The sequence below is a fragment of the Pipistrellus hanaki genome (assembly GCF_964339955.1).
Source record: "Pipistrellus hanaki genome assembly, chromosome: 10".
NCBI classification, from domain to species: Eukaryota; Metazoa; Chordata; class Mammalia; order Chiroptera; family Vespertilionidae; genus Pipistrellus; species Pipistrellus hanaki.
In genome coordinates this window covers 45,751,224-45,823,312 of record NC_140512.1, presented here as the reverse complement: position 1 = coordinate 45,823,312, position 72,089 = coordinate 45,751,224, and the positions used below count along the sequence as shown (strand labels likewise).

General features: G+C 43.9%; 2 protein-coding genes and 1 gene segment (V, D, J or C); all 3 read left to right on the top strand.

The window, feature by feature from the left end:
* Window positions 1-33,979: 33,979 nt before the first annotated feature.
* LOC311629492 (T cell receptor beta constant 1-like) lies at window positions 33,980-70,636 on the top strand. The segment is given in 7 exons: window positions 33,980-34,062; window positions 34,174-34,461; window positions 65,444-65,500; window positions 69,031-69,411; window positions 69,840-69,857; window positions 70,006-70,112; window positions 70,399-70,636.
* Window positions 46,568-50,363, top strand: LOC311629267 (anionic trypsin). Its single transcript, XM_084897255.1, has 5 exons — window positions 46,568-46,723; window positions 47,779-47,938; window positions 49,262-49,515; window positions 49,879-50,015; window positions 50,156-50,363. The coding sequence occupies exons 1-5, from the start codon at window positions 46,684-46,686 to the stop codon at window positions 50,306-50,308; spliced, it is 744 nt and encodes a 247-aa protein (XP_084753381.1). The 5' UTR covers window positions 46,568-46,683; the 3' UTR covers window positions 50,309-50,363.
* LOC311629295 (uncharacterized protein) lies at window positions 55,090-61,938 on the top strand (the record flags this gene model as incomplete). Its single annotated transcript, XM_084897279.1, has 6 exons — window positions 55,090-55,507; window positions 57,556-57,780; window positions 60,094-60,474; window positions 61,122-61,139; window positions 61,274-61,380; window positions 61,674-61,938. 6 exons carry the CDS (start codon window positions 55,090-55,092, stop codon window positions 61,692-61,694), a joined length of 1,170 nt encoding a protein of 389 aa, XP_084753405.1. The 3' UTR covers window positions 61,695-61,938.
* Window positions 70,637-72,089: the final 1,453 nt, after the last annotated feature.

Sequence of the window (72,089 nt, the reverse complement as noted above, 5' to 3'; positions counted from 1 at the left end):
ATCTTTTGGTTCACAGAATGATCCTCAACCAACTTGAGCCAAGCAAGACTTTGTCTTCAACTTCCCAACACACTCACACATGCATACGCACAGGAACAACAAACACACACACACACACACACACACACACACACACACACACTCATTTAACAGAGGCACATCCTTAAAAAGAGCTGGAATTAATTAAATTGAATGGGGGATAGCTCATGGTTGGGAGATCCAGTGCAAATGATTCAGGCAGGAAAGAAATATGTGTGCTAAATGAATGGAATAATGTAGTCATGTGGCAGGAGCAAAGAGTGAGGAAGGGGGCGAGTACAGTGAAATGGGATACAAGTAGGCAGACATTACACATCAGACCACTCATGACCTTATCAAAGTACATAATGTGGAATTAAACATAAAATTTAATACCGTGTTTCCCCGAAAATAAGACATCCTCTGAAAATAAGACCTAGCACATGGAAAGATAAGACATCCCCTGAAAATAAGACCTAACACAACTTTGGGAGAAAAAATTAATATAAGACACTGTCTTATTTTCGAGGAAACTGGGTAGGAGTCATTGAGGGTTTTTTTTTTTTTCACAGACTTTCAAAGAGAAGTTTTAGGTTCACAGCAAAATTGAGCAGAAGATACAGAGAATTCTCATATACCCTTTGACCTGCCACTGAGCGTTTAAGCATTTGACTTCTGTAGTAATCAGATTAGTATCTGTTGTTATTTTGTGTGTGTGCATGCACATGCATGTTTTCAATTGTCCTATAGTGTGGCTAGGACAATGGTGGCTAGAAAAGGTTGAAAAGGCACATTATACTGATCAGCCATCAATCAATACTACATGGATAACTAAGTAATTGAGTGACTAATTACTAGTAACAATTCTATGCACTACGCACAGGTTAATACACCAAGGACTGCTTGTTCCCTAATTCTGCTCTGGTACCCAAGGCACCTGACTGCTGCTTCACTCAGCAATTCAGGGAAGGTGAAGGCAGTTAAGAGATCAGAGGATATCGGATGAATTTACTCCTTTGACCACTAGGGGGTGATGTGGACATTTCTGTGAAATACCTTACCTAAGAGCAGGCACAGATCTTCCTTCCCTCATGGTAAGGCATTGTTAGAAATTTCAGGTACCTTAGGTGAGAAAGTGTGTACACCAATGCAATAGTGGATGATAATGGAATGCTACATATTACTAAAAATTAATTATCTAAAATTATATGTATCATTTTAATTTCAGAGCATTGAATGAAAAATGAACATGTCACCGAAAAAAAAAAAAGTGAACAGAAGGATCCCTCTTAGAGAAATTTCAAAGATACACAGCATTAAATAATATATAATTTATAGACTTTCACACAAGTCCTAAAACCTGTAATGAAAAAAAAGTGAATGATAATACAAACTTCAGGGTTATGGATACCTGGGAATGGTGAAGAAAGAACAATGATATCTGAAAGAATAAAACAGGCTTAAAAATGGTTAGCAGGAATCTATTTCCTAAGCTGGTTGGTTCAGGGAAGCATGCTCATTTTATTGTTTCCCTAGACGCATTGCATATTTGCCATACACATATATTTTTGTCTATTCAACATTTAAAGTTTTCATGTAAGAAGCTGCTACATGGTTTCATAGTACAGTAAAAGCTATGGTTTATATACACCAAGCTGTATAACTTATACTCTGAAGTGGAAGGGAAGAGGGGGAGGCAAATTGACAGGTTAAACAGGCAAATAAATAAATGATGAGTAAGCGATTTTGTAACAAAAGTAGAGAAAGAGCAGGGGGTGGGGGGTGTGAAGAAGATAACAGCAGCTTGGAATTCACACTGGTTGTTTTCAGCAGCTCTCTCGCTGCCTCCACTTCCTCTGAAAGGTTTTGGTTTCATGCCCTTGGGGACTCTGACACGTATGGGAAGCAAGCATGTCACAAGGAGGCTGCCGAGGAGGGAAGGCCACCTGCCCCTGCTCTTTTCCTGCAACAGCCATGTGCCTAACACTTCTCTGCTGCGTGGCCCTCTGTGTCTGGGGAGCGGGTAGGTTCCTGCTGTGAACTTGTCAGATCCCAGGGCCAGGCCTTTCTCCTGGTGCCCGCCATGTCAGGCTGCCTCAGGGACTACTCCACCCTCTGTCTCTTCCCCCACAGGCTCCGTGGACACTGAGGTCACCCAGGATCCTGGACATCTGGTCAAAGGAAAAGGACAGAAAGCGAAGATGACTTGTGTCCCCATAAAAGGACATAGTTTTGTTTATTGGTATCGTCGGAGGCTGGGAGAAGAGCTCAAGTTTATGGTTTATCTACAGAATGAAAAAATTATTGAGAAAACGGACATGATCAATGAGCGGTGTTCAGCTCAATGCCCCACAAACTCCCCGTGCAGCCTGGAAATGCAGTCCACGGAGCCAGGGGACTCAGCTTTGTACTTCTGTGCCAGCAGCCAATCCACAGTGCTGAATGTCAGCTTTTCTTAGAACACAAACTCATCATGGACTCAGCTCAGGAAATGAGGTGTATAGGTGGGTAGGGGTGAACAGAAACCCAACTTGAAAGAGCATACACTAGAAGGAAAAAATTGTAAATGGCAATTTTAAATGAGCAGCAAAGGATGTTGAATGAAGCTGATGGGGACTGAAATCCAAGGACTTTGGAAAGGGGGCTCAGGTTAAGGGAAGACCCAAGATACCTTCTATACCCATGAAATGGATGGGTTTCTAACAGTCTTTATAAAAACATGTATTTCTGTGGTTTTCACTTGGCAAAACTGTACCTTCAGAAATAAGGATTGGACAGGTCAACTGTCTCTCATTTGAGCCTGGTCACCTGGCCCAGCACACTCCATGGACCCAGAGCCACTTTAAGGGTTTCATGATGTTCTCACAACCATCTCTGCCATAGAAAATTAGTGGAAACTCAGAAATTCTGTTCTTGGAATGCTCAATCATGCAGCTTTTCCTATTTTATCTTTTCATGCAACTTTTAAAAGCAACATACCATACACACAACATACCACTTTATGTACCTATATATTTCAATACATTTTGACAAATTTTTACAGCCATGTAACCAGCATGACAGTCAAAATAAAGAATATTTTCCTCTCCTAGTATTGAGTCAGAGATCTTTGCATACATTACAGGTGGTAAGAAAGTTGCAGGCAGTTTCTTATCACAGCACATAGACTAAATATCATTTATTTGAAGTCATGGCAATTTTTAGACTCACCAGGATATATTTTATTGAATAAATTTTAAAGATGAACACATATTCATATACTATACATTTCTTTTAAAATATTTTCATAACTGCATTTCACAACAATTGGTTTCCTTTGTACTATGTGTTCCATTTTATGAGTTTAAAATATTATTCTGAGAAGGAGTTTTTGGGATTTGCCAGACTGCCAGAGGGGGTCCATGGTACCAACAAAGTTAAGATCCCCTGGATGAGGAATGAGATCCTCAACTTTGCAGCTGTGACCGAAAACCTGAAGCCTTGCCCCAATCACGTTGGGAGCATTCTTTCCCAGAGTTCTACCCACACTGCTAATAATTCTCATTCTAAATCATTACATAATTCTCTTCCTCCCCTTAGTCTCTCTCTCTCTCTCTCTCTCTCTCTCTCTCTCTCTCTCTCTCTCTCTCTCCTCCCCCCTCCCTCCTCCCTTTCTGCCAGGAGGGGGCAGCAACAGTTCACCAGTTTCTAAGCAAACAGATTCCAACCACAAATCACAAATTTCATCATGACAGTGTCTTTTATCTCAGATGATCTCAGACCTAAAAACAAAACAAATACTTATCTGTCCAAATAACAACATCCATTAATAAAGTCACACTCATTGTATGCATTTCAATTCAATGCTGGGAAATGATGTTTTACTTAGCTGGTGCAATCCTATGTCAGTAAATGTCTGGTTTTCCTTGACGTGGGGTTAACTTCTTAAGTCCTGTGCATTAGAATGCTAGGTCCAGAAATAATGATCACAAACATGGTGTTTATTCTGCCTTACGAAATGTTCTAAATTTTTTATTTGTATGATGTTCACAACGTTAGTATATCTTTTGAAGCAAATACTCATTATCTTCACTTCACAGATGAGAAAATAAAGTCAAATGGAGATTAGGAGACCTGCCCAAGGTGACATAGTTGCTAATGGCAGCTTCGGGACTCAAACCCAGGTGGTTTCCCAAACCCCTGCTCTAATCCATCGCCCCCACGGTAGGGTGTGTTTAGAGTCCTTCTCCATTGCTGAAATTACTGGAGCAACCTTCACCCCATCTCTACGGTGTCAATTATAATAAACACAGAGAGTGAAAAGAATTGGCTTATTTTACAGCAACAGAACATCTGACCCTCTTCTTGTGATTGGAGCTCCCCACCTACCAATGTTGGAGGGCTATAGCAGTGGATGGAAGGGTAATTGACTCTAACTGTGTAGTATTTCTCTTCTTAGTTCTCAAAACAGTGCGCATTCTGAGTGTGATTCTGACCAGGAAATGGGAATCCCGTTTTCTGACCACATGGGCACTTGTCCATTTAGGATGGATTTGGAGAACTCTAGACAGAAGAGAACTGGCTTGATCTCTCTGAGCTTTACTCATCCCACCTGCAGAACCAGCTGTGACCATCCTTTCCCAGCAAGGACACATTTTGTGTGTTGAACCAGGGGGAGCCCTAGATCCCAGCCTCTTCCCTAAGCCTCTCTGAGTCTCCGTCTGGAGCTTCACAAACATCCTGTCCTTGCCATGGGCAGCAGGGCCCTCTGCTACGTGGCCCTTTGTCTCCTGGGAGCAGGTGAGTGCAACACCAGCCCAGTCCCTAGATTCCTGTCCAGGGTGTGCACACCGCCCTCCAGCACCTTCTTCTCACAGCATCATCGGGCTCCCTTCTGGGCCTTGTCCACAGCCTTTGTATCCTCACTCCACAGGACCCCTGCATGCTGAAATCTACCAGGTGCCTGCATTCCGCCTCGCTGGGGCTGGACGGGATGTGACCCTGGAGTGTGAACAGAATTTGAGGTACAATGCCATGTACTGGTACCGGCAGGACCCAGGAGAAGGTCTGAGGCTGATTTATTACTCAACGGTTGAAAAGGATGTTCAGAGAGGAGACATAGCTGAAGGTTACAGTGTCTCCCGAGAGCAGAAGGGGCTGTTTCCTCTCACTGTGAGGTTGGCCCACACCAACCAATCGGCCTTGTACTTGTGCTCTGGTAGCGCACCACAGTGGGGCACAGCCACTGCCCGCCTGTGCACAAATCTGCTGCAGCCTGCAGCCCCCACTACAGCCTCTGTTTTGATTTTTTAAATAAGTCCCTCTGCTAAGTATCTTTCCCTAAACGCTCAGAATTCTTAGCCAAGCAATCAGGAGAACACACCCAGAGGGCACAGTTTAGTCTTTGTGCTTCCAGTCCTTTAATAACCCCTTTTACACCTATCTATACCTTTTCTTGAGATTTTACTATGTCCTACCACATTTTCAAATATGAAGGATACAAAATGAAATAGAAAACAGATCTTTTCTCCAAGGAGCTAGCAGTCTAGGAAGATAGTAATTATAATGGAATAAACTATAATATAATTCACTATACTATCATGTCATATCATATTATAACAACATAATGTAATATAATACTATTGTCGATTCTTTCAGCACTCCGGGAAAGACATGCCGAGTCTGTCTGGTTGGATTAGAGAAAGCTAAGAGAGGGTTACATCTGAGCTCCACCAGATAGACCTGATTGTGGGTAGGGCATTCTGGACAAAGAACAACTTCTGCAAAGGCGTATTAAAGAGAGTGACACTTTAGAAAACAAAAGAGGGAGCTGAGAGAGAGAATTTTGGCTGGTCTAATGTTGGTGTTTCTAAGAAAATGAGAGGGGAAAAAGGTAACCCTAACAGAAAAAACCACAAACACTTCTTGGGTAAGAGGGAGAAGTAGAGGAAAGGTTAGATGTTACTTGAGTCTGGAGAATAAGACCTTTGGCATTGCAATAAACACATAGATATATAAGGCCTTATTGATAGTCATAAGGAAGGCTTTGATAAGTGAAAGAAGATTCTATCTTTACAAATTGGACAGACTTGATGTTTCTAAAATGTCCCCTTTTCCAAATTGATTTATACATCTATATAATAAAAGCCTTACTGACCATTATGGCAGAAAGACCAGAATGACTAGTCGCTATGATGTGCACTGACCACCAGAGGCAGATGCTTAACACAGGAGCTGCCCCCTAGTGGTCAGTACACTCCCACAGGGGGAGCAGCCGCTTAGCCAGAAGCCAGGCTCACTACTGGTGAGCACAGTGGCAGTGGCGGGAGCCTCACCCACCTCCGCTTCAGCACTGAGGAGCAGCGAGGTGAGCAATAAGGAGTGAGGGATCCCAGATTGCAAGAGGAATGCCCGACTGCCAGCTTAGCACCTAAGCCAGCAGTCAGACATTCCCTGAGAGGTCCCAGACTGAGAGAGTGCAGGCCAGGCTGAGGGGACACCCCCCAGTTCATGAATTTCATGCACCAGGCCTCTAGTTCAATATAATTCAATCAAAATTCCAATAGGTTTTTGATAGAACTTGATAAGTTAAATCTAAAATTTATTTTATGCTGCAAAAAGCCAAGAACCAAATGGGAAGATTTAAGAAATGTCACGAATTACTACAAAACCACAATAATAAAGATAGTATAGCATAGGGACAGTGATATATAAATTGATTCATTGGGGGGGAAAACATGTATGTATACATACAGAGAGAGGTGGTACTACAGAAGTCAAAGAAAAACTTTCAACAAGTATTGATGGGAAAATTAGGTATCTATATAGAGAAAAATAAAATTAAACACATCTCACAACATATTCAAAATTAGTTCCAGCTATATTAGAAACATAACTGTAAGAAGCAACAAAGTCTTAAGAATATTCTTTAGGAGTATATAAAATGCCAAATAAGAGAAGGATTTCTTAATATTCTCAATCAGTAAAAACTGATTAATAAAAATTATTACATCAAAATCTAGTTATGTATTTCATTCATCAGTGTTAACCATGTAAGAATAGAAAGATTAGCTGTGTAGTAAGATGTGATTATATATGCATATTTATATCCATATCTATATTTATATATCAAATATTACACTAATAAAGTGACAAGCAAACATACACTTAAAAGTATCAAGGAGGTAAAATATTTTGTAAAGCACCAACTAATCTCAGAATCATAAAAACAACAATAACATTAAGGATCTATATTATATTAAAAGATAATCCTAAATAATAAAAACCTAATATGCAAATTGTCCCCTAGACCAGGAGTTTGACCTGGAGTTCCACAGGGAGTTTGACCAGGGGGTGGGGCTGGCTGGCCAACCACCCATGGCCCCTCTCCCAGGCCAACCCCACGTCATCTGGCAGTGGTGGCAGGCAGCCAAGGGAAGGGAGGGACCCTACCCATGCACGAATTTCATGAACTGAGTCTCTAGTTAGGTATATAATTGTCAAAAACAATGCTCAGTTCTGAGTTAGCTGCTGATGTTCAAATCAGTAATAAAAGACATTTCAGACAACTGCTAAAGATATAGTTCTATCTATCTATCTATCTATCTATCTATCTATCTATCTTTCTATCATCTACTAGTATCTAGAGATTGAGAGAAAGAAGGAAAGAGAGAAGGAGAGATCTGGAAAGAAGGTCTTGGGGTGCTAACAGTAATCATCTTTGCCAGTGATATATGGCGTTTTATTTTATCTTTATTTTCTAAGTTTCTGAGATATAAATCGATTGTTTGTTGGTAAAATATATGTAATTTAAAATATTTTTAAATTAATATTTTTAAATGAATAAAATATAAACTGGTTATATTTACCGAGCTAGGATAAAAGCTTTCCTTCTAATACTAAGAGGTGGTTTCACCCAATAACATGAAGCAGTAACATGACAGTTAGGAGTCCACAAAGTGATCACGTCACAAGAAGGCTGCTGATAGGACATACAAAGGCCTCATTCTTTTGCTACTTCAATGCCACCATGGGTGCAAGGCTCATCTGCTGGGTAGTGCTATGTCTCCTGAGAACAGGTGAGTCCTAAGCACAAAAGAAAAAATCCTATAGTGGTTGGCCAACCACCTTGTCAGGGTCCCTCCTGGGCTTTGTCTACTGTTTCTATTTCTCTCTCTTACAGGCTCTAGTGATGTCCAAGTCACTCAGACCCCAGGACATCTGGTCAAAGGCAAAGGACAGAGCGCAAAGATGGATTGCACCCCCCCAAAAGAACACCCTGTTGTTTACTGGTATAAACAGACCCAGAACAAAGAGTTTATGTTTTTGATATACTTCCAGAACGAAGACGTTCTCGATCAAATTGAGTTGGTCAAGAAGCGATTCTCAGCTCAATGCCCAAAAAACAAAAGGTGCAACCTGGAGATCAAGGCCTCTGAGCCAGGAGACTCAGCAGTGTATTTCTGTGCCAGCAGTCTATCCACAGCACTGAAATGTCAGCTCCTCTTAGTGCACAAACTCATCGTGGGCCCAGCTCAGGAAGCAGGTGAGGTGTTAGGCTGTAGCAGAAGTTAACTGGAGTTAGCATAAGCCACAGTGGGATTTGACAGCTGGTTGCTGAGCAGCAGTCAAGGAGTGATGAGCAGATGATTCTGCAAAAAAACACCAGCTGGGCCAGGGTCTGAGATGGCTGCCCACCAGCACTCATTTTTCTTTCTCTTATTTTGTCTGCTTTATGTCTTCTTTCCCTGTAATCTGTCTTTCTCTTTTCCTCCTGTCCTCATGATGAGGATAAGATGTCTTTGAAGGTCCCAGATTCAGTTGTTATCACCTCACCACACTGATAAAGACCAGCCCAGTTCTTTCTAAATATGAGTTAAAATCCCAAGAAAAAGAGCAAAATGGTCTCCTGGAGTATGTGTCTCTTGCGATGCCTGTGTGCAAAGTTATGTAAATCTTACTTTACTCTGCATGCAACTATCTCTTAGCTTTTCCACTCAAAGTGAGTGAAACACTTCATTTTTTTTTCTGTAGGAACATCTAGTCTATTGCTTCTAAATGATGCATGTATCAATATTCACCCTCCAGAAACAGATACCTATTTTCTGGTCAGCATTGAAAAAATGTACAGGTAGCTTTGAGTATCCACGATTATAGAATACATACCCAGAATCATACTTGCTGAGACATGGAATGTTATATGTATATGTTACTGATGTATGGAGATCTTTCTGTTCAGTCATTTGGTCATCCCTCACTAACCCCGTTGCTGGCCTGGTCGCCCCACACAGCCTCTTTGGTCGTCCATCCAGTTGTTTCAGTCATGTTGGTCACTTAGGCATATATATATATATATATATATATATATATATATATATATATATATATATATATATACTACATCATAACCAGTAGGTTTATTGCAGGACAAACCATAGGTCAGCATTCAAAAATCAGTGTATTTAATCATATTAGCAGAATAATGAAGAATAATTATCCAACATCCTCAATAGATGCTGAGAAAACTTTTGACAAAATCAAGTATACATTTAAACAACCTCAGCAAACTGCTAATAAAAAAGCATTTTTCTCAATCCAATGGAGAGCAGCAATGAAAATTGTGCAACCAATACCCTATTTAATGGTGAATATTGAACACTTTTCTTCTCTAATTGGGAATAAAGCTTGACTTTTTTTTCACACATTACATTATTTTCTTCAACATTATATTGGAGGTCTTAACCAATGTGATAACCACCCCCCCAAAAAAATGAAATAAAAGTCCCAAATATTGTAAATGAGGAAGTAAAAGTATCACTATTTTTAAATTACATAATTGCTTATATAGAAACAGAAACCCATAAGGAATCAATGGACCACAATTAGAAATAATTAATGAATTTAGCAAGATCCAAGGAAACAAGGCTAATAGAAAAAAATCAAGGTGTTTTTATACTAGTTGCGAACAAATCAATCATTAACTTTCAGGAAATATATACCAATAGCAATAATATCAATGAGAGGAATAAATTTAGCAAAAGATGTTCAATGAAAAACTACAAACCAGGGCAAAGGGAAATTAAAGAAAACATTAAAATGGAAAGATATATAATGTTTATGGATTGCAAATTGCACTAAGATAGAAATTTTCTCAACAAATAATGGTGGAACAACTGGCTAAGCACATGGAAAGAAATAAACTTACCGAAACCAGTTTGGCTTAGTGGATAGAGCATCAGCTTGCTGACTGAAAGGTCCTGGGTTTGATTCTGGTCAAGAGTATGTGCCTTGGTTGCGGACACATCCCCAGTAGGGGGTGTGCAAGAGGCAGCTGATCAGTGATTCTCTCTCAAGTTTATATATATAAAGTTTATATATGCAAACTTTACTGGTATCGCATACCATAAATAAAAATCAATCAATATGATATGAACCTTAGAGGTAAGCGTATAAGTGAAAACTACAAATCCCATAGGAGATAATACAGGAAAATTTTTTTCTTATAACACAGAAATACTAACCAAAAGTAAAAAGTCATTTCTTCCCTGGCATGCTTTTTGTCAGAGTGCATTTTTTAAACAGATCAATAATTCACAAATGAGAAGAGGCAATGTGGCGCATAAGCCAGATTTGAGAGCCATATTTGTACAATTATCCCACAGTAGGGAGACTATTGATGCATGCACCAAGGATCCTCTCAGTTATCCATAAATTAGTGTCTTTTTCTTCAATTCTATTACCATCCAATTACCTGTGTCCTCCATTCCTCTAATAATAGTCTCTCTTTCTCCTGCTCTTGCCTAGATTCTGCTCCCAGGGTGATTTCTGCTTCTTCTGTCCTTGCCCTGCACCTATAAACTTCTGCAGGACTTCACTGGACCCGCATCTATTCTCTCTACCTATGCCACCCCAAAATAATAGTTTACTGGTATATTCATTCAGCTATCAAACCTGGATTCCACTCAAATAATTGTCTCCAGCAGGGGTCAGCAAAACAGCATGTTGGCTTTAAGAACTGCACATTAGGGCAATGATATTTTTCCAGTTAAGGACAAACCCAAAATTATCATCTTCATTATAATTACCTTGTTTGTATTAATTGAGACCCTGGATAATCAATTTACTGAAATAAGTCTACATTTATATAGGTATTATTAATGGAGAACTCTACCCAAAAGGAGAGATTAAAAGAGAGAGGCACTGGTATATGTCATATACTATGTATATAGTGGGTATAAAAAATTACTTGGGTTCTCCTAAGTAAATAATGACTATCCTATATAATAAAAGCCTAATATGCAAATCAACTGAACAGTGGAACAACCAGTTGCCATGGGGTGGGGCCGGCCAGCGGGCAGCACCAGGCCAGCCAAGGCGGGTGCCAGTGGGTAGAGGGAGGGGATGGTAATTGGAGGGCAGCTGCGGTGGTCAGGCAATGGGAGACGGGCAGGAGCTGCCTCCTGGTAGTCAGTGCTCTCCCACATGGAGAGCGTTGCTCAGCCACAAGCCAGGCTGAAGGCTGGTGAGTGTAGCGCTAAGGATGTCTGACTTCAGCTTAGGTGGGCCTAAGTCACAGTTAGACATCTCCCAAAGGCTCTCAGACTGCAAGAGGGTGCAGGCCAGGCTGAGGGAAATCCCCCCACCCCAACCCGCTGAGTGCACAAATTTTCATGCACTGGCCTCTAGTCTATATATAAAAGCCTAAGCAACCATTATGATTGAATGAGTGGAATGACCAGAATGACCAGAACAACCAGTCGATGTTCGCTTTGATTTGCACTGACCACCAGGGGGCCAATGCTCAACGCGGGAGCAAATCCCTGGTAGTCAGTGTGCTCCCACAGCAGGAGTGCTGCTCAGCTGACCCACCCACCCTGGTGGCCCACCAACCCGGTGGCAGCTACTCCCTCCCTCCCCTCAGTAATCCTGCAGGTACAATCTCCAGAGTATAGGCCAGGTACCAGCATGAACCTGACAGTGCCACCAGCCTCCTGGAAGTCGGCCTCGGCCACCGTGGCTGTTTCCCCTCCCTAGACATTCCACAAGGAAGAATCAATATAAAAGTGGCTGCCAGGTGGCTCCCAACAACCAATGCAAATGTCAGCGGGATGGATCTGGATCCTGGGCCAGCAAGGGTGTTCCATTGCCTGCCCGGAGGGCAGATCATGTCTTGGCCCCCCAACCCCCATCCCTCTTGGGACTCCACTTGTGCATGAATTTGGGATCCCACCCCTCTTGGGACCAGAGTTGGTAATTATCAAAACTGAGACAGAAAGGCTCATAATGCTATTATACCTAATTTCTATACATTAGAAATTTTCATAATCAACAGGAAAATAAAACAAAAATATTTTCTACTGTGTTATGTAGTAGGACTAACTTGTGTAGCATTCATGCTATATCCATGGATGAGCACTTATTACATCAGTCGGGGTTTCAATTATCCTTGAAGCTGTGCTATATTTGTAACTTGTTGCATTAAAATATTGAACACTTCCTCCTAATATCAGAAATAATTGATGAAATTAGGCTGAAATTATCTCTTTATTCAACTATTTTCAGTTAACTCGCAATATGAGTGAAGATGTCAAGTATTTCTTTGAAATACATACTCACAGGTAAGGAATACTTTCTGTAACGAGCCACTATTTTCAGTAATGATCTTCACCCAGAAAACATTGACCAGAAAAACAGCAGCCACTAGAGAACAGTGACAATTTGGAACAAAACTAGTAGTGCTGACCCTCTTCCAAAAAGTAAAAGAGAAAAAAAAAAGCACTTTTCAAGCTTTATGCGGAATCTACTCAAATTGCACAGGTTACCTAGATCTGAGTTAGAAAAAAAAAAAAATATGAATAAATGCAGACAGAAATGTTAGTGGTCACAACCCTCCAAAGAGACTAGATTCCTTCTATTTGAAAAGGCTGTGAATTTCCTTGATGGCCTGTTCAACTGGGAGAATGACACTTCCCTGAACAACTGAAATAGGCAGCCCTGGGAAGAGGGAGAGAGAGACCACTCTCTGACAGATGGCAGGGAAGAACCAGGAAGGGAAGGAAATGGAGTAAGTTTTCGCCTCGCCTCCGCTGAAAGGACCTGGGACAAGTAAACAGGAGCACCACCTGCCTGAGACATAATGGAGGAAGAAGGTTAGACCTGGGGGTTGGGAGGTAGGGGGCGTGGCTGTATCTTCCTCTGTGGCCTAGAAAGTTGGGAGGGACAATGACATCACTGACTGAATACCTAGAATTTATTATTTCCATGCCCTATTTCCCCCAATATCCAGAGCTGGAAACGCCTCCACCCTGCCTGGCCATGGGCTCCATGCTCCTCTGCTGTGTGGTCTTTTGTCTTCTGGGAGCAGGTGGGCTTGGGAAACAGGTGGGAAGTCCCTGCCTTAAATTTCCAGATTCTGGCTGAGGCTTCTCCCTGGAGACTGTGGCAAGAAGATACTTCTTAGGCTCTGTCTCCAGTTTCTGTTTTGTTTCTTCACAGGGCACATAGATGCTGGTGTTTTCCAGACTCCAAGGAATAAGATTGTAAAGAAAGGAAACAGCATTATTCTAGAATGTTCTCAGAATGAGGATCATGACTACATGTACTGGTATCGACAAGACCCAGGATTGGGACTACGGCTGATCTACTACTCCTTTGATGATAAAATTTACAAAGGAGATGTCCCTGATGGGTACAATGTCTCTCGAGAGGAGCTAGCAAAATTCCCCCTCGTTCTGAAGGCTGCCAGCCCAAACCAGACAGCTGTTTATTTCTGTTCCAGCAGCATCACACAGCGTTTCTTGGCCACCTGCTCTCCATACAGAAAGATAAGCATGTGGGTGGGTTATTTGCTCAGAAGGGTACAGGAGGCTTCCAAGATGTGGGATGTGGGATCCTGAGAGCTCTGAGTAGTTTGATGCTGGGTGAGTCTCAGTCTGAACTTAGGGGCACATGGGATCAATGCCCCAGTCAAGTGATGACTCTGAAACCACAGGCTAGATGGAACCCATCTCTCACACTACTGAACTTCTTTATCTCTTTCCTTAGACATTTTTTAAATTACAGTTGACATTCAATATTATTTTGTATTGGTTTCAGGTGTACAGTATATTGGTTAGAAAATCATGTATTTTACAAAATGATCCCCATGATATTTCCTATCCCTGCCTGTCCCTATACATAGCTATTACAATATTATTAACTATATTCCCTAGGCTGTACTTTACATCCTCAGGATTATTTTGTAACTACCAATTTGTACTTAGTAATCTCTTCACCTTTTTCACCCAGTCTCCCAACTCCTCTCCCCTCTGGCAAACATCAATCAGTATCTATGAGTCTGTTTCAGTTTTGTTTGTTTATTTATTTTGTTCTTTAGACTCTACATATAATTGAAATCATATATCTTTTTTTAATATATTTTATTGATTTTTTACAGAGAGGAAGGGAGAGAGATAGAGAGCTAGAAACATCGATGAGAGAGAAATATCGACCAGCTGCCACTTGCACACCCCCTACCGGGGATGTGCCCGCAGCCAATGTACATGCCCTTGACCGGAATCGAACAGGGGACCTTTCAGTCCGCAGACCGACGCTCTACCACTGAGCCAAACCGGTTTTGGCTGAAATCATATATCTTTATCTGACTTATTTCACTTAGGTAATACCCTCTAGGGTCCATTCATGCTATTTCAAATGGTAAGGTTTCATTCTTTTTTATAGCCAAGCAATCCGTTATATATATGTCACAGCTTTTTTTATCTACTTGTCTATTGATGGGTACTTGCATTGCTTCTATGTCTTGGTTATTATAAATAACACTGCAATAAACATAGGGGTGCATATATTCCTTTGAATTAGCGTTTTGGATTTCTTTGGATATATGCCCAGAAGTAGAGTTGCTGAGTCAGAATGGGCTATCATCAATAAGTCAATAAACAATAAGTTTTGGCAAGGATGTGGACAAAAGGGAACCCTCATGCATTGTTAATGAGAATGCAGATTGGTACAGCTAATCTAGTATGGATGGTCCTCAAAGTTAAAAATGTAACTGCCTTATAACTCTTTATCTCTTCTACTAAGGCTAGCCTAACAGTGTTCTTCAGGAGAATGAACCTGAGCATTGAGCAACACCATCATGATTTTCAATAAGATCATTAACTTTTTTACTGTCTCAATGTAATGTGATCTTTAATGGTTCATTTGCTTTTGTCCCCACCCATGTAGTAAGATCCCCACTTCATTCTGTCCCTTTATCCTGCCAGCCCTAACTCAGTCCCAGTTCCTCCGAGCTAAACCACTGTTTAGGTATGTAGCTGCTTGCCTTTATCCTAGGAACACACTGACTCACTTGTTTCCTGTAATTCCATTCTAAGAAAATTTAATGACCATTAAATGTGACTTAGAAGGTGAAGTTCAAGTACTAGAGACTGTGGTCTATAAAAGTCATCATTCATCTACTGCCCCACACTTGGATCTCTGTTGAGATTAGTTAGAACCTGCAGAAGAAGATAAACTTATCTCATTATCTGGATGTAATGAATTATAAAAACTTTGCCTGTTCTCCAACATGAAGCCAAAGATAGAAAGTTGGGAGTTCTTTCTCTCAAGACATTAAAATAAATTCTCGGCTCTTCTGCAGAGGGCAACTTCCGGGAGCCAGAGAGCTCCTTCCAAGACTATATATATATTTTTAGTTTAAGAGTGATGTCCGTCTAACTTCATAGAAGGAAGGGAAGGAGGGAGGAAAGGAAACTAGATTTAAATACCATATTTTCTGGCGTATAAAACGACCCCCTAATATATTTTTTTTTTTTTTACAGTTAAAACATAGGTTTAGGCCTATATTCGCTGAATAAGCCTACCCCCCACTTCCAAGGCAACACCAGTTCTTTTTTAAATTAAATTTTTAATGAATGACATTTTTCGAACAAACCGTAATATACCATACATTGATACGATAAATGGAAAGTCTCTTCACAAATGGCAATGCCATGAACTTGACCGAGAAACAAGAAATCCAAAAGAGAACATTAACAATGATGGCATCATCTGGAAAGAAAATTACATGAAGAACTTGCAGAAAACACTTGTTTGTGACTGACTCGGATGATAAGAGGTTTTTCTAGGCAGAGGAGCATTGTGAGCTTAAAATCCTTCAAAATCCTCATCATGTTCTTCTTCTGACATCATAAGTTCATCAATGACCTCTTGTGGTACATTTCTAAGACAGTCATCATATGGATCAAATTCTGAATCAGATGGTGTGGCCTCAGCTTCAGCTTCCCCTTCATCTTGCCACAAGAAGTCATCCTCCATACCGTCCAAAGAATTTGATATGCCACACTTCTTGAAAGACCTGAAGAAACAGTAGTTTCTTCAGTAATATCATTCCAGGCTTTTATGACAAAGTTACACAAAACATCCAATTGTGGCACACGCATGTTTCCTCCTTTTGTGAATAGTAACTTTTCGCCGCTAACCATCCACTGTTCTCTAATGCGATCTTTAAATGGCTTGTTTAGGCACACATCCAGTGACTCTACCAATGATGTCAATCCTCCAGGAATAACTGCCACATCTGTGTTTATTCTTGCCAGCCTGTTCTTTGTGCTGGTAGTTAAATGAGCCCTGAACATATCCCACACCAGTAGGCTACATTCTTGACGAAGTCCACCTGGTCGCCTACTCCATATATTATCAAGCCATAGCTTTACCCCTTCTTCATCCATCCATCCTTTTTCATTCACATGTACAAAAACTCCAACAGAGAACTTGATTTTCGGCATTGTTTTTCTTTTAAAAACAATCATTGGCCTTAGTTTGGCACCATCAGCTGTACATGCTAGTGCCACTGTAAAACTGGACTTCTCATGTCCTGTTGTCTTAATTAACACTGTTTTTGTACCTTTTGGATTAACAGTTTTATTTTCAACCATATTGAAATTCATAGGAGTTTCATCCATATTTCTGATCTGACTTAATATATAGCCATGTTTCTTGCACTGTTGTATTACATATTGATGGAAAAGACTTACTTTGCCATCAAGATCTGCAGGTAACTTTTGTGCAATTTTGGTTTTTTGCCTCAGTATCAGATTGTGCCTTTCCAAGAACCTAGTACTCCAGGATACAGTGGCCTTAAATCCTTTGCTGTTACCTGGGTTAGATTTGGCCCACTGAAGTGCAAACATACGTATTTTGTTTCATGTCACTACATAACCATTTTGACGATGCTCAAGAACCATGTCTGCTACATGCTTTTCGAGTTCTGGCCAATAAGGAGTGCCTCTTCTTAATGCACACTTACTCCTTGGCATACTCTTTAATGCATCTTCATTTGCTTTCCAGTCTCGGACCATCTTTTCTGTTACTCCATATTGTCTTGCCGCAGCACAGTTGTGTTCCTTGGCAAAGTTTACAACTTTCAGTTTGAAACTGGCTTCAAATTTCCTTCTTGCTGGAGCCATGATGGGTTCTTTTCTACCAGCCATTTGTTGTACACCCACTAATCTTTTAGGCCGGGGTTATACAGTACTGTAGCTTCAGCTACACACAGAATGTTCTATTACGGTACCTTTCAACTCACTGTATGTGTCCTGATACAGCAGCTCTGGCTACACAGAACGTTCCTGTGCTGCAACTGTATGTACCACGGTGAGCCAATCACAACAAGCAAAGGTTCAAAGGTTATAATAGACCGCCTCTCTGACTCTGGCCAATCTGAGCAGGCTTTTTACTAGAACATAGTGTAGCTTCGGGTACAGAACATGTATAATTTGCATGCATAAAAAGCCTGTTTGGATTGGCTGAGTTAGAGAAGCGGTCCGAGCAGCCTTGCAGTGATTGGTGCGGGATCGAGTTGGAAAATTCGTTTAACGGCATATCCACATGATTTTCGGGATTGAGTTGGAAAATTTGTTTAGCGGCATATCGAGATGTTTTTTCGGGATATAATCGGCGTATAAGACGACCCACGATTTTCGGTTGACTTTTTTTCGTTTCAAAAGTTGTCTTATATGCCGGAAAATATGGTATGTGTGAAGAGAAGATCTTCAAGATTCTTCTCTCAAGTAATATGCTGTCTGAGTTCTGATGCATGTTTATTTAAGATCTCCAACTCCCAACTACAAGTCATTTTATAATTTTTAAAAAAATATGTTTTTATTGCTTTTTGATAGAGAGGAAAAAAGAGGGAGAGAGAGAGAGGAAAAAAAAAAACAACACATATCAGTTTGCTGTTTTCTGCACATCCCCTTACTAAGGGTCAAGCTTGAACCTGGGCATGTACCCTGACCTGGAACCCAGCCCGTGACTTCTAGGTGCATGGGATGACACCCAACCGCCTGAGCCACACCAGCCAGGACCTACAAGGCCTTTTACAAGAAAGAAAATATATTTGATTAAGCATATTTACATAGGAAGACTAACACTAAAAATAAAAGAGGGAATTTTACTGGGCTAAAAATATGTATAGACATATGTAGCAATTGTCTTTGATAATTCCTGTAACCTTAATTGTTGATATTTAGAAATTCTCAACAACTGACCCAGAGACTGCCCTGGCTCTCCCTGAAAGTGGGCCATGCAGGAGTTATTTCAGCGCTGGGTGCCTTCAAGTTCATTTTTATCTGAACAGGACCTGAGCCTCTCGTATATCTACTCCCAACTCAAGGTATCTCCCTTCATTCTTCCCTCTTTCTTTAATCACTTCTACTGTGATACATATTTTACATCCAGCCAATATTAAGGAGTTTCATCAATTCAGCACTCAAATTCAATTTTCTGACTCTGAGAATAACTCAGGGCCTCTCTCCTTTCTGTTTTGTTCTTTTTACAATTCATCAGGAGGAATCTTCCCAAATTTCTTGTATCTGTTCACCCATTTCCTTTTTCGTCCAGCAGGGGGCAGTAACATTATATTTATTTATTTTTCTTCCTCAACACTACCTATGAGGATAAAACCAGCTGTCATTAATGATTACCTTTATCTTAAGGGACGCCCTGGTGGGATAAGACTATTTCAGGGTTTGATAGGTCAAACGAGAAAGCAGGAGCTTATGGGTGCTATATATAAAATACATAAAGGTGAAGAGGTGATCCTCAAATAGCACAGCTATAATAGTCAAAAATCCAAAACCCCAGATCAGCAGGACGTAAGCAAGAATTTTATTGAACGTCAACTGTGGATCCACTTGAACTAAAGCAAAAGGAGCAGAGGAAGGGGAAATGGACTCCTGAGATTAATCTTGGAGACTCAGAATCAAACCTAAAGACTTTTCTATAGAAACAAAATGAGGAACAGAGAAGAGAGAGGCTAGTACTGCAGCAGTGCCCCCAAATGTTTAGCTAATATACCAAAGCATGTAAAGAATTGCCAATCTGAGTTTTCGGTTCTGACAAGATTGATGTTGCAGTCAAAATAATGAATGGAGCCTAAATAGAGAAGGTTGGTAGAATCTGAATGCCAAATCAGGGAGAAATAAGACTGAGAAAGTTGTGGAATTACCACAGGATAATCACATTACATTTTTCTGTAATGTGATTTTTTTTTTTTACATGTATCATTTTACTGAGAAGCCAGTAAATGTCAGCTACTGCTTCAAGCCCTTCACATGTGTTATCTAAATGGGTTGTTGCCTCATTTAATCCTCAAAACGTGCTTCCCTATGCCCTCTGTGATGGAGCCATTCTGTTTACTGGGCATTCTTTTGAATGTTATCTCTTAGCTTTTCAGAGTTCTTTTTAGTCCATTCTTCAGAGTGCCCCTCAAACATCACTTCCTTTCCCAAGCTTCCTAACTAGGTCACATCCTCCTTTTTATAGTCTCTCAAAGCTCTGCAGTCCTCACCTTCACAGCTTGTAAAACCATTGCAATTTAATGTTTTGTGAAAGAGTGGAGACTTGAGTTAAGTAAACTAACCAAAGTTTCTAGCCTACTTTGGATGTGAGAAGTGAACAAAAACATTATTCCTTTGATGAGTAAAGGGATGTAGACAACACAACTATAGCAACAGGATGGCTATGGAAGCCAGCAAAGTTGCAGGGACTGTGTTTGTCACTCAATGACTTCCTCAAAACTTCTTGCTTAGCTGTGCCCATGGCTCTCAGGTTCCTCTGCTATGTGGCCCTTTACCTTCTGCAGATAAGTAAGTCAAGACACAGATTTCTGTAAAATCAGAAAGGAACATTTCCCCTGATCAGGGTTTGCACCTGGATCCAGCATCAAGGCCATCCTGGACTCTGTTGACAATGTTTGTCTCCTTCTTTCAGGCCCCATTAATGCTGATGTCTCCCAGACCCCAAGACATTGTGTTACAGGGATAGGAAAGTCGATTACTCTGGAATCTTCTCAAACCATGGGCCACGACAAAATGTACTGGTATCACCAAGACCCGGGAATGGAACTACAGCTAGTGCATTACTCATATGGTGTTAATAGCAGAGAAAGGAGAGTTGCCCTCTGAGTCCACTGTCTCCAGAATAAGGAAGGAACATTTTTCTCTAAGGCTAGTGTCCATCAGCCCTTCACACTCATCTTGGTACCTCTGTACCAGCAGCCACACAACTTTACATGGACACCTACAGCCTGCACACAAAGGGCAGTCACACAGGTGAGAAAGTTCCACCATCATAAACTTAAACTACAGAAGCAGCTGTGAATCTTCCCAGACTCCTCGGCCCTGAGGGGCCAGTGTGGTCTGAGCAAGTATGAGCAGAAAACTAACCCGGGTAAATCACTCTCTCTGAAGTTGGGGAACACTGAGCCCACACTGATTTCTCTCCTGTATCTAACTATAGTGTCTAGTTGAGGCTTACACAATCATATCCTTCAAGATAGGTGTGACATTATTTGACAGTTGGCTATCTGCAGGAAAACTTGCAAACTGAGAAGCAGAAGTTCTTTTGGCTTTCTCTGGTCAATGGTTTCTTCCTCATGTACATCTATTTACTTCATGTACACTGTCTAAGTCCCAAGCCCAATCCCTCTTCCCACAGCTTGGAATAATAGAGAGACCAGAACTGATCGCTTTCAGTACTCTACTTTAAACCAATGGAATTTTAACTAAATCAACATGAGGCAGAAACAGTGGTTGCAAGAAAACTCCCCTCTCTTCAGACTTGGATCTCTAGAGATTCCCCTAATCACTGGGAAGCTATTTCACAGATTGATGATTCTGTGAATACATTGAATCTTGGAGATGCTGTCTCCATCTGCAGGAGACCAGAACTTCAAGCTCGAGTAGGCAAAGGTCAAAAGTGCAGCCATCAGCTAGGGCAGTGGTTGGCAAACTCATTAGTCAACAGAGCCAAATATCAGCAATATAACAATTGAAATTTCTTTATGAGAGCCAAAAACTGATTTCTGCACATGATCCATGAAGTTTCAATTGCACTGTACGTGCGCCAGCAGGTGGTATTTTGTGGAGGAGCCAGAGCTGCATATGGCTCGAGAGCCGCATTTTGCCAACCACTGAGCTAGGGTGCTTACGTCTCCCGAGAAGAGGTGAGTGCTGGGCTCACATGTGAAACCTATATCTTGAGGCTTCCATAGAGTAAAGCCAGTCAGAGTCTTTACTTGGCTTAAACTCTTCATCCTGTTTTTAGCTATTATGTAAATACTAGAGGCCTAGCGAGGGACTGAAATCACATGAGGAGGTGCCCCATCTCCCACTGTGCAAGGAGGCACCCCGTGGGGGGCTGGGACCTGCACCTGACCTGCACAGCACCGGCTGCCACATTGTGCTCGTAGCATGGCCTTGCTGCAGTGTGGTGTCTGCTGGGATGGGGCAGGCACTCCTGTGTGTTGTCTCCACTCCGGCCTGCCCCCAGCCCCAGCTCCCCCCTACTCTCCCTCAGCAGCACGCAATCCCCTCCAGCCCATCTGCATGCTCAGCTCCTCCTAAGCAGTTGTGATGCAGCCTCCTCCTGAGCAGTTGTGACACCCGGCTAATTAGCCCTGTTTATCTATATATAGACTAGAGGCCTGATGCACAAAATTTGTGCAAGAGTAGGCCCTTCTTCCTCTGGCTGCCAGCACCGGCTTCCCTCTGGCACCCAGGACCCGGGCTTCTCTCACAGCCCTGGCTTCGTCCTAAAGGTCATCTGGAAGGACACTGATCTAATTAGCATATTATACTTTTATTATTATAGATTCCATAGAATATGAATTAGACTTATTTGGCCATGTTCCAGTACTTCCAAGCTACTTAATCTCTACTAAAGATAATTTCCTAGTCCATAAAATGGGCTCAATAATATGTGGCTCCCATTGGGTTTTATTTAGTAGAGAAAATGTATGTGGGTTGCCTAAAATAATTCCCAGCACAAAAATTAGACTCAATAATAAAAGATGAAGTTAACAGTAATAATATTGGTAGCAATACTACTAATTAACCATTTTGAAAACTAAACCTTAATAAGTGATTGCTTTGTATTAGGCATTGTTATAACCACTGAACGTATTAACTTATTTAATCCTCACAGCAACTCTGTTAAGTTTATCCTTTTATTGGCACAAATCAGATAGTAAAATTGAGCCCAAAACAGTTCATTTACTTGCTTAAGATGACAGTAAGTAACAGAACCAGTATTCAAATCCATACAGTCTCCCTCTAAAGCCTCCTGTGTAAACTACTACCCTAGTGACAAGGGTAGTTGTTAAGGAATGTCGGAGATGTCATGAAGAACTAAGGCTGTTTCAGAAAGAATGCAAAGGAACAGCATGCATAAACCCAAAGAATAATTGGTTTTCCCCATACGAATGGTCCAGGAAAGTCATGTGATTTCTGGTGCTCTGTGAAGGGAAGAAAAGACTCCATCTGTGCAGGGTTGGGACATTGGGTGTGGACAGAGACAGTGACATCACAGGCTGACAAGAGCTGGTAAAAGACCATTTCTTTTCCCATCCTTCCATGGGGATCGGCTCCTCTGAAAAATAGCCTTCTTATCTCCTCAGTGAATGAGATCATACAACACAAGAAAAATTAGACCCTGGGTTTCTAGGCCCCAGCATGACTTGTGTGCATGTTTTATGTCCAAATCATTGGGCTTCCAGGTGACACTGCTTGTAACTTCCACACTCTTCTCCCCAGGTCACCTGGATGCCAGAGCTTTTCAGAATCTAGAGACCTAGAGAAGTAGAGAGTGAAAGGCTTTTTAAAAAATGTCATTAGGACTTTGGTCATGACAGAATATTCTGCTGTGACTAAGTACCAGGTTGGGACCATAGTTGACCCACTGCTCACTGGCTCTACTGCAAAGCATTCCCTGATGAGGGCAGTCTCCAAGCAGAAGGAAGAGGGTTTCTCCCTGGTCCTGGAGACATCTTTGCACTTCCATGCTAGCAGTTATCTATGACAGCCACATCCTGGAGGACAAAAAAAAAAATCTGCCTAGAAATAATGTTAAATAGTAGAAAGCCATATCAATGACATTCGAACTTCAGTTCATCTGTGGTGACTAACATCTTTTAATTTCCATCAAATACATTTTTCCCCAAAACAGATGCTACAACTCCTTGCGTTAGCACTTGCCCATACCCAGTCCTATCTGGTGGAACCTCTGCTCAGACAGATCCAAACGGTCTCTGCACACGTTCTAGGCACCTACCAGACTCTCCTAAGTTTCTACCCTGTTTCCCCGAAAATAAGACAGTGTCTTATATTAATTTTTGCTCCCAAAGATGCGGTAGGTCTTATTTTCAGGGGATGTCTTATTTGTCCATGAAGAAGAATACGGTACACATTTATTGTTAAATGAAAATAAAACAAATTTATTACCTGTATACAGTACGGTAGTACAGTAGTTGTCAACACAAACCAGACAAACTGTGAATCCTACAGTATCAAGAATTTACTCATTTATTCAATGACAATATCATGTCATCATCTTCTGGAACATCATCATAACAATCCAATTTCTGAATTTCCTGGTGAATTTCTTATGACTGCATTTCTTTCAGAATCAGTGGACCAAATCTCTCATGTTTAGCCTAGGGGTGGGGGCCTTATTTTTGGGGGGATGCCTTATATTTCACTCAGAAGGAAACCTGTAAGTAGGTCTTATTTTTGGAGGATGTCTTATTTTCGGGGAAACACGGTATGTATCCGGTTGCTCCATTCTGCTTCACTCCCTTAAGAATCAACCCTCTGAAAGAGAAATGGAAAAATGCAGAGATTGGGTGGCACTCATGGAAATGAATGGTATTAGGCTGGCTAAAGAGATGAAAGTACTTTTAGAAGGGAATTTGAAGTTGGGTAAAGAGATAAAATGGAAAGAGTTCCAGGTGTTTAGATAAGACACGCAGTGTCCATAAACACTACTTAATTTACCATGATAGTCTCATTAAAAATGCAAAAGATGCAAACACACCATATCAAAAAAAGATAAGTCTTATAAGGGAAATTAAAAATTCATAGAGGAAAGGCCCAGCCAACTGTGGCTCAATGGCTGAGTGTCCAACCAGGAACCCCGAAGTCACTGGTTTGATTCCCAATCAGAGCATTTGCCCGTTTCAGGCTCAATACCCGGTAGTGGGCATGCAGGAGACAGCCAATCAATGTTTCTCTCTCATCATTAATGTTTCTATCTCTCCCTCCCCTTTCCTCTCTGAAATCAATATATATATTTAAAAGAAAATTAACAGAGGCAAAAAACAGCCATGCTAATTCTTCAAGAAAACAAACAACACAACAATCACGTGGCCTAAATAGATGACACCACCACATTCTGTTAAGTCTGAGATGCTTTCACTTCTCTTCCGAAGCAGTGAGGGAGGGGTGTGTGGTTCCTGGCCAGGGGTAGATGACAAGTGTTGGTGTCAGAGACTCAACTCCTCACAGTCGCAGACAGCATTTCATCCAACGCTGCCATGAGCAACAGGTTGTTCTGCTGTGTTGTCGTTTGTCTCATCCGAGTAGGTGAGCACTGGGCACAGGTGAGGGACCCTGTCACTGGCTTCCCAGGCTCCAACAACAAAATGTTACTGCAGGGCTGCAGTATCTGTGTCCACTCTCCAGGGTCTACCTTTATTTGATCACCCTTTGTTCTTCCACAGGCCTCCAGGATGCTGTAGTCACACAGTTTTCAAGACATAGGATCTTGGGGACAAAAAAGGAATTAACTCTACAGTGCTCACAGAATATGAATCATTTTTCAATGTACTGGTATCGCCAAGACCCGGGTTATGGACTGCAGCTGATCTACTACTCAAATGGTGCCAACACCATTGCAAAAGGAGATGTCCACGAGGGGTACCGTGTCTCTCGAAGTGAATTGAAATACTTCCCCCTGACCTTGGAGTCTGCCAGCACCAACCAGACATCTGTGTACTTCTGTGCCAGCAGTGACTACACAGCGCTTCACAGCCACATCCTCTCTGCACAAAATACAGGCAAAGCAAAGAGGGAGGGGACACTGCCCTCAAGATTCCTGAACCCAAGATTCCACACGAGATTGCACTGAAGTCCTAACTATTCCTTACACATCTTTTCCCATCCTTGTCTCCTCTAAGACGTTTCCTATTGGAATCAAAGTATCTGACTCTGGTTGATATTTCACTAGGCTAGAGAGTCTTAACCCAAATGGATATTTTCTAAGGCAAACTTCAGTTTCCAGTTACAGATGTGGGAAAATTTTGATTGAATTGAATTCTTATCAAATAAAGAAAAAATTAACCCTTAATTTTGAAAAGATCTTCAGAGATTCTTCAATGGAGTCTCTCAATGACTGATTCATATTGTACAGGAAAACAGGTATTGTGGCAGGACTTCCTCAGATGGGGAATCTGGATCAAGAACAAGAGGAAGCAGAGGGAAGAGGGGAATAAAAGATTTACAGACAGTATGTGGAGGAAAAAATTAGTAAGATTAAAACAACACCAACTGATTACCTCACAGTCCTGCACGTCAAAAGTATAGGATGTGGGGGAGGGACGGGGGTCATGGGGGAGTCTCTGCTTAGGGTCTCATGTGATTGCTTTCTCTTTTAAAGCCCAGCCCCTCCTCCTGGTTCATTCCCATTATTGGCAGACTTCAGTTCTTTGTGGTGGTAGGACTTAAGATCCTGTTTCCTTGTTGGCTATCACTGGGCATTTCTCTTAGTTCCCTGCAGTCTCTTTCTAGTCCCCTCCATCTTCAAAGCCAGAAATGCTCATTAAAATCTTATGCTTCGAAGAGCTCTCTGGCCTCTCTACAGGGATCATGAGATTAGAGTAGACCTATCTGGATAACTAATTTTTGTCAAAAAATATAACATAATCCCAGGAGTGATACCATATTCATAAGTTCCACCTCTACTCAAAAAAGGAGGGGATTATACATTGGGCAAGGATCATTGGGGACCTTTATAGAATTCTGTCTTCCACAGCAATGGAGAAGAAAGGCAAGAAAATCAGGACACCAGAGAGCTGAGCCCCTCTGCACAAGCAGTTGATCAATGCAGCTATAGTCTCTGCACTAAAATGGCAAACCCAAAGAGTGCAGTGACCTTGTCCTCATGAGCAATGTGCCATCTCTGACCCTTCTTCCATGCTCACATCTCCTCTAAACACAGCTGGGAAGGGTTCTACACTTTTAAGGACCCATGTGATTAGATTGGGCACAACTGGATAATCCAGAATACTCTCCCCAGCTCAAGGTCATCTGACTAACAACCTTAACTACATCCACAACCTTAATTCCCTTTGGCAATCTAAACAGTCTCAGGTTGTGGGGATTAGGACTTCAACACCTCTAAAGGGACAATATTCTGCCTACCATAGTATTATTCCACTAGAGGGTGCTAAGAGATCCTTTAATATAAATATTATATTTCAGATAATGATGAAAGAGGAAGTTTGATAAAAATGAACATTGTGAGAATATACATTCTTCTCAAGTGCACACAGGACATTTTCAAAGGTAGACCACATATTAGGAACAGGCAAAGTCTCTTCAGACTCAAGAAGATAGAAATCATATTAAGAATCTTCTCAGATCACAATGGCATAAAATTAGATATCAACTACAATAAAAACAATGAAAAAAAATCAAATACTTGGAGGCTAGCATGATATTAAACAATGATTGGGTTAACAAAGAGATCAAAAAGAAATAAAAAGCATCTAGGAAACAAGTGACAATGACAACACAATAATCCAAAATCTCTAGGACACAGTGAAAGCAGTCCTGAGGGGGAAGTTTATAGCTCTACCAGCCTACCTCAAAAAACAACAAACAAACAAAAACCCACAACAACAAGAAAAAAATAGTAATAAATTATCTAACCCTGTAACTTAAAGAATTAGAAAGAGAGCAACAAGAAAACCCCAGAGTAAGCAGAAAGAAGAAAATAATAAAGATCATTGTAGAAATAAATGACACAGAGATGGAAAAAAAAAAAAACCCACAAAAGATCAATAAAACCAAAGCTCATTCTTTGAAAGGATAAACAAGATTGATGAAATTGTATACCTATGAATGAGTACAGTGGGGTGGTGGTGGTGGTGGTGGTAAGGGCAGAGGGTGGGTTGGAAACCGGGTGGAGGGGAGCTATGGGAGGGGGTGGGAGAAACAATTGTAATAATCTGAACAATAAAGATTTATTTAAAAAGATTGATGAACCTCTAGCCAAGTTCATCAAGGAACAAAGAGAGAGGACCCAAATAAATAAAATCAGAAATTAAAGTGGTGAAGTAACAACCGACCCCACAGATATACAAAGGATTGTAAATAAATAAATAAATACTATGAATAATTCTACTCCAACAAATGAAAACCTTGATGAAATGGACATATTCCTAGAAAAATACAAGCTTCTAAAACTCAATCAGGAGGAATCAAAAAACCTGAATACGCCAATAACTACTGATTAAATTGAAACAATAATAATAATAATAATAATAATAATAATCTTACAGCAAGCCTTGGCTGGATTGGCTCAGTGGATAGAGCATCAGCCTGTGGGGAAGTCAGAAAAAAAGCTGTGATACCCTTGGCCTCAAGCAAGGTCCCATGACTTGGATCCAGAGTAGTCTGGCTGCAACACAACATCCAGGGACAGGGACCTTCTATGTGGAGCCACATGGGGAGAAGGCAGAGAAGCAAAGCGGTGCCAAGAGCATACAGGGGAACTAAGTGTGCTGTATAAATGCCTTTCACCAGCCCCTTCAGGAGGAGAGGAGGAAAAGGAAGAAAGATTGCCTAAACTACAACTTGAGAAAAGCAGCTGTTGGCACTTATGACCAAGTCTAATCTGCTGATGAGGAAAGAGTCCCATCACACACACACACACACACACACACACACACACACACACACCAGTGAATAGACAGAGATGGGAAGATACATGGAATTTTTTTTTTCTGCAGAATAGAAATGAGGACTTCTACATATAAAAGTACAGCTTTGATGATAGTATGAGTCTCCTGTATTCACATTTCTGATACTCAAATATACCAACTTCCATTATAAAGCTGCAAAAGACAGAAACACTTGCCAAGCTTTATAAGAGCATACAGACACTGTCAAATGCTTAGAAACAAGCAGCCTCAAAGCAGAGCAGGGACAATGACAGTGACCACAAGCTTGCCCTCCCATGTTGGCTTGTATTGGTTGGCTGTGTTAAATGTCAAAGCTCTGAGAAAAGGGGAGTGGCTTCTCTCCTGAAAATGAAGGCCAGATGGAGACATTTCAGAAACCAGGCACAGCCCCCAGAGCTGGCAGACACCTGTGTGACGCTGACATGGGCCCTCAGCTCCTGGGCTGTGTCATGCTTTGTCTCCTGGGATCAGGTGAGTCCCAGGACACCTGGGCAACCCTTGGCCAAAGTTTACAGGTCTTAACTGGAGTCCCTTCCTAGAGGCAACAGCACAGGCACCCTCCTCGGCTATCTCTAGCTCTGTCTTCTTTCCTCACAGGTCCCACAGAAGCCGAAGTGACCCAGATCCCAAGACACCGCATCACAAAGACCAAAAAGAATTTGACATTGACTTGTTCTCAGAATATGAACCATGAAGCAATGTACTGGTATCGACAAGACCCACGGCTGGGTCTAAAGCTGATCTATTATTCAATTAATGTTGGTCATTTTGAAAAGGGAGAGGTTTCTGATGGCTACAATGTGTCTCGAAAAGAGAAGAAGAATTTCCCACTGACCCTGGAGTCAGCCAGCATCAGCCAGACCTCTCTGTATCTCTGTGCCAGCAGTCTAACCACAGCACTACATGGCCAGCTGCTCTCCACACAAAAAAGGCAGCCACAGAGTAAGGAGGCTCCTCCCTCAGGAGGCCCCACCCAACCAGGAGGGAAACCTTCCACCATCAGTGCCCATAGTGCCTCCCAAGCCCCCAGCTTCTGGGCCTCTGAGTGATGCAGACCCTCTGCAATGTGTCCTGCTCTCACTTGCTATACCAATGAGCTTGTCAAAGGTCAGGCAGGACAAGCTGACTGTGCTAGGGCTACAGCTGTAAGATTTCTGGACAAGGAATCTTACACACTCTGTCATCCTTTCTCCTTACTGACCTTCTCTGTTGCCCAAAGAACAGTCCATACCAATCCAATCACTCAACAAAATGTTGTCCCATATCATAGATCCTATTCCTGGATGTTTTGTCACCAGGGAAATAGCACATTCCACACCTAATCTGTGGCCACCTCCTCCACATTTCTAAATATTAAATTCTTTGCAAATTTTACTATTTTTTCTAACTTCACTGATAACATCATGGTCCAGCAAACTTCATCTCTCACGTGGATTCTTTAACCACCTTTTAAGTAGTCACCCTCCTTTCTAGTCTGTTGCTTGATCCAACCCACAAATTACTCCCTTGAGCTTCAAAGCCACCAGGGTCTTCCATTTACAAACTGAAGTCTCATGCTTATGTTACTTCACAAGCTTCTCAGCTCCCTCTACGATGTGGTGTTGGCATACCTGCCAACCATCCTAACGTGAACTTCCTCTTTCTACAGTTACCGCATCTGCCTTCCTTTCTACCAGATGTATTCCACCTCTCTCATGTGTCCAACTATGTCCTATGCTGACTCACTCCTGGCTCATCACCTGGGGTTCATTTTTCCTGGAGCACCCTTCCCTCCATATCTACCTGGAAACCTACTAATAACCATTCTTCTGTCTATGAATTGAGAAGTCATTTCCTCCAGGAAAATGTCCTTGAGTTTTTTACTGCTTTGGTTAGTTCCTCTGCTAGGTGCTTGTATGAAAGCCTGGACTTCTATCTTCATGGCAACTAATCCACTCAATTCTTTGTAATTTGAAATTTGCCCTAATAATAGACATTGAGGTTGATGAGAGCAGGGACCATGTCTATATTATTTACTTTTTTTTTTTTTTTAATCTTCACACTTACCAAAGTGCCCAAAGAAAGTAGTATTAAATGAATGAATGAATCAATATTTTCTTAGATCAGCTCCCCTGCCCCCCATCTCACTGGTCCAGAAGCTAAGCCCCCTGCAAAGTTTTCCCCATACAATTTGGGGAGAGTCCAGGGGCTTTCATGTGTGCATATAAATAAGACAAATTATGTTTCTAGTGAAACTTATTTTTCCTCTACTCCAGCCCCATGTTTACTCTGTGCCATATGTCACTCTGACAAGGTTGTTGTTACTTCTCTTGGGTACCACTGAACCATGTGATCCTTTTATTTTCCCAATCAGCCCTAAACTACCTGCTTGACACTGCCAAGGATTCTGTTCTGTACCGTTTTATTCACCAGGTAATATAATCTGGCAGATCCTATTGTTGCTCCCAGCAGGTTCCACCATCACATAAAGTGGCACACAACCACATGGACACATGCATACAAATATACACATGAAATGTTTAGGTTTCCCCCTGGGCATCCAGGAATCCAGGTCCTTTCCCCTCCTTTTAGGGGAAGCCATGATTTTCTCTCAGTTCTTTGTTGGGATTACTTACAAGTTCCTTGAACATTAAAAATAAATATGAAATATGTCCTTGGTTGAATAAACGTATAGAAGAGTAAAAGGGAATATCTAAGAATAAGAAAATAAAAGTATGGAACAGAAAACATATTCTAGATCTGGGATAAGCTAGGAGGACAAAACATCTCAGTTTTTAGATTAATATAAAGAAGGTAAAAAGAGAGCACAGGGTGGGCCGAATGAAGTGTATCTGGAGAAAAAGTTAAAGAGAAAAGGGGTTTGGATGTTACAGCCATTTCCCCTCTATGTCACAATCCTCAATGACAGATTGGCCTCAGTCATTCAAGGGGACTGAGCACAATTAATGTCAGTTCAGGAGAAGGAACACTCTGGCATAGCCCTCCCAAAAAAGACTTGTTGAGGTCAGAAGAGTCAGTAGAATGAATGTAAATGTGCAGGTTTGAGTAAATTTATAAAAGCAGTTTTGAGGTGTTTAGGGAGACACTAGAAATGATAATGCTTCATTCCGGCTATGGAAATAATTAGAAAATTTAATCACTCTACATTAATAAAAATTGGTGTGGTGTGATGCTGAATCAATAATGTACAAGGAGATAGAATTTTAAGCACTTGAGATTAATATAATATTGTATGTCAACTGTAATTGAAAAAAATTAATAAAAATTTAAAGTCTAAGAAGGCAACAAAAATACGAATATACTTCTATAGACCATATTTAAACAGAGGCCACCAGCTACTTTCATTCCGATTGACAAGTGGTACATTAAAATCCCTCCAGGTGCTATGGAAAAAATGGGCATGGCTCCCTCTTGACTTTGGGAGGTAGCTTTGAGCACAGACATATGGCAGAGATATTATGTCACAGGCTGGCTCACTGGCACCCAGATTTCATTTGAGTAACACCAAAGCTAACACAGACACCCCGCCATGAACTCACCTGCCATGAGCACTGGGGCTTCTATCTGATCTTTAGCCCTTTAGCTCCTTAGAATAGTGGTTCATGGGAACAAATAGGATGTCCTTGAACTTGGTATGCCACACCCCTACACTAAACCTTTCTCGGGTGGTTAGACATCGGTATCACACTTAAACTCTCTCTTCAGGTACCATTTCATTTCATACACAGTGTCTGAGGATGCTGAGGTCACTAAAATCCCAGCTAGTAAGTTTCAGGGTCAGAAAAGAAGGAGTCTCTGATGTGACCAAAATATGTACTATCACCTATAAGTGCAGATTCAGACAAGAGCCAGGAATGAGGCCACAATCAATTAGCCCGTTGGCATCAGGGGAACCGACAGATGGGAAGACTCAAAAATAGATGGCATCTTTTAAAGTAATACAGAGAATCCCTCCTAACCTGCAGACATATCTGCCAGTAGTTAACCCACAACACTGTACAGCCACTTCCTCTCTTCACAGAAAGGGCTGACACAAGGGGAGAAGTGGCTGTGTCTTCCTTAGCCCTGCCCCTACCAGGGGAAGCTACTGCCCTCACAGAAGCCTTTCTCTGCTCACCTCACTGGAGACAGTAGGAGTCCATCCCAGGACCTGGTGGAGGACAGCACCATAAATGGGCTGTCATGGTCTTCTTTCCCTTACTTCTCTCTGCTCTTTCACTAAGGCTTCCTCAGCCCAGACCCTTTACCAGAATTCACCTGATATCAATCCGACTTCCCTGGTACCACCTGCTGGAGGGTGATTCTCTCTACTTCAAACACACAGTGGTCCTCAGGGCCTCTGTCCAGGGCCCCACAGGCTTCCCAGTCCATTGCATTTGCCCATCCCCACCACCCTCACCAACAATAGCATTGTACTATCCAGTCCTACTTTAATTTCCATTCAAACTGCTTTTCTAATTTCAGGTCTTGTCCCTGAATTTCCCTTCTCAGGGTTCAACACCTTATTTTGAGTTATTTTATAACTGCATTTCACTCGTAACTGTCCCCTAATTACCTGGACCCCATCCGATTGTACACACTGTTTCCTCTGCCAGGTCCACCTGGCAAATTCATTCTTACCCTCCAGACCTCATGATTGTTTCCCAAGTTCCCCACGAGGTCTCTGGTCATGCACACAGGATGGCTAAGGTTTATGACACAGACCTGGTAAGGATACACAGCCAGATCATAAGGGAAAAGACATAGGCAGAGTGTGGAGGAATCTATATGAGATGTCCTACACTCCCTCCCTCCCATGAGGCCATACACTTTCACCCCAGCTATGACAATGCAATCACCTGTGTGCAATGTTAGTGCCCAGAGAAGCCCACCAGAGACTCAGCAACCAGATATTTTTGGTGGCTGGTTTTATGGGCTGAATTGCATCTCTTCAAAATTCATATGTTGAAGTTTTATGCCCCAGTACCTCAGGATGTAACTGTATTTGGAGATAAGGTCTTTAAACAAATAATTTATGTTAATGAGGTCATTGGAATGGGTCCTTTCCCAATATGCCTATTGTCTTTATAAAAAAGAAAAGAAAGAAAAAAGAAAAGGAAATTAGGACCCAGTCACGCACAGAAGGAAGATCATGTAACAACAAGCGGAGAAGATGGCTTTCTATAATTCAATTGGTTCCTCTGAAGAAACCAACCCTGTTAATGCCTTGATCTTGGGCTTCTAGACTTCAGAATAGTGAGAAAACAAATTTCTGGGTTTTGTCAACCACTTTGGAAGCATTAGCAAACAAACACAGGTGGTCACACAGGTACCATCTCCCTGACACATTCCAAAATTTCAGATTCAAAGAAGCAAATTGGGTGTTCAATATAAACCACATTGTGCCAGCAGCCTAGACACAACAAACTAAACAGTGGGGACACTACTGAAACCCAGATACCCAGATGCAATCCCAGAGCCGACCCTGCAAGAAGGTCCTTCTAAGATAGCTGTCTCAGGCCTGCTATGCTTTTTTCTACACACACACATACACACACACACACACACACACACACACACACCTATAAGGAAAAGGGATGGCTTTTGCTCTAACCCCTCTAAACTTTTTTAGAATCTGAGGATTGCTGAGGGATCATGAGTGTGGGCAGGACAATGACATCAGAGATGATCAGCCTGTAACTTAAGCCTCGAAGAAATACATTTGTGCCTCAAACCTGCCATGGGATTCAGGCTCCTCTGTGGTGTGGCCTTTTGTTTTCTGGGAGTAGGTGAGTCCAGGAAGTTGGTGGTGAACTCCTAACTTATTATTTCTAGACTCTGAATACAAAACTTTTTCTTCTTCAAGCTTCTTGATGACCTCTTTTGTCCTCCTTTCACAGGTCTCATGGATGCAGAAGTAACCCAAGTCCCAAGACATCTGATAAAAAGAAAGGGAGAGAAAGTTTCGATGAAATGTTCTCAGGATATGGACCATGAAAGAATGTTCTGGTATCGACAAGACCCAGCTATGGGGCTGCAGCTGCTCCACTTCTCATATGGGGTTGACAGTTATGAGAAAGGAGATTTCCCCAATGGGTACAGTGTCTCCAGGAAGAAGAAGGAGGGCTTCTCCCTGATCCTGGGGTCTGTCAGCACCAACCAGACATCTGTGTACCTCTGTGCCAGCAGTATATCCACAGCGCTGCACAACCACATCCTCTCTGCACAAAAAGGGCATGTGCCAGAGGGAAGTGACCTTAACTCTGGGCTGAGTTACCCTGGCTACTTAGAACAAATGTGGCCACTAGGTGGAACTAAGCCCATGGATGTACATCTTGGCTTGGAAAGTACAGGATATTTTTCATGCCCCATGCACTGTCATTTCCGAATTAGGGGCCATTCTGAAGTTAGTCTGCCCAGACTTGTGTATTATCCCCAATCTAAATTCATGAGACTCTACTCCAGTCAAGAGGGAACATCCTCACACATATTTAATGGAAAAAGCTCTGTTCTATCATTTTTTACCAATTTTTCTCTCCTTGTCTTATTGTCCCCCTTACTGTCATTTGCCACTTAGCTCCATGTCTTTGCTCTTAATCAATGTTTCACTAGGGGGCATCACACAAGCTAAACTCCTTCTTCAGATAAATTTTATTCTCCTTATGTTGATTTAAGAGAAAGCGTGTAGAATTTGAATTCTCTTCATTCAATCTAAAAATAGAACAACTCTAATAAAAAGCAATCTTTCTCCAGGTTTACTAAGTGGTCACTAATGTTTACTAAAAAATTCTAAACAGGTAAGGAATAAATTCTATTGCAGAGGTTATAAAAATTAGGTTACATCTGTATACATGATCATCTGGAAAAGTGTCTGTGTATTTTAAAATATATATTTTATTAATTTCAGAGAGGAAGGGTGAGAAAGATAAAAACATCAATGATGAGAGAGAATCATCCATCAACTGCCTCCTGCACAACCCCCTTAGGGAATTGAGTAAACCATGACCTTCTGGTTTATAGGTCACACTCAATCACTAGCCACTCCAGCCAGGCATTTCTGTGCATTTTAAAGAATGAAACATCTATCCTGTCTGTAAATAATAATTGAGTCCTTTGGGAATATAAGAGAAAGACTTTGCTTGGAGTGATAGATACACAATGCAGAGTGCAGATGATGTTTTGTTGAGTTATACACTTGAAGCCTGTATGGTTTTGCAAACCAATGTCACCCCAAGAAATTCAGTAAAAGAATAAACATAGTAAAAAATTATAACTTCAAAAAAATATTAGAAAGCTTGATAGATTTGACAGGTGTGTGCATTTGTCAAAATTTATTTAATGGTACTTAAGAGTTGTGTCTTTTACTATACGCAAATTTACCTTAAGAAAGAACCATGAATAAATATTGAACGCTAGTTAATTATATGCATGCTAAAGTGTTTAGAAGTGAAGTATGCCTTCAACTCATTTTTAAGTGTATCCAAAATGTACATGGGTTGATGGTTAGTTTTATGATAAAGCAATAAGTAGCTTTATCAAGGTGGTAAAATCTAAGTGGTGGGCACATGAATGTTCAATATAGAGATTTGAAAATTCTCAATAAAATGGGAAATAATAATGAGGCAAATATGTATATTCTGATATAAACTATGCTTTTAAATGTATTTCTAAGAATACATTGTAATAAAATAAACAGCAGGTACAGGAAAACCAATCAGATACTTGTAAATTTGAGTAAGTCAAGAATATTTCTTATAACAGATACAACACTTATTGACCAGTTGCTTCTGGGGAAGGTACCTTATTTTTTGCTCTGTTTTGTGTTTTTTGAAATTTTAACTACATGCATGTATTAATTCAATAAATAAATACATTAAAATTATATGATAATGGTAACCATGACACCCCTGAAAGAAAAGTCTAGAGACACAAGTGCTGATGGAAGACAATGAAAAGAGAGAAGAATGTGTTTTCTGTTGTTTTATAAAAGTGAGAATACCTTTTATAATCTAAAACTGAGGGGGGAAAGATTTGAAATTCTTTAAAGAATAAGAGTCACTTGGTAATTTTTAGGATTTAGGATGAATGAACTAGAAAAAGATCTTGGGTTGTTTTGATAGAAACTTTGATATATTTGACTACATTTTTAAAATGTATCCCTAGATGTCAAGAAAAAATGGAGTATTCTATACCTTTCATCAGCATACTACTTAGCAGGGTTTACCTTAAATCACTCACTGCCTCTGGCACTTCCCATAGATATACAGACTACACACACACACACACACACACACACACACACACGCGCCATAGCAGAAAGGGTTACTAAAATATTATTAGCCCTAACATGCTGCACTTCCTTAATCATAAGGTAAATTGTTTTTCCAGTTTTATATTTCCAAAATATGAGTAAGTCCTGTAATATATATTAATTTCTAATGTAATATTAACACCACCTAAAAATAGCCATTATGTTTTTAAGAGTACATTTTATATTAGATGGACTTTCTGAATTAAAAATATAAAGTAGGTTAGTTTTACTAGAATTTGTTTCTAAAGGTGCTTATTTCCTTTAGGGTGTTTGGCCTGTCATTCTCATTCATTTACCAGATTTTATTAAGTTCTGACAACTGCAAAAGTGTGACCATTCTTGACAGTATTGATATTCACATTGGGTTTTGAAGTCATATAGATGTTGACTTGAGTCTTGCCTGGCTCACTTACTTTTGGATTATGTGAACTTGGGCAGGTTATTTAAGATCTTTATGTTTTCCTCATCTGTAAAAATGATTTGATGTAGTCTAAGTAGCCCAATTTATAGGCTGAAATCATACATGGAAAGTATGAAGTAAGTGCACAAAAATACTAGCTCAGCTTTTATGAACAATAAAATATTGTATTTGAAGGGAGGAAAACAAAAATAGAGGCCAGTTTACTAGAGTATGGATTGAGGGAGGAATAACTGGGATAGTTTGGGACAATGAAGACTCAACAGACAGTTGAAATTCTGAGTTATATAAGATTCCTTCATATCCTGAAGTTTTTAGTTATTTGAGGTCAGTGCTGCATCCCTTTCTTGCTTATACCCAAAGCGTAGCACATACATGGCACTGAATAATGATGCATGGAGAGGTGGTGGACATATAGTGGATGGATGGCAGTTGCATGCTGGGATGCTTTGTGAGTGAAGAATTACTCAGCTCCACTAGGGGCAGACTAATTTTCTTCATATTTTGCAGAAACTCAACGTCTACTTACAGGAAAGGAACTACACAGTGGTGAGGAAAGATGACCTTGAGTTCGACTTCTCAGTGTCTTTTCTCATGGAAGAGGAGAGGATATCACCTAAAGATGCCGACTTTCTTGCTACTTCTCCTAGGACAAGGTACGAGCCTTATTGGGTGGGGAGGTCTGGGATTAATATTAATGTTGAGTAGAAGAGTAGAGGTCTGAGGCCACCAGTCAGAGAATGGGGGGAAGATGTTGGATTGTAGGATATGACAGAATAACAGTTGGCAGAACAAAATGGAGGCAAGGTTCTTTGGAAACCAAGGTGACATTGGAGCAAATAGTAAAAAGAGTTTTCTTCCTGGGGACAAGCTGGTCAGCACTCATGAGTTTCTCTATCTCCCTGTAACCAGGTTCTGTGTTTGGCGCTATCCTCTCTCAAAAGCCACTCAGGAACATCTGTCAACGTGGAATATCTGTGAGAATCCAGTGTCAGGCTGATAGCCAACTTGCCCTAATGTTCTGGTACCGACAGCTCCCTGGACAGAGCTTGACACTGATTGCAACGGCAAATCAGGGCTCTGAGGCTACTTATGAAAGTGGATTTACCAAGGACAAGTTTCCCATTAGCCGCCCAAACTTGACGTTCTCCATTCTGACTGTGAGCAGCGTGAAACCCGAAGACAGCAGCTTTTACTTCTGCAGCGCTGGAGACACAGTGCCGGGCACAGATCAGAGATCTGAGCAAGAACTTCAGCTTCCTCCTGCCCACCTCCCTCCTCCCCAGTTCCCATCCAGATGAGCTCTGTTGAGGCAAGCGGGAGGGAGGAAACCACAGCTTTCAAGCAGAGACAGATGTTTGTGTGTTTGTGGGCAGGTATGAGTATCAATGTGTAGACTGAGATGAAGAGAAAATTTTATAGGACTAGCTGGAGGGCCCTATCCACAGACACGAAAAGTGAGAGGCTGAAGATAAATTCCTCCAGAAGAGCGCTTAAAAAATGCTCTTCTGAACAATCAAATATAGTTTGCCTTCAAGTGACAAGTTCAGAAACACCCTTTAACTATTTTATCTCAATGCTATATTTAGCCTGTTCTCTATCAGTATAGTTCAGAAGGCCCTTAGTCATCTTGATAGCATACTCACCCATTGCACTCATGGTATTATGTTGATTGTTCTTTGTGAATAGAAATTATAAAGCACTCTAGGTCCCTCAGTATATTACATATGCAGGCCAGAACAATGTAAAATCCACAAAAGTTTAGGGACCTGCCTCATTGGTGAGCTTTTAAGTAGTCCAGATGTGTGGGACATATCAGATAAGTCTTATTACCATCTATTATGAAAGATAAATCTTGTTACCATCTATTATGCAGAAAGAAGTGCAGTATTTAGTGGGGCTCTATGGACTTTGGAATTAACATATACTGCAGTTGGGTGTGCTGCTCTGGTCCATTACTATATCATTCGTAAGGCTGGCCCTGGATGGGCACAAGAGAGTTGTGTAGCAGAAACAAGGCTGGGATGAAAGCTGCTCTGCCACCTGGGCCAGAGACCAAGCAGGCTCAGTTGTTCTTGAAGTACCTGTGGCCATTAGGGCTGCTCTGTGAAGCCCCTGGCATTCTTCAAGGTGGATGCATAGAGTTTTGGTGTAAAGCCATACTCGTTTCTACCTGCCAACAACTTGTCCTTTGCAAAGCTGCTCCTGGCTTCAGAACTGGATGCCATCTGATCTGCAACACTGGAAAGGTGGACAAGCACAGAATTTTCTGTGATATGTGGAAAATGTACAACCAAGATCAACTCAAGCATAGCCAGAAGAAAGGACAATTTGATTTCAAGAGCACGTCTCAGTCTCATAGTACCCACTCCTATTTCACACACCTTGACCTCTCAATTCATGCCCAAGCCTTCATGGGATAAATTTGCACTGTGTTATAGAATGCTCATTACAGTTTAATACAGTGTGTTTCTGGTGGTAGTGTTGAAAAGTAATCCTCAGGAGGGTTGGAACTTCAGCCCATAAATGTGGTTGTCCACATTTTATAGAATAAAGAGATGGTCTGAAGTATAGACCTACTCCTTGTTCAACTTTCTCTCACTCTGTTATCTAAACTATTCATTCCCATTTTCCTTCTTTTTGCTCCTCAGTGCTACATTATAGGTAATTTCTTTAGACCTGCTCTCCAGTTTACTAATTCATGCCTCAGCTCCAATAAGCCATTTAACCTTTCAATTGATTCTTTAATTTAAATTATATTAATTTTCATTCCTAGGAACTCTACTTGGGTCTCTTACAAATAGAAATGGTCATTTTTTGAAAGCACCTTGCTCCTTGTGGTTTTTGAAGTTATTTATTTAAGGATATCATGCATCTATTCAAAACTTTACCCATTAACGCCAACTCCTGATGAAATTTTGCATCTGGTTTTCTTGTTTGCGGGTTCTGTTGGTTTTCACTTAGAGTGGCTTATATTTTTGTGCATCATAAAAGTTGATACTATGAATTCATCTTTGGGAATATTTTAAATCTTGGAATAAGATGGGTTGTTCAGGAAATATCTATTTTTGCCTCTATCAACCAATTGGGATGCAATATACCTGATGTCATTTGGTTTTATAATTCTCAATGTGTATTTTCTTTCATCGTACAATGTCTATCCCAAAAGCTGAAGGGCTGATAACATAACATCATGAATATTTAGAGAAAACTTTTTTTAGTCCTCCACCCAAAGCCAAACCAGGACAAACAATACTTCTTGTTAACTGCCTGTAGAATTATTTTGTTCATTTGCCCTTTCATTAAGCATGTAGCCCTTCCTATATCCTGACTTCGTATAGAAATTATTTCTATCTCACGCCTAGTTTACTACAAGGTCCTATGGGTCTTGCCCAGTTTCCACACATACTGATTCAGGGCCTCTGGGATCCATATATGAGGCCATTGGATCTAGTAGGTCCAGTGTCATCTTCCCTTCCTGTATCATGCTCCCATTTCCCCTAGAAGTGGGTAAATTCACCTACAGATAAGTCAGGCTATGAGCACCTTTCTATATGACAGCACAGGTTTCTCCTAAGAAGCAGTAAAACACTGCCTAGAAGCTTGAATTCTGGTATTAGACAGACCTGAATTTAAAATTTAGTTCTATTGCTTGATCACTGGATCTAACTTTGAAAAGGTTACACAATTCCTTTATATATCTCCACATATGTAGAATGATGATAATAATGATACCTACAAAATGAGGTATAACCAGCACTGACTGTCACTGGTGCGGGTGCAGCGACCCAGCACTGACTGCTGAGGGGGCTGTGGATCAGGCCCAGAGAGAGGTCCAGAGAGAGAAGGAGGGTTTGATCTGCAGCCTCTGTGGCCGCTGTTGTTCAGCTGTTGCCTCTCTCTTTCTCTCCAGGCTTGGCCAGCAGCCTCACCTCTGTTTCTTTCCAGGCCTCCTGGAGCTGCTGATCAGCCCTGCCTCACTGATAAGGCCCAGAGATAGGCCCAGAGATGCTGACTGGCATAGAAACCAACCAATCAGAACCAAATCTGGGTGAATTGTGAGGAGCCAATGGCTGCCTAGGAGGCAGAGCTTTTGACTCTGACTGGCATAGAAACTGACCAATCAGAACCAAATTGGCAGGCAGGGGAGAGCAGTTGGGGGCGATATCAGGCAAGCAGGGGAGGGCAGTTGGGGGCGAGATTAGGACAGCAGGGGAGGACAGTTAGGGGTGATCAGGCAGGCAGAGGCAGTTGTGGGTGAGATCAGGCCGGCAGGGGAGAGCAGTTGGGGTGAGATCAGGCCGGCAGGGGAGGGCCATTAGGGGCAATCAGCCAGGCAGGCAGAGGCAGTTAGGGGTGATCTGTCTGCCATTGCTGTACATACAAATACACATTAATGCCACTAAAGCAAGCACCTTTTATATCTTCTCCATTGCTGTTTTCTTATATGATAGCTTAGGAAAAACACAGCAACATCATGGGAATTCAGTAACTATTTACTGAGTGTGTATGGACATGGACGAATTGTGCTTCCTCAAAATTCCTTTGTTGCAGTCTTAACTCCCAGTACTTGAGAATGTAACTGTATGTGGTGACAGGGTCATGAAAGAGCTAATTAAGTTAAACCAAGGCCATTGGGATGGGCCCTCATCTAATCTGGCTGGTGTCCATATCATAAGAGATTAGGAAATACTTAGAGAACACCAGGGTTGTGTCCACAGAGGAAAGGTAATGTGAGAACACTGTGAGAAGACAGCCATCTGCAAACCAAGGAGGGGGGGGGGGGGGGCTCAGGAGAAACCAATCCTGCCAACACCTTGATCCTGGACTTCTAGCTCCCATAACTGTGAGAAAATAGATTTCCATTGTTTAAGACACCCACTCTGTGGTATTTTGTTATGGCAGCTTTAGCAAACTAATACACTAGTAGAGAAAAATAATTCAGAAATAGAGAGAAATTGGCCAAGCAGTATGGACTTCCTTGGAGAAAAATTCTAGAAAAGCATTTGAATGTAGATAATGTCAGCCCATAGGAAAATGAACTAGATTGTTCTAACAGGGAGGGAACAGATGCTTTGACCTTTATATCTGGATACAAAGGTGGCCCAGCAACATGTGCCAGGGCCTCTGCTGTCTCCAAGGCTGGGAAAGGGACAGATGTTATGGGTTCTAGATATGTAAGCCCAGAACCTGCTCAAACATAGTGGCCCTAAAGTGGAGGGCCCTCAAATGGAAACTGTGTTGGTTGGTGCCTGTGTGGACAGAGCACTACTTTTTGGACCGGAGAGCCTTTTTCATATACTGCTGAATGGGTTGGTCTATAAGAAGTAGATGGACCAGTTGGTTGCCTTCCAAAACAGTCTATAGTTGTATTAGCCAAATGAGTGGAGGGAGCCCAATTGGCTTCTCACCAAGCTGGTCTTGTAGGACTCAATCTGGAAAATAAATAAGCATGTTACTCATTAAACTCTGAGTGTCATGGGAGAAGTCATGGCTGCTACAATAACAGTGGACCACATGGGTAGTCCTCCTGGACTCTCTCCTGATTTCTTCTGCTTATTCTCCAATAACCTTGGGAGTCAATTAAGCAGCTCTAGTAGGTCCACAGATGGGACAAAGAGTTACTGAAATGTGAACAGAAAGACCATAATAGTATAGAGACCAATCTATATTTACATTTAAAAAATAACTGCAATCCACTTCCCTATTCACCCCTCAATAGAGATCTAAAGAATATATAAAGTATGCAAATAATCCCTCTGGGCATAAAACATGCTTGTGTTCCATGGCTTCAAGGTGGGGGATAGGATGGGGTTAAGGAAGGAGCAGAGGCTACTCCATTTAGCCAACCAGCCATGACAGTCTATGCTTCCATGTCTCTCTCACGCTTGGATTTTTCTGGATCACTCAGAGGGCTCCCCCACTATCTAGACTTAGTGACCTCCAGGATAAGATATTCAAGAAAATAAGACATTCAGGAAAAATGGATAAAGGGAAAAGATATAGTTTAGAAAAATAATGGAGGAAGAAAGAAGCTGGAGTTTGGAAGAAAGATAGCCCGGAATGTGATTCTGTTTGGAGAGTGATAAAGGCCTAAGGAAGAGTTGATTACTGATTATGAGCTGAGAAGATATAACTCAGATGGGGAGGGGGGTAAAAGGAAGAAATTAGTGATTTGTAATCTGAGCAAAATCTACTTCTCAAACTACTGGAAGGCCTGAAAGAATCTAATATGTGGCAACATAATGGAAATAAATTTGGTTTGAAGAGGTGTCATCTATTTATTCCTTAGCTAGGTGACCTTGAAGAAGTCAACCTCTGAGCTTTAGATTTTTCATTGGTAAAAAGAATAAAACTATATCTCCTGCCTACCTCATGAGGCTGTTCTGAGCATGAGCAACAAATTAGAGGAAGGGGATCCAACATTTCTATGTTTAAGCAAGCCAAATCTAGAGTCAGATGACCATGCTACTATTCATCTCTATGAATGACTGGCTGTGTGACCTTGAGCAAGTTACTTCACCTCTATAAAGCTCATTTTGGCATCTATAAAATAGTTTGATATGTTAAGCACTAAATATGAACTAGGAGAATTAAAGAAACAGACAAAGGAATCCATGGTTCAGATTGAAGAGTACCAAGAGCTGCATAGACTTATCCAAATTGAATTGGATCTAATTCTAAAGGGGACTTGAATCCTTCCCACAGACCTGAATCCATGCTACACATCTGAGCCTGGAGTATGATGCAATAGTCTCCACCTAGAGCTATCTTCTCTGCCTATAAGGTGTGGTTCCTACTACTTTGAATAAAACTGACCTCATAGTCTGTGTGGTTGTGATGTTTTATTCTAAGGAGCACAAAGTATCAAAGGAAGGCTAGTCTTAAGGCTTTAGACACAGAAAATCCCTAAGCTCTTGGGTGTCCCCTTCTAGATAGTATTAGAGCTGTAAGCACCAATACAAAAATGTCTCTCCTTGCCCCAAAATAATATCTTAGATTCTACCAAGGATTAATTACCTCCCCAATACTTTTCCAGGACATGCTGGTATCCACATCAAAAATTTCTTCTTATCCTCTAAACCAGGACTTCCTAAGAAGACCCCACAACAAGGGATACAATAAATAGCATATTTGGTGATGTTACCAGAGAAGCCCCTATTACTGAGGCTCCATACTCTGGATAACCTGGGTCAGCTAACCTGTGAGCACAGAGAGGTGTGTCATCCATGCCTTAGAAGTGCCCTAGAGGGATCCAGGTCATGTCAAGGAAGGTTCTGAGACCAGGTGCCAAGTGAAATGCCACAACCTTCATGGCGGGGTTCAGGATCTGAAGGAGGGGCTGATGCAAAAATGAAAATATTGTACAACTAATATTAATTTGGAAGGCATTGCGGGCCCGGTGGAGCCTCTTTCTTGAAGAAACACACTGACCTCTGGCCTGTTCTGTTTTTATTCACTTGACCACACATTTTCCTTTTAGCAATGCATACAAGCAGATCAAAGGTAAAGTTTGATAAACAATGTAAGGATTATCAGGTTAGGAAACTGTCTTGAGCCACTGACCCACAGTAGGGCAGTTTTATGCTGATTTTCAACCCAGGGAATATCCAAGTCCATTGGTCTTCCAATTTTCTTTTTGCATTTTTATGCTAACTGCTGTTTGCTTTAGCCTCCAGGGGTAGAAGTTTAATTCCATCTTCTATTTCTGCCAGGAAGACAAGCATCAGGAAGGATCAGGATGTAGCTTTCCCTTTGACTTGATCCCAAATAAACATTCTCTTAGATCCACCTATCATAATTCTCATACTTCTCTATACTTCCCATGTCTTCCTGTAGGCCTGAGACCATTTTCAGATCTGTATAATCAGGCAAGACAACCTTTCTGATTCTCAGTCTCATCTTCTATAAATGGAGATAATTTTGTTCTGCATAACTCACAATTAAAATGTTTGTGAAAAGTTTAACTTTAAATTCAACCCAAATGAAAATCAGCATGGTGTGTGTGAAAGCCCTTTAAAAACTGTCAGGCACTATACAAATATAGCAGTGTTCCCTCCAGGATATAAGCCCATTGGAGGTTAGAGGGTGTGCAGTGAAGAGAGGGGAGGGCTCTGAGCAGTGGGTCTCTTGGTAAGGAGAAGCTGGCTTCCAACCCCTTAGGTCTCACATTGGCATTTCCCTCAATTCACTCTGGTTTCCAGTTACTCCATCCCTCTAACCTACTTTCTATCTCACCACTTCTGCGCTTTTCTCATTTGGTTCTTCATCTCCAGAATATTTACTCATTTCTACCATTCATAGAATTCAATGAACTCTGCCCACTCCTGCCTCCTACTAACCCTGAGCTCAGAGGAACTGAGAAGCCTCTTCATCGGAGGGCCCCTCAACCAAGGCTCACATAGACTCATACACAGACTACTTCCATCTCTATACCCCTCTGGCCATGTTGTGCCTCAAAAATTAACAGAACTGTGTCTTGGTGGCCATGGAAGGTCCCAAATTGAAATAATTTTCTGGAAATATTCACTCTATATGGAGCCCAGCACGGTAGTTCTATTGCATTTAAAATAGAAAATCCCAGACACACCCCCCCCCCACCACCACCACCACCACACACACACACATACACTGCAATTCTGTTATTGATCACCCAATACTTGGCTCCTTTACCATGTGCTTATCCTTCTACCTACTGCTACTCTTCTGATCAGAACCCAATTTTATCATTGTCTAAACACTTTTTAATATCTGATTTGGAGCACATAATGCTAGCTCAGGCTGTCAGCTCTTAGCAATTGGGGCAATTTTCATCACTGTTAGTATAGATTCCAATGGCAACCAGAAGGCTGCATAAAGAGACCCCATAATAGGGTGAGTGGTGAGAAAGGCCAAGGTCCTGATGGTGAATAAGAGGAGGAATGTGGTCTTCTGTCCCCTAAATGTATCTGGTTGACACCAATTTAACTATTGCCCTTTCCACCTCCAAAATACCCTTCTCCACAGGCTTTGGTAGGCAGGAGAGCCAGCTAAAAGCCCATAACTCCAAGGAACACAGCCTCTTCCTTCTCATTACCTCTTCATGTTACAATCTTGGTTCCTCAAAGCCTTGGATTTGACCTTCCTGCCACTGATTTACAGTTGAGAAAGGGTCTTCATGCTTAGAGAAGACTTCTTTCCTCTCAGGGGACTCTAGGATACTGAGCAGCCACATTTGCAGCCAATATCGGCCCTTCCTTAAAGTCAATTAAATAAATCTCCATGAGGTCAGAGAATTCCCAAGGGCCCTTTAAAAATTGTCAGGCACTATAAAAATATAGTAGTATTTCCTCCTGGATATAAGCCCATTGGAGGTTAGAGCGTGTGCTCTTCTCCTAATCCCCATCCCCTTAGCCTGAGAAGGCCCAGATGTTGTATGTGGGGCTTGGATTCCCCTGTTCTCATCCTGGAATACCTCTATGAATCACCTGGTCTTCTTCCTTTCTGCCTTTAGAAGGTAAGTGTTCTAATCACCTGGAGGTCACGAACCCACAGAGTGACCAAAAATAGCAGAGTTGATCCAAGACCCTGGGAAAAGGAAAGCTGCAGCTGTATTTGTACAGAGAGGAGGGGTGGCCATCCACCTTCACCTCGGGACGTATAAAGGCTCTCCACCACCAACCTGATTCTACTTCTGCCACCATGAATCCACTCCTGATCCTTGCTTTTGTGGGAGCTGCTGGTGAGTTCCACGTGTTGCTTCAGGCACTGTCTCCTAATGCAAGTTCTACCACCTTGCTGCCTCTCCTGTTTACCTGTGCTCTGATGTTCTATCTTCCTTGTCTAGCACCCCTCTGTCCCATTCCTGGGCTCTCTTTTAGCCTTACCTCTCTTACCTTCTTCATGGCCCACTGTCAGCTCCACCATCCATTCATCTCAAGCTTTTAGTAGAGAGGCTGGAAAGGGAGGTGAGGTGAAACTGGTTTATTAAATAGACTAGTTGTCTTGAGGCTTAGCTCTGGGCTAGTTGCACTGTGCTTTCTGTTTTTTGGTTTTTTTAATTTTTAAGGTATTACCACTGTGGCTATTCTTAACCCCAGATATAGCACCTACAGAGACTGGAAGAACACTCATGCCCATTCCTAGCTCTAGAAATTCTGACTTCTTTGGCCTAAGGTGTGGCCTGAGCATTGAATTTTTAAGCTTCCCAGGTCATTTTAAGGTTCCCAGGCATAGAGCCAAGATTGAGAATCACTGTTCTATCAACCAATAGCAATGCCTACCTGTGTCCCATCCAGTGGGTGTGGGGCCTCCTCTCCCTGGCCTCTCTGTGCAGATTTGAGCTATGGGAGAAGCGGGTGCAGTCAGAGCGACTGAGCCAGGAGGTTTTCCTTGTTGGGCCAGCCCATCCTGATCCTCGAAGGCTCTGAAGCCGTGGGGAGCAGATGGGTGATGCTGAGTGAGAGAGAAGCATTCAGTAGGTGAGAACACCACATTCTGAGCTGTATCACTTTGAGGGCACTATGAGGATATTTATTGTGTTCTCATTTTCCTGGTGCCCCTGTAGAGGTCAGGGCTGGAGCCCTGTGGGCTACCTAGCTATGTGCCCTGCAGACACACAGAGAGACTCAGGAGAACCACATCCATTACACTTACTGGGGATAGCAGTGTGTTCTCACTGCCCATCATCGCTGTGCTTATGGAGGAATCCTAATTAGTATGACCCAGCCAAAGGGCTCTGGCTGCACCCTCTTAACACCCTGCTTAATAGGCTTCTCTCTTCTGTCTCCACTCAAGTTGCTTTCTCCACTGATGACGATGACAAGATCGTCGGGGGCTACACCTGCCAAGAGAATTCCATCCCCTACCAGGTGTCCCTGAACGCTGGCTACCACTTCTGTGGCGGCTCTCTCATCAATGACCAGTGGGTGGTGTCCGCGGCTCACTGCTACAAGTCGTAAGTGCTGGGCCCTGATGGCAAAGCCCACAGAGGGGCCCTTGGAGAGCTTGGTTCAGTCTAGGGGAGGGTGGGGGAGAAGGACTATAGAGAGGAGAAGTTGTCAATGACAGCTGATGCCCAGGTGTGGGAGTGATGAGGGACACATGTAGGAAGACTCTGACACCCCAAATAAATAAATACAAACAGCCAGAGCTATAGTCATGAGAGCAGAAAGGGGCTATTTAGGGTAGAAAGCCCAACTGGGAAACAGGCAAGGATTTCATACAAGTAACCTTTGCCAGTGCATGCACATAAAAATACCTAAGAAGTATTAAAAATTAAAAAAAAATGCCTGGGCCCTATCCCAAGGTAATTAATTCAGACTTTTCAGGAAGAGGTGTCTAAATGTTGGTGTTTTGAACACTCTCTGCCTCTGGTGATTCTATTCTATAGCAGAGCTGAGAATCACTGCCTAGAGCAAGGGTTCTCAAAACTAAGTGTGGGTCAGAATCGCCTGGCAGATCTGCTGGACCATGGGTGACTGGATCGCACCCCCAGAGGTGGGAACTGAGGCTTTGCATGTCTAACAAGATCCTGGGGCCACACTTTGAGACCTACTGAATTATATCATCCAGAATGATAGTGCTTGCCAGACCAGGGAGGGAGCAAAAGTCACTACTGTACGTAGCAAAGTCACAGAGGGTGAGCAATGCCTGGGGGCTTTAAGTAGCTCATCTGTGCCCATGACATTGGAGGCATGGTGGGGGAGTGCAGGGTGCAGCTGGAAAAGCAGATTGATGAGTCACTGCAGCTGAACTTCTTCATCCCATCCCAGCCCCACTAACACCTACCTCTGAAGCAGAAAGGCTCTTAGTGTCTCAACTATACTTCTCTCTGCCCCTCTGCTGTCCCGTGACATGGGTACAGCCCCACTATTGCCACAACCTTCTTGTGGGTTCAGAATAACTTGAAGGAGAGCCGACGACACAATAGATACACTATACAAAAAATATGAATTTAGAAAGCATTGGGGTTGGGGGAGGGGAAACCAAATTCTGGCCTAGTCAGCTTTTTATTCACTTTGAATACACATTTTCCCTTTAACAATGCATTCAAGCATATCAAAGGTAAAGTTTGGTAAATGATGTAAAGATTATCAGGTCGGGAAATCTCCTGGAGTCATTGCAGTCACAGCGGGTGCAAAATTTGTGCCTTCCAATGTCTCTTTTTGATGTTAACTGCTGTTTGCTTTAACCTCCAACACACCATGAGCAGGGAGCTCGGGATCCCAGAAAAGAGTGGGGGTGTATGAAAAGGTCCTCAGTTCTCCTCTCTCAACAGTCGCATCCAGGTGAGGCTGGGAGAGCACAACATCGAAGTCGAGGAGGGGAATGAGCAGTTCATCAACTCCGCCAAGGTCATCCGCCACCCCCGCTACAACAGCTGGACCCTGGACAATGACATCATGTTGATCAAGCTCTCCTCACCTGCGGTCATCAGTTCCCGGGTGTCTGCCATCTCCCTGCCCACCTCCTGTGCACCTGCTGGCACCCAGTGCCTCATCTCCGGCTGGGGCAACACCCTGAGCTCTGGCAGTGAGTGCGGTTCTCACTTCTTCACTCTCTGACTTCCCAGGGTTTCTCAGAATGGAGCATTGCCTGAGCTCAGTTCCCCTGGCGTCCAGTCTGCAAATAATATCAAGTGTCCACCACCCTCAAGCTCTGTCCTGAAGGCCAGAGAAATGCAGAGTCTTGAGGAGTTGACCCAGAATAGGACAAGCATAGCACTTGCTATGCTCACCTCCAAAGAGGGGTTCAGCAGAGATTATTCTGGGAAATGAATCGCCTTGACTCTTTGGGGGGCTTAGGTTCTTGGGGTCAACTCCAGATTACCATCCTCCATCCTGACCTGACTGACTCTCATTTCTCCTTTCCTTTATCTCTCCCTGCTCCTCAAAGTCAACTATCCCGAGCTGCTGCAGTGCCTGGATGCCCCACTGCTGGCCCAGGAGCAGTGTGAAGCTGCGTACCCCGGACAGATCACCGACAACATGGTGTGCGCCGGCTTCCTCGAAGGAGGCAAGGATTCCTGCCAGGTGATTGCCCCTTCAAATGCTGAGACCCCTGCCCATCCACATGGCCTGCCTGGAGGCTGGATTTGAACCCCCAAGGCCATGAGCTGTGCTCCCCTCTTTCTCCCTCCTCATAAAATGTGTTGTGCCTTCCTCCTCTGCAGGGTGATTCTGGTGGCCCTGTGGTTTGCAACGGAGAGCTTCAGGGAGTTGTCTCCTGGGGCTATGGCTGTGCCCAGAAGAACAAGCCTGGTGTCTATACCAGGGTCTGCAACTTCGTGGACTGGATTCAGGAGACCATGGCTGCCAACAACTAAAGATCCCACCTGTCCCCCTGCCATCACTATGCTAATAAAGTGACACTGATCTGAACGCCTATGTCTGTGCCTGCTTCCTCCTCCCCTTCCCTCCACCCCCCCTCCCCCATCCCGACTCTGGGCAACACCCTCCCACCAAGGTCAGCCGGGCCTGGCCAGCCCTTATACAGAGTACCCCCACTTACCAAAGATGCTTCCTGGCATACTAGTTTAGTGGCACATAAAAAGATGGAATCCAAAATCATAAGCAGGAGCGAGGGGAGGCTGTTTTCTAGAAGGAAAAATACATTTCTGAACTGGCATGCAGTGCTGGAGTGTGCCCACAGGGGGCATGGCGTGCCAGGCCCTTTCCTCACTCTACCTGTAGCCAGATTGAACACACCTGGAGAAGCACCTGTGCATCCACCTTGGCCTCTTCTGAGTCCCTCTGTCACGTGCACTTAGCCAGCAGTGCTCCCTCATGGGCCCTACTTCCTGACAATCTGCCCATGTGTCTGGGGGGAAAAGAGACCTCCCTGGGTCTCCATCCTTCAAGCTCCAGAGAAATCGGCCTTTTGTACATCTCTCCTGATGATATCAATATGTATATACCGTACAGAGTGCTTACAGATATTTCATGATTGTTTCACCCTCCCCTCTGCAGTGGATGCCATTTCTGTGGTACAGACAAGAAAGTAGAAGTGAATTTATCTACATCCCTCATCCAACAAATGGTAAATCTAGGGTTCAATTTCTTCTTTACCTGGCCCCAAAGCCATGCTCTCTCTACTCCACCTCACAGTCTCTCCTCATACTACTGTGGTCCATCAACTCTGCCCTTCAACATCTTCCCAGCCCACTCCCTGCATCACTGCACTTACTGAAGGGGCAGGTAAAGAAGCCTGGGTGCCTATTCCAGCTGTTTCTGCATCTGGCATGACTTTAGCAATCCTTTTAGCCTCAGGTTTCAATTACATCTGAGGAAATTAGGAGACAAATTTTAGATTAACATGAGTGTAACCGCGTGCTTGAAAGTTTCAAGAATTACACATATATAAGATGTCATTTGTGCCAATGCACACCTTAAGAAAGGCAAGAAGATAACCCCACTTTCCTCTGGTCCCCATGAGCACCATCCACATTCTTCTCACTCCCTCAAGTGGCCACACTGAGATTGCAGCTACTTAGGTCTAAAAAAATAAGGAAAGACTGCCCCCTGCTGCCCAAATTGATGAATGATCTCCCTCAGCACTAAGCTTTTTTTTTTTTTTTTTTTTTTTTAATCTCCCTTCCCCTTTTTCCTCCCCCTCTCTCCATCCCCCCAAAAAAACTGCATATGACAATGTGACAGAATGGCAAACCTGGGACAAATCCCATCAGGATTAAAAGAAGCTGTGATATTAAGACAGAGTGGTATTGTTCTCTGTAAGGCCGTCAGGATGAGGATCCCCAGCTATATGGTCCAAAGGAAACTTACTGAGTCAATGATTGTTAGGCAAAAGGGGTAAGACAGGAAAATATACGGAAATAGATCAAACTAAGTCATTACATTGATAAAAGGGTTTCTCGATGTGGAAAGGGAATAAAAACCAGGTCTTACCACAATTCATCTGACAAAAGCGACCCATGACCTTTAAAAATTCAGGCTTATGAAAGTGTGAGATCTGCTGCTATCCCTAAGTTAAGTAAACAGACTGTCTTCCCTTTCTCTTTTCCCCCTACATTTTAAGAGCCACATCATTGCTTCCAACTTGTGATACCACCAGGTAGCACTCTGGTGTTCTCCACCCTGACACCTGTCTTTTTACATGTCAGGGGACAAGCAGTGGGTCCCAAACCTGGCACTGAAATAGAAATACCCAGGTTATTTGGGGCTTGATTGTTTATTTAAATACAAATTAGTAAAGCCACCCCAAGAATTTTTTAATTCAAGAGTTCCTGGAACTACTCAGAAATATGCATTTTTCACAAGTTTCCTCAGCAAATTCACTACCATAAAACAGTTTCTTGTATAAATTGATCTTCTTTGAAAAAAAATAATAACTTGAAAAAAAATAATGACTTGCCAAAACCGGTTTGGCTCAATGGATAGAGTCGGCCTGCAGACTGAAAGGTCCTGGGTTCGATTCCGGTCAAGGGCATTTACCTTGGTTGTGGGCACATCCCCAGTAGGGGGTGTGCAAGAGGCAGCTGATCTATGACTCTCTCTCATCGATGTTTCTAACTCTCTATCCCTCTCTCATCCTCTCTGTAAAAAAATAAATAAAATATAAAAAAAAGAAGAAAAAAAATAATGACTTTATAAATTAAACAAGTTGGTTTTTTAGGTAGCAGATGTCAAAATACTACTTACAGTAGTATTTTATTGTTTTTATTTTCTTTAAAAATTTTACTGTTTCATTTTAAATAGGTAATATAGCTATAGGACTTAAAAATCAATACAATAAAGTTGACATTGAAAAAAATGTTACTTTTATTTCCACTCTACTTCTGTCTCCTCCACTCATTCTTAATAAGATCACTTTTATCTGTTTTTGTTCCCTTCCAGTGTTACTTCATGTAGAGTCAAGCAAACAAAAATATAATTCTTATTTTGCCCCTTTGTTAGACAAAAGGTAGGGTAGGCTATTCTGCAGTCAGCTTTTATCCAGTTGACAATGTATCTTAGAGAACTTCCCATAGCAAAATAAAACATTTCATTCTCTTTTAGCATTGAATAATATTCCAGTTTGTGAATGTATCACAGTTTATTTATCCAGTCCCTCACTGATGGGCACTTGTTTTTCTCAATTGTTTTGCTATTTCAAATAATGCAAACAGTTCATACAGATTTTCATATTTGTGTTGAAGAATATTTACAGGATAAATTTCCATAGGTGGAATTTCTGGGTGAAAAAGTAGAGGCATTTTGTAATTTGTATAGATATTTTTCACATTGTTCCCCATAGGGTTGTATCATTTTGCACTCCTATCCGCAATCAATACAGTAATCTCCACTTTATCCACAGAGGATACAGTCCAAGATTTCCAGTGGGTGCCTGAGACAGACCATGGACAGTACCGAATCCTATGTATACCATGTTTTGTTCCTATACATACATCCATCCTATAAAGTTTAATTTATAAATTAGGCACAGTAAGATATTGAAAACAATAATGAATAATAAAATAAAAACTATTAAGAATATACATTATGTGATACCATAATCAATTAAAAAATTAAAAATTAAAAAAAGAATATACTGTAATAGAAGTTATATGAATGTTGTCTGTCTCTAAATATCTCATTGTATTGTAGTCTCCTTTTCACTTAAAGGAAGCACATTACAGCATTTCTTTGGATATCCAAATTGCCAGCATGAATACTCTTTTGCCTGGGGCCATTATTAAGTAAAATAAGTTATTTGAATACAAGCACTGTGGTACTAGGACAGTCTGTCTGATAACTAAGACGCCTACTAAGTGACTTAGGGGCAGGGAGCACCAATAGAATGGAGACATTGGACAACGGGATGATTCACGTAAAGGGAAGGATGGAGCAGGACAGCTTGAGATTTCCTCATGCACTCAGAATAACTTGTAATTTAAAATTTAGAAATTGTTTATTTCTGGAATTTTTCATTTAATATTTTCAGACCTTGGTTGACCACAGGTAGCTGAAACCATGGAAAGCAAAACCATGGATAAGGAAGGAACTACTGTATGTAAAAGTGCATAGTCCACCACAGATTGCCAATAGAATATTCTTCTGTGATTCAGATTTGTCAAATTGGTGAAAAGCAACATTCCAATCTAATTTTAGTTTGCATTTATCATTGCAAATGTTTTTCTCTGTGGTTAAGCACCTTTTGGGTTCTATGACTGAGCTGTCTGTTCTTTGTCCATTTTATAGGGCTATTGGATTATTTTCTTGCTGATTTCTAGGAGTTCATCATATATTGGGGAGATTAGTCCTTCTGATGAGAACTCCCTATTGTCACTTATTTCTTGATTCTGTGTATATTTTTCCGTGTAAGTTTGTCATCATTATGTAGTCAAGTTTATTCCCCACAACCTCCCAATTTTTAGCCATAGTTTGAAAGATGATAAAAGGAAGCTCCATTTAGTAAAATGAGATCTAGGCCACTCAACTGGAAGTTAATCAATGTCATATCACACAGGAAATCTAAAATATCTACCAACTTAAAATGTATCTACCCTTCAGGGAGAGACTGACTGATTATGTGGCTATGATTGTATGTGTCTGAGACAATTTCTCCAGTTCTTCAGACCCACTTCCCTGACTCCCTTGTCTTCCATCTGACATCTGAGGTCCACAATAACAGGTTTGGTCTTCCCTCACCCACACCCATTCAGAAAGCACTTTACAGCATCTCTTTGGATATCCAAATTGTGCTGAGCTCACAGCTCTCACTTTGGCCACATCTAGAAAAGCCCAGCCTGGGAAGCTCATGGTCAATTCTCCTCCAGACCACCTTAGAGGTTCTGAGTGGGGCCAAAGGGACAGAGTCTGGATGTTAGGGCCTCATTCTCAGACGAAAGGCGTGGTCTCTGAGTGTCACAGCCTCAGGGGCAGGCCCAGGGTATAAAGGGGGTTCCACTTTCTGGCAGGGTGGTTCCCCACTATGATGACAGACTCTGCAAGAGGGGTGGTTACTGCATTGGGGAGAAAACCAGGCCCTATGGCAAGCAATCTCAAAAAGATAGGTACATGTCTCTGAGAAGCTAAGAATATCCTAAAGAAAAGGTATGGGGTGAGGAGGGAGACCTTTAGCCTGGTCTAAACCTTGTTATCTCACACCATGGGTCAGGGGATGATGCCACTACCTCCAAACTCCAAAACCCTCAAAGGACAGCTGCTCTGGTGGTTTCTTCCTGGCTCTGAGGGGGGTGGGGCCATGGGAGGGGCGTTTTTGTACAACGCTGAAACATTGTGGGGACAGGGGTCCACGGTGATTCATTTCTACGGGAAACCTTTACAAAAACCTCTCTGCTTGATCCAACCCCACAGCTTCTTCACTTTGAGTCACAGGCCCAAGAGTGGCTTGGATCATAATGCCTCCACCTCACTCCTGTCTACCTATCCAGACAAGGCCAAGGATAAGGACAAGCCTGGATCAGAACTGAAGCTTCCAGGCAGAGAGAGCACATATGTGAGAAGGACGCCTCAGTGGGTTTATGGGGAAAGGACTCAGGGAGACCCCTTCATCCCAGGACAAGGTCAGTGGGAAGGTACATGGGAGGTGACCCAATCTATAAAGAAAGAAGACAGATACATTTTGAGATCTGGGACCCTGACCTCCTCTCCGGCCCCCATACTTTGAGACATTTGAAAAAGGGGCATGGGGCCCTCTGGATGAATCTAGCCATGCTCTATGACCTCAGAAGTCAAAGTTGAATATGTTCTTCTGTGTAGTACCTACAAAGCAGGAATGGAGGGAGCAATTCGTTCTCATCCCAGAGTCTTCCAGACACCAGCCAGGGACCCTCCTCTCCATACCTCAATTCTGTTTTCTTCCTTGCCCCATGTCACTGTGCGAACACCCAATTTTTCTTTGGAGAAGGCACCAGACTCACAGTTGTAGGTAAGATATGCTCTGGATCTTCCCAGGCCCTTGGTATGGGACAGTGGGTCCAAAGTGTGCATTTTAGAGTGGTCCTATTCTGATGTGCTTAACTATGATCTTACCTTCGGCCCAGGGACCAGACTGATGGTTATAGGTAAGGCTGAGTCTTCAGAGGGTTCTGGGGAGGGAGTACTAACATAGACAAGATGGGCAGGAAGATATGACCTGGCTCCCAGGTTCTACATCTATGAAGGAGTTCAGAGGAGGGTCTCTGTAAGAGCACATGCCCTCAGCCACCTGAGGTCCCTTGTAATCTCAGAGCTGAGCCTGAGTGGTTGTGCTGTCCCTCTGAGTAATTACCTGGGAGAGGGAGCTGGGAGAAGACCAGAGGGTCATAGTGATCTCTAACAGCAACCCATCTTCCCTCGCCAACAGAGGCTCATATCCCCTGCTCTGAATTTCATGGGAGATCACACTTGTGTCTCTTCCCCATGTCACTGTGCTGGCTCTGGAAGGGTATGCAGGGTGTCCAAAGTGGACTGGGGACTCTATAAGGGAATCCAAGCTGTGCTCAGCAGACAAGAGAGGTTTTGAAATAGATCCGGGAGGCTGTGTTCTGGAAATACCGACTATTTTGGAGAAGGCAGCCGGCTCACTGTTGTAGGTAAGCAAGTCTAAAGGAGTTAGGGCTGAAGAGCTGGGAGCCTGCAAGAAGAAGCAGAGACCCCCTACGGAGGCTGTTTTGTGAGCTTAGGTGAAAGCATGTTTTCATCAGAAAGATCTTGATGCAGACAGGAGGGATCAGGCTCCATCTCCAGTAAATCCATGGACTGTGTGTGCCAAGTCTGGGTTCCTCTCCCCAGGGGCAAGTAGTCTCAGCCAGGAAGGGCTCACCTTGTCCATCTCCTGAGTCTGTGGAAGGTGCCCCATTGTGGTCAAGGTAGATGAAGAGCCTCTGGAGGTAGAGTTGCCATAGTCCCGCTGTGTTTGTCTCTCACACAGAAGGGGATGGACACAGGAGGGAAGATGGCACAGGGCTGAATGGGTTCTCTTACCACAGTTGTCCCCCCTCCATATCCCAGAGCTAAAAATCTGCTAAGGAAAGGGAAGGAGAGCTGGCAGGTGAACTTGAGTAGGAGGAATGCAAGGCCTCAAGGACAGTTTTCTTACCAGGCTTTAGTGTTGTGTAAGTAATGAGAAGCTATTTTTCGGCAGTGGAACCAAGCTCTCTGTCTTGGGTAAGTAAAAGGCTTCCCTGGGGAGAGCGTGTGGTAAGGTGGGAGTTTCAGGAGAACTCCTTGGAAAGGACAGAGACTGAGAACACAGCAGGAAACAGGCTCCGAGAGTGTGGGTAAGCAGACTAGAGTCCCCGGGAATTCTGGGTGGACCACGCTTCTGGAAGAAAGGGCCCTGCACCTGAGGTTCTGGGGTTTTCCACACTCCTGTGGTACTGTGGAGCAACCAGGCCCAGCATTTTGGAGATGGTACTCGACTCTCTGTCCTAGGTAAGGCATCGGACCGAAGTAGTGGGGCCACTGTCCCTTAGACCTGACTTTGTCTCTGCTTCCAGCCCTGGTGGAAGGGGCCTAAGGAAACTCTTCTATCCTGGAGGGGTGTTTCAGTCTTCAGTGTATAATCTGCCTCCTTACCCTTCTCTTGGTTCATCTTTCTTCTTACATTGGTAGATATGCCCCACTTGAGCATTTAGTCTTCCTCTCCCCATTCTACGCTTGGGTCTTCCTCCTAATGGATTCTCTTGGATCCAGAGCCATGAACCCAGGCAAGAAAAGGTGGCTTCTGGCTCCCAGGGAGCTAAGACTAGCCCTCTGGTGGGAGACTCTGGTGGGTTTTGCCACAGCTATCTGCCGTTGTGTTCCTATAACTCGCCCCTCTACTTTGGGGTCGGCACCAAGCTCACCGTGACAGGTATGGGGTCCTGCTCCAGACTGAGATGGGGTGGGGGGTGGGGGGGAAACGGGTGCCTGTACTGGACCATGATGATCAGTCGCTGGGAGGGAAATGGGGAGTAAGGACAGGATCAGAGCTGCCTTCCCTCCTGGAACTCAGGGCCCTCTCCACCCTGCCCGAAGCCTCCTTCTTGTTCCACTGTGTTTGTGCACCATCTCGGTGGTGGGTTCCACGCTTAATCTTCAGGTTCTGTTTGCTTTCTCCTCTTCCCATTGTTCTCCGGATTCTTCTCATCTCTGCTTTTTTATTACTATGTTGTTTTACTTTCCCTTTCTTTTCTGATCTCCATTTTCCCTCCCATTCTAACTCCAGCCCTGCATTGTTCACACCAATCCTGTCTTGGTTTCTCCAAAGATCCCTGTGTGTCTTCCTAGGTGGTTTGAGGGCTCAGGAGGCAGTGGGGGACCAGATGGGTGAGGATGGGGTGTTTGAGGGGTGATCCTGAGCCCCAAAGGCAGAAGTCCCTGTCACAGCATTGTAAGAACTGCAGGGGAGTCTCTGGGGGACACTGTGTGTGGTGGAGGTTAGATGAGGTAAGTCAAAATTAACCATTACAATGGGAAGCTTATACCATCTCTCAACAGACCAGGTATAAAGAAGGGATATAGGTAGGAGGACTCATTTTCTCAAACCTCAGGGTCTGTGCTGGGTTTACAGGCTAAGGGCCCATGCTTAGGAGGAAGCAGACAGTTAGGAGAAGCGGGGGAAAGATGGATGGATCTTGGCTGGAGATTCAGTCAGGGCTGGAGGAAGGGGGCAGGTTGGTTGGCTGGATCAGGCTTTGTTCCACAGATGGGGACACAAATGTCAGGGAGTACAATGGAATTGGAGAATTTACATCACTGGGATTCATAATGCCTAGGTTCAGGGGCAGGGGACTCATGGAATTAGGAAGTGAGAGGTATACAGAAATAACAATGCCAGCCTCTTGGAGTCCTTCAACTGTAAGGGACTAACTAATGTGAAAATCCTTTGAAAAGGATTCACCTCTAGGACCATCCTTCTCATTCCTATTGTTGATCATCGCTGTGTCACTGTCTGCCTTTTTCCAATCCTGTGTTTCAACTTTCTCATAAGAAGCATGTCTAAAATTTGGATAAAGTGGAGATATGTGGATTTGCCACATTTCTACTCCAAAAACTCACTCTCGTGGTCAAAACAGAAGCAAATACAGGGAGCAGGAAAGTTTGACAAAAAGGAGGGTGCTTGAAAGATGGCTGTGGTGTCTTCCATCCCTTTGTGTCTTCAGGTGGGAAAATGCCTTCAAATAATTCAATATATCAGTTCTCTCCCATCTGTCAAACTGTAAAATGGCCCAGGGGTTTACAATATGGAGACATTGATGAAATGGCCTTCAGACTTTGGAAATTTTTTTTCCTACCCAATAACTAAGGTCTTGCTGCTTTTAAAAATGCAAAGGCTGGCTGTGAAATAGGATTCCAACCCTGGCAGGGAGACTTGCTCGGCACTGGCAGGAAGAAAGAGCTCAGTCTGCAGGCAGTATATCTCATGAGATGACAGCCATCCCAGGCAAGCTACCACGAACCCCGTATGTCACAGTCTGGGAGGAAATGTGGAACATCTGAAAAGATAATAGCCAGGGGCACCTTGGCAAGTTACACAGTAAAAAAATAAAGAAAAAATTTTTTTGTGTTGGGTATATATATAGTATATAGAAGAAAAAAAAAATATATATATATAATCAGATGCAATGGGAAAGGTATCTTTTCTAGGTAAGAAAGACTGTTATATGTGCTATCATACAAACAGACAAACATATACACCTTACAAAACAGGTGCAATGCTAATTAGAAAAAGTCAGTTTAGCTCCCAGGGTTATGTTGCTAATGAGAATCTTCTGCCTTAAAATCCAGGCCCATTCAACTCTGCTATAACCACTTCTAAATCTCGAAGATTACATCGTGCACCAAAGAAGGCTTTGAACAAGGATGAAAGATAGACAGATCTACTCTTCTGATAGATAACTGAGCAAGGCCTTGAGACTTTGAAAAGAAATACAAGAAAATTGGGGCAGAATGTCCCTTTGGGGAGATAGAGAAGATAGTCACTTCCTGGGGTAACCCAGAAGGAGATGGAAAAGTCGAGAGAGAATGACAACAGAGAATGGGACCTATAAACAAACAGGATCTAATACATAAGGTTGCTTTATGTTGACCTTCTTCCATAGACCCACATAAAAGTACACACAGCCCCTACCAAACCTAGACAGCTCTCAGACCAGCTCTATTCCTAACCCCTCTTCCCCTCCAGATGACCTGGAACAGGTGAACCCACCCACGGTCAATGTGTTCGAACCATCCGAAGCAGAGATTGCCCGGACACAGAAGGCCACACTTGTGTGCCTGGCCACAGGCTTCTACCCCGACCACGTGGAGCTGAGCTGGTGGGTGAATGGGAAGAAGATCCAGAGTGGGGTCAGCACAGACCCTCAGCCCTACAAGGAGCAGCCCCACCTCGAGAACTCCACCTACTGTCTGAGCAGCCGGCTCAGGGTCTCTGCCACCTTCTGGCACAATCCTCGCAACCACTTCCGCTGCCAAGTCCAGTTCTTTGGGCTAGATGAGGCAGACAAGGACGCCCGGCCCACAGCCATCACCCAGAACGTCAGTGCTGAGGCCTGGGGCAGAGCAGGTGAGCAGAGCCTGGGTGGGTTAGACAAGGAGGGAGTCAGGCCAGAGAGAAAGGGAGATCCAGGTAGAAGGCCACAAAGACCCGATTAGAATTTTTTTAAATATATATTTTGTTGATTTTTCACAGAGAGGAAGGGAGAGAGATAGAGAGCTAGAAACGTCGATGAGAGAGAAACATCGACCAGCTGCCTCCTGCACATCCCACACCGGGGATGTACCCGCAACCAATGTACATGCCCTTGACCGGAATCGAACCTGGGATCTTTCAGTCCGCAGACCGACGCTCTATCCACTGAGCCAAACCGGTTTCGGCTAGAATTTTTTTTTAAAGGAGTTGGGTGGGAAGATGAGAGCCCACCATGAAACAGAACAGGCACCTTGGTCTAATTCCTCCTCATATCCCCAGCCAGCACAGCCTTGCAGCTGGGCCCCTTACTACTGGCCTGGGCAGCTCAGCATCTCTGTGGTTGTGCCCCCATCCCCTTCAGAGCTGCCACGTGTGTCTCATGAATTTCAAGGATGGTGTGGCTATATTGGCACCCAGGAAGGCAGTAGTAGACTCCTCTGGTCTGGGCCTGAACTGTGCTGTTTACAAGGCTGACTGTGTTTCATCTGCTCATTCATTCCCCTCTCTCTTCTTTCTTTCAGATTGTGGCTTCACCTCAGGTAAGTGACCCTTTGCTTCTCTCTCTCTCTTTTTCTCCTGGTCTTTGGAACCAAAGGATGGTCTCTGGGGTGGGGGCTGAAGGCAGAGATACCTGCTTAAAAGTATGTTTTTGCTTCTCATTTCCTACCAACAGCATCCTACCAGCAAGGGGTCCTGTCTGCCACCATCCTCTATGAGATCCTGCTGGGGAAGGCCACTGTGTATGCGGTGCTGGTCAGCGCCCTGGTGCTGATGGCCATGGTGAGGAGGAGGGTAGGGTGGGCAGGCAGGTTGGAGGTGACATTCCAAACATAGCAACTCAGATCCAGGACCAGGGGTGAGAGGAGAGGAAGAGGGGCCTTACCCACATTTCTTAGGAAATGCCTTACCTAATATACTTCCAAGAATCACAGTGGAAAAGCTGTGAGAGGAGAAGCTAGGGTCACCTACAACTTAGTTATGAGGAGCCCTGTTCATCTAGCCAATAGGCCATCTTGCTTCCTCTAAGTCTCCAACACTCCAGGTAACTCGAAAAATCTTCTTCTCTTCTTCAGGTCAAGAGAAAGGATTCCTGACACCAGCTCCGAGGTGCAGCCAGGAACTTCCAGCCTATTATCTTCCCAACATGGATTCCCCTTTTTCCCTTCCTAGCCAGTGCTTCTGAAGAGCTGTCTCAATCTCTCAATTCATCCTTATATCCACTCGCTATGTACTTGCACAGCTGAACCCTCAAGACTAAAATCTCCCTAACCCCAGGGGATCCTGGTGTGCCTACATTGACTGAACCAATAAAAATGGCCTGTTCTGGCTTGATTCTGCCTTGAGTGTCTATGTATCCCTTTTCTCCATCTCTAAACTCCCATGGACTCCAGTTAGGATAGAACAAGAGGTAGTCAAGGAAAGTGCAGTCCCCTCAGGTACCCACGCACCCAGCCTGTGGCTGGCACTGCTCCTTCTTGTGGGAAACTTAAGAAATGTGAAAGGTGGCGATGGGATGTGAAGAGGCTCACTCCTAAACAGCCTAGAGAAATGGTGATGCTGACCATAGGAATCTTCTGATCTACCTGGACAAAGGTGCCCTGTGGAAGAGCTGACCTACTTAAGAGCTGACCTACTGAATGAGCAGATGAAACACTGTCCCCCGCCAACTGGTCATGTCCCCCTGGCTAACAAAGCCTGGTTTCATATATATCATTCCTGTCCCTGTCAGCTGTCTCACTGGGCACATTTCTCCTCCCCATTCATCACCAACCAGGTTTCCCAGCTGAGAGAAAAATTCACTGGCCTGGAGATTTACCCTCAGCAGCTGTGTCTTCAGTTTAAGTTACAAAATTTTATAGTTTATATAATTCTCTCTAGTGAACTAGTGGTTGTGAAGATGTCCCTTGATCACACCCAGAAGGATAGAAAATAAAGTTTCCCTTAACCCAAGATCAACCCTATTGCTATTTCTAGAAATCCTACAAAAGTTCTTTGCTGTCTCAATTGTCACCATCATCATGCAGTCCAAAATTCTTAGGATGGCATGAAAGACCCACAATTGTCCTCCACTTTCTTATTCCACACTCACCTCACTCCTCTCATCACCAAATCCTCTGAGCAATTTGCCTCCAGACCATTTTACACGCCTCTACCTGGAATGACTGAGTACTCTGATTCCTACTTACTTATTCTTAAAGATTTGGCTCAGTCTCTTCCCTCAAGAGGCCTTCTCTGGAGCTCCTTGTCCCTTATTCTCTTAAGGTTAAATGCACCCTATATTTTGCTATCATCGTGCATTGAGCACACCTCCTTCCTGACACCACACTTGAAGGATACTACCTCTTCACTTGTCTGACAACACCATTTGATGGTCACCTCCTGATAACAAGGCTGTGTTCTACTACAGCATCTCTAGGATATGGCATAGTACCCTAGTTCAGTGTAGAAACCCAATAAATTAAATTTGAATAAGTGAATAAATAAATGAGTGATCTCAAAGTGACCCAATTTGGGAGCAGGTATCACCACAAGCCTGCCTAAAATACCCACATACCCTGCCATCTACAGGACTACAGAACACAGCCTTACCTCTCTATTGTAATATATGCACACATTCAAAAAATATATATATTTGAATATATTGAGTACATTGAGTACATTAATATATATGTGTGTCTGTGTGTCTCTGTGTGTGTGTGTGTGTGTGTGTGTATGCACTAACTGAGTACATAGGTTACAATGTTTTGCTATGAACTTTCAAGAAAATAAAGACATCCAAGTCAGAGTCTCCAAGCTAAAAAGGGGATAATTCATGACTAGAAATAGCCGAATTACAGGCAAAGCTTTGAAACAGCAATACAAGCTGTCTACTGAAATACAGTCAGAGGCTAGTGTTCAACTTTCTGACTGGGAAGAGTCTGAGAGGCTGGAAAAACTCTTCAAAGAAAGAATGGGAGTGGTCATGACAGTCAGAGGCATAAACAAAAGTTGAAACAATGGGGCTGGGTACTTCTGGGTACTTTGGTGTAGTTGAGTACAAGGTTCAGAGACAGGAGTCATAAAACATAAGGAGGAAAGGAAGATGGACCAGCATGAGGCCTGGGACATAGTAGATGCTCATTAAATATCTGTGGAATCAATGGAGGCTAAGGAGACTGGACTTCATTCAGGAAGCAATGGGGAATTACAGAGGTTTCTGGGGTGCTGTCCTGGTGCCATAAGTTACCATCACCTGCTCTATAGATCCCACCCCTCGCTCCTCCTACATCGCCTGGCTATAAATGTGCAGGTGGGCACGGTGAGTCCCAGAGGGGAGACCTGATGACATAGGAGACCTCCTCAGAGTTGTGTATGTTCCAGCCTCTCTGCCCCCGACCTCACTGGCAGGGGGACCTTCCCAAGCCCCTCCCCACTCTAAGTGTACTCTGAGTTTGTCTTTTCCCAGCCCCACTCAGTCAAACCAACCTCTGCCACCTGTGCTTCCTGCCTGGGCCCAGTGGTTGGGGAAGGGGACCAGAAGGGAGATAACATTTTTGTATCGTGGTGTAGCATTGTGGCAACTCGGGGGGGGGCCACAATGATTCAAGTAGAGGAGGTGCTTTTACAAAAAGCCCTGCCTCAGAAAATAGGCCCACCCAGCACAGAGGACTCACTCCCTGAAGGGGAGAGTAGCTGGGAGAGGTCTCTGAGGCTGGTCAAGCAGGGACCCTGACTCTGTGAACACCTCTACATCTCACTGCTCCAGATTCAACTTCCCAGAATGCCAAGGGCCAGGGCAGCAATGTGGGATCCTCATTCAACTCCTCTCTAAAACCTGCCCTTTGACAAAGTCCTAGCCCATGCATCATTCGCCAAGAACTCACAGCAGTCCATTCGGAAAGAAAGACCTTACACCATTTTTTCCAATGAAGAAGCTAATCCACAGGGATTATAAGTAGCATGAGGCAGAATCTAGTCTGGAACACTTCCCCACTCCAGCCCAACCATCACCAATACCCTTCAAATTTCACCGCCACTGTATTACCCGCAAGCCAAGTTGACTTCCTCTGTGAATTGGGGGTGATCTCACACAGTGTCCAGATTGCCATGTCCAGCTACATCTGGAGCTGGGAGGTGAGAAGCCAGGAAGGAGGAGGGAGGCGCTTAGACTGGGCCAAGGGGGATGGGGAAGTGTGTGAGTATGGAGGGGGGCGGAAGGGGGGGGAGAGGGAATTCTTGGCAGCCCCTTCCCACTGTGCTCCTATGCTGAGCAGAACTTTGGGCCAGGGACCCGGCTCACGGTGCTAGGTAAGAAGCCGCGTGGGAAGGAGGGTGGACTCTCACTTGGACAATCTCCTGAACACTGGCCCTCACCGAGGGGGCTCTGGGCCCTCCAAGGGGCTCAAGTCTGGGAAGGTGGGGTTTGCACCTGGGTCCCCAGGGCTGTGTGAACACCGGACAGCTGTTCTTTGGGCAAGGTTCCAGGCTGACTGTGCTAGGTAAGGAGGACAGCTGGGGGTCCAGAACACTCTGAGGGGCAGGATGGAGAGAGGGGGCAGCTCCCCAGCTGCCCTAGGCTGTGCTCAGAGGCAGGGCGGCCCTTGGGGAGACTCTGGGTGCTGAGTGCGCTGTGGAGTGCCCGCTGCCGCTGGAGGGGAGACCTGGCTGAGTCTGGGGCAGCAGCTGAGGTCAGCGGCGGGTTTTTGTCCTGGGCCACGGTGCTGTGAGCACAGATACTCAGTATTTCGGCCCGGGCACCCGGCTGACCGTGCTAGGTAAGGGGGGCCGCCTGGGGGACCAGGGGGACAGTGGGGAGGTTTGGGGAGGCCACGGGTAGCGGCGCCCCTTTTTGTGCTGTGCCCAGAGGCTGTGAGCCAAAACACGCAGTACTTTGGCTCCGGCACACGGCTGACGGTGCTAGGTAAGCGGGGGGCATCCTCTGGGACGCGCGCGGGTTTTTGTGCGGGGGTCGGGGGCCGTGACGGGGAGACCCAGTACTTCGGGGGCGGCACAAGGCTCCTGGTGCTAGGTGAGCGGCGCGGGGCGCGGGGCGCGGGCGGTTTTGGTGGGGGGCTCCGCGGCTGTGCTCTGCGGGCGCAACCCTGACTTTCGGGGCCGGCAGCCGGCTGACCGTGCTGGGTGAGTGGCCGCGGGACCCCGCGGGGCGGGGCGGGATGGGAGCCTGCGGCGCAGGGCCCTTCTCCTTCTGAGCACCTGATCCCCCTGCACTGCGCCCCAGTGGCCCCCGGGACCCGGGACCCGGAGCTGGAGACGGGCTGGGTCGCAGCGGGGTTTGCGTGCGGGGCTGGGTCTCTGTGCTCATATGAGCAGTTCTTTGGCGCCGGCACCAGGCTCACCGTCGTAGGTAAGAACCGGACCTCTCTCCGCCCTTCTGCCCCAGCCCCTGGGTCTCTGGAGAAGGGTGGCGGCCGGAGCTGGGGCGCCGCGGGTAGGGTTGGCTCTGTGAAGGGGGGATGGGAATGGGGTGGGACTCAAGGTCCGAGAACATGGACAGAGTGTAAAGGGGCGGCTTTGGGTCTGTGTTTCTGGAGTATTTAGGGGCAGGATGGACGGTGGAGAAGAGGGGTTATTTGAGCTCTGAGAGTTGCTAGATTGCAGAAAAAGACTCAGAATAGATAACCCGGGCTGGGGAAAGGGCGGGAGGGGGTAACTGCTCCGCAGGGGAGAGAGCTGGAGGGGCAGGAAAAAGTGGGATGAGCTGGGATGGCGGGCACCCTGCAGACCTGGCTCCTGGGAGGTGGAGGAGGGAGAAAGGATGACAAACACAGTAAAAGAGAGAGGCCAATGATAGACAGAGAAACATGAGTCAGTGAGGAAAAGAGCCAAAACTAGCCGGGCTTGTTGAATTTAGAAGTGTGGATTTGAAATTAAATTGAAAAATCCTTTCTGTCTCTCCTAAGCCTCAGACCCCTGGGGTTGGGTGGGGTGGGGGGTTGATAGGGTGAAGTAGCCCCCAGTCCTACCACCGCTTGTCCTAGAGGAGGGACAGTAACCTCAGCCACTTATCCCCAGATGGGTCCCCCTCCCCCAGTCTGCAGTCATTGTCCTCAGGCTAAGTACTCTGCATAACAGTCTAGATGGTGTGGAGGCTCATTTATCACAAACACATTACAACGCAGGTATTGATATTTTGCTGTGAGGTGAGGAAAATTCCCAGGAGGATCTTGGGCTCTTAGGGCTGCAAAGGGACCCTAAATGTCACCTGGTGATGAGAATGTTGAGGCCAGAGAGGAAAAAAAAACTCTTTACCTGGACCATGTGATAACCACAAGCACTGCTGGTAGTTAAATTCATTAGGCTGGAACCAATTGGGCTCAGCTGAGCTGTCCAGGGGAAATGCTGGCTGCCGGTGATCAGCCAGGGTGGAGAACAGACCTTGACTTTCAAGCCAGTAAACTCAGGTCTCAACCCCTGGCTCTCTAGTGATTGGTGACCTTGGGCATGTGTATCTGTGTGACCCTCAGTTCCTTCTAATATACAATATCATCAGCAAAGCCTGCCACTTACTGTCGCTGTGAGGGTCACAAGGGAAGGCTCCTGTAGATTATTCAGCAAAGGGTGGATTGCTGTAACTCAGTGCTTCCCTTCCCCACCCCTGTTTGCCTGATCACTGGGTAGGGTCGGGGCTGGGGTGAACCTAGTGTCTTAGGAGGGACAGGATTTGGCCTGTGAATAATGGAGTGAGGACTGTGAAAGGTGGGTCAGGAACAGGGAAGATAAACCTCGCCATTCACAAGCAGAGCACACACACACAGAAAAGCTCACTAGCACACACACCTACATATAGTAGCCTGCGAAGGCTACTCACACCTTACAGGGACTCACAAACATGGAGGGATAAGACCTGCCCCCACTGCAGGGCTGTATAGACAGTGCTTCAGAGTGTCACCAGATCCTGCTTCTGCTCATGCTGCTCAGCGCACCAGTGAACACCATGGGGAGCCTCACGCATGGCTCAGAGGACATCTTTCATTTCGACACTAAGCACTGAGTGTTTGCCGGGTGAGGGGTCAGAGGAGTGTATCTGTGGTTACCCTGAAGGCAGGGGCTTGGAGATGAGAGCTAAGTAGCCTGGCTGCAGGCAGAAAGGCCGGTACTGCATGTGTTAGTTAGGATGTGGCCACTTCACACAGGGTGGGCCAGTGAAGACCTAGGGACATAGTAGCCATTAGCAGGGAGGAGGTCCAGGGTAGGGAGCCGACATGACAGCACACAGGCTGGCTCAAAGTGAAAATGAGGGGACACTTGTTAAAAAATTATTCAGAACTTCAAAATGGTGACAGCAGCCATTAAACCAAGTGTGTGGTCCTTTTACATGTGGGGTTCTGTGTGATCTGTGGAGGTGACCCTATGTCGGCAGAAATATTACATCTCTATTAGAAGAGCATTCCTCCATCTTCCAGCCTGAGCTGGGTTTTCTTGAGAAGGAGATTTCTAAATTTTTAACAGCATTGTCAAGAAACAAACACAGTGAATAGAAAACAGGATAAAATAAATGGGGAATGGCCCAGAAGAAATAAGCCCGCCCATAGAAGGTCTTAGCCTGTGCCCTGGAGGACACTACAGACAGGCTTAGGACAAATTGTATCATGGTACCCTGGAGCAAGAAGTTGCTCCGATGCTCTCAGATGCTCATTTAGGAATGGGATGCTAGCTGGTGGGAAAGATGCAACAGGTGGAAACAAAGGGGCAGAGAAGGTTGGAGAATCACTGAGTTTGACATAAGGGGAGGCTGCTCTCTGGGCTGAGGAAAACTCCAGGGTAGTTGGAGGTGGAGGAATGGCCAGGATTACTTCATGAACCATAAAAAAGGTCAGGAAACCCCAAAGCTCATGAGCGCATCGTGACATACATGGGTGTCCTCACCTCAGTGCACAAAAATGTGCCATTTGTATACTGTCCTCTGAAGACAACCCCTGCTCCCAAATGACCCCCTTGTCCCCAAATCCCCTTTCCTCCTCAGCCACTTAGATTTGGATATAAATAACCCAACTGAGGACTATGAATTGTTATATCATTTAATCTCCACATCCACCCTGCACAGTCTGTGTTGTGATTCTCCCTTCAGAGCAGGAAAAATGAAGCAGAAGTTCTGAGATTTGGATCCTGTTATTTGGATTCCATTCCAGTGCTCTATTTAAATAATTACTAGGTAATATAGTGGGAAGTAGACAGGGAGCTTTTATTGATAGGAAGAAATCAAATAACATACTCAGAATATTAGGCAGTGCCATTTATCATGCCACCTTAGAGGATGGAGAGACAGCAGATGGTGATACCCAAACAAACAGGACCTACTACATAATTTTGCTTTATGACGACCTTTCTTCTCTTCATACACACACATGCACATGCATGCACACTCACAGCTCCTACCAAACCTAGACAGCTCTCAGACCAGCTCTATTCCTAACCCCTCTTCCCCTCCAGATGACCTGGAACAGGTGAACCCACCCACGGTCAATGTGTTCGAACCATCCGAAGCAGAGATTGCCCGGACACAGAAGGCCACACTTGTGTGCCTGGCCACAGGCTTCTACCCCGACCACGTGGAGCTGAGCTGGTGGGTGAATGGGAAGGAGATCAAGAGTGGGGTCAGCACAGACCCTCAGCCCTACAAGGAGCAGCCCCACCTCGAGAACTCCACCTACTGTCTGAGCAGCCGGCTCAGGGTCTCTGCCACCTTCTGGCACAATCCTCGCAACCACTTCCGCTGCCAAGTCCAGTTCTTTGGGCTAGATGAGGCAGACAAGGACGCCCGGCCCACAGCCATCACCCAGAACGTCAGTGCTGAGGCCTGGGGCAGAGCAGGTGAGCAGAGCCTGGGTGGGTTAGACAAGGAGGGAGTCAGGCCAGAGAGAAAGGGAGATCCAGGTAGAAGGCTACAAAGACCCAATTAGATTTTTTTTTTTTTAAGAAGTTGGGTGGGAAGATGAGAGCCCACCATGAAGTATAATAGAACAGGCACCTTGGGCTAATTCCTCCTCAGATCCCCAGCCAGCACAGCCTTGCAGCTGGGCCCCTTACTACTGGCCTGGGCAGCTCAGCATCTCTGTGGTTGTGCCTCCATCCTCTTCAGAGCTGCCACGTGTGTCTCATGAATTTCAAGGATGGTGTGGCTATATTGGCACCCAGGAAGGCAGTGGTAGACTCCTCTGGTCTGGGCCTGAACTGTGCTGTTTACAAGGCTGACAGTGTTTCATCTGCTCATTCATTCCCCTCTCTCTTCTTTCTTTCAGATTGTGGCTTCACCTCAGGTAAGTGACCCTCTGCTTCTTCCTCTCATTCTTCCCTGGTCTTTGGAAGCAGAGGATGGATGACCCATGGCCCTGGGATAGTGGGGTTGAGGGTGGGGCAGAGATATCTGCTTAAAAGTATGTACCTGCTCTCCTTTCCTACCAACAGCATCCTACCAGCAAGGAGTCCTGTCTGCCACCATCCTCTATGAGATTCTGCTGGGGAAGGCCACTGTGTATGCGGTGCTGGTCAGCGCCCTGGTGCTGATGGCCATGGTGAGGAGGAGGGTAGGGTGGACAGGCAGGGTGGAGGGAGTGGGTGAAACATCACCCATGGGATAGGAAGGGGTCTCAGAGCCTCACTTTAGCCCTTTTACCTCCAGGGAATTATAACTAGACTGCCAGTGTGGGCAGAAAGTATAGGGATCTTTATAGAATACAGCATTGGAGGATGGGGAGAATCAGACTGCTCTACCCCAAACCGGGGCCAGAGTTGGTTTCCTCTGACTTACTCTTGCTGTTCATGGCCCCTGGGACCCTGACAGTGTTCTCTCTTCTGCAGCTCAAGAAAAAGGATTCCTGAGACCAGTTCCAAAAGGACATCCTCAGTCATTTTTAATCCATACCCTAGGTTTACCTTCAAATTCTTCCAGTCTGTGTTCCCAATGAGGTATTCTCTCTCTTCACCCTCTCATCTCCTATTTACATGACTATCTGTCCCTTCTCTCTGCTGCCTTGCAGACTGAGTTCCTCAGTCCTGAGTCTGAGATGAACTAAATCAATAAAAATGTCATGCTAGACCTGGTAGTGTTTTGTGAGTGTCTATGGAATTCTGCCCTTCAAAGACCCATCTTCTGGTTGAGTGAAACACCACCACCTTTCAGGCATATGGAGTGACTGACTTTTCTCTCTGACCAGTGCTGCTTCCTTCTGTTCATCCTGGTAGGGGGTGGACCTTATAGTATATACCAGGCATTCTGGGCCCCAGTACATAGGGTTACTCTGAGGGGGTCAAGTGCTAGGCTCTTGAAAAATAATGAGCACAGTAAAACCATAACCCCCACCTCAGTATAAGACAGAAGGCAATGCATACCAGTGGCTTAGAAAGCCCTCCCTGTCATTTCTCAATACCAGATTCAAGTTTCATTTATTACACATTTACATTTTATCTGTGTCTGTTAACACCTCCATCTTACCTCATTTCTGGATTTCAGCACCAGATTTAATTAGTTCTATTCTGCATGTCTAGGTTAGAATCCTAAAGAAAGCAGGGAGTTAAAAATGCTGACCCGTGAAACCTGATTTCCTAGAGGCAGGACACATGGGGTCAGGCCCTGGGAGAGGGATGGAGACACAAGACAGGGTTCAGTGGGACTGATGTGCTATAGCCACATAGCCCTTCCAATGGGCAACTTCACCTGAAGGGATGGAGACCAAGCCACTCCAGATACAGCATACTGAGTGCACCCACTTGGGTAGATGGTCATCTTATTCAGTAAACTCTACATGCAGGTCGCATTTACTGCACTAGAGGAGGTGGGAGGCAATTAGAGAAAAGATGGCAGAGATGGAGGGACAGAGTTCATGTGTAAGTTACTTGAAGCCAAATGTCAGGGGTAAGAAGAAAGTCTGAAAGCTAAGAAAGAGTGGTGAAGATGAAGATTATTGATGCCCTGCCTGGCTTCAGACTCAGGGCTGGGCACTGGCCCATGTGTTGTCCCAGTTTCTGTCACAACAACCCTAAAAGCAGGTATTAGTCTCCCCACTTCACAGGTAAAGAAACCAGAGTCCTTACATAGATCAACTGACTGGTAAGCTGGGAAACACTGGCACGTTCTGCTGAAGATGGCAATTCAGGAAACGTTTCCAAATCAAGACCAGGATGGTGTAATAATCACAGGGTGACACTGGAGCTGCTGCTCCCAAACTCTGGTGCAGGACCCACAGCAAGAGTATGAAGAGACCTTGAGTCCTGCATGTATTTGTTTTCCAGTTCTGCTATAACAAAGAACCACAATCTTGATGATTTGAAAACAAAATTTATTCTCTCATAGCCCTGGAGCCATAAATCCATAATCAAGGTGTCAGTAGGGCTGCACTCCCTTCAAAGTTCTAAGGGATCCCAGCCAGTGGCCGGTGTGCTCAGTAGTTGAATGTCGACCTATGAACCAGGAGGTCGTGGTTCAATTCCTGGTCAGGGCACATGCCCAGGTTGTAGGCTAGATCCCCAGTGTGGGGGGTGTTCAGGAGGCA

Excerpts from the sequence above, each read along its gene's own strand:
- LOC311629267 (XM_084897255.1), top strand. The coding sequence starts at position 46,684 with ATGAATCCACTCCTGATCCTTGCTTTTGTGGGAGCTGCTG. Across the intron at positions 49,516-49,878 it reads CAACACCCTGAGCTCTGGCA|TCAACTATCCCGAGCTGCTG; the intron begins GTGAGTGCGGTT and ends TGCTCCTCAAAG. Across the intron at positions 50,016-50,155 it reads GAGGCAAGGATTCCTGCCAG|GGTGATTCTGGTGGCCCTGT; the intron begins GTGATTGCCCCT and ends CCTCCTCTGCAG.